The sequence below is a fragment of the Mesoplodon bidens genome (assembly GCF_964165515.1).
Source record: "Mesoplodon bidens genome assembly, chromosome: 2".
In the NCBI taxonomy this organism is placed as follows: Eukaryota; Metazoa; Chordata; class Mammalia; order Artiodactyla; family Ziphiidae; genus Mesoplodon; species Mesoplodon bidens.
In genome coordinates this window covers 62,117,453-62,189,268 of record NC_138177.1, presented here as the reverse complement: position 1 = coordinate 62,189,268, position 71,816 = coordinate 62,117,453, and the positions used below count along the sequence as shown (strand labels likewise).

Sequence of the window (71,816 nt, the reverse complement as noted above, 5' to 3'; positions counted from 1 at the left end):
AAATCTGTAAACGATTTCCTGTCATGTCCGCTCCACTACTCCACATAGCCGGGTGAAAAATCCTACTCCTTACCCTGTCCCAGCCCCTATGCCCAGGAGTCCAGAGACTGATTTCTGGGGAATTGAACTGTAGAGGTCCAGACTCAGGACTAGCTGACATGCTGGAAAGCAGGAGTGAGGCACTGGGCTAAAAGTAAGATGGGGTTATGTGACAGTGCATCAAGGCCTTGCCCCCACCTGTTCCCACAGTGCTGTCATCCAGAAGTGTAATAGCCTCACCCTCATCCTCAGTAGAAGAACGACTCCTCCTTGGAGAAACTGTTCAGCTAAAATACTAAATTGCTGGTGGGGAGAGGTGGTCCTATCACCCTCTAGCAAAGCTCAACATCACCAAGCCTCAGTGGTGTTTCCTTTCAGCTTTTTAGTGTGTCAACGTTTAATGCAAATTAAATGACGTTGGTCATGCAAGAATTCCTGGACATTTGAGTGAAGGCTCCCACATTAAAGACAGGAACTAAAACAAACAAACAAATAGGGGAAAAAACTTGGAGAAAACAAAGGCAATGTAGGAAATGGGAAAGAACCTTCAGAAACTAATTGGTATCCTCAGAGATAGGATAAAATGATAGCAAATTTTTTAAAATGAGGAAATTTCCCATAACATAGAAAGATGGGCCATAAGAGAGAAATGATTTTTTAAACTAGAGGATTAATTCAGATAGTCCAGTAGCTAACTAATAGGAATTTAAGAAAAAAAACATAGAGAGGAGAAAATTATTAAAGAAATAAGAGAAAAGGATTTTGCAGAATAAGAGAGCAGGCCTCTAGATTCAAAGGGCTCATCCAGGAAAACGGATGAGAAAAAGATCTACACTAAGTCATATCTTTGTAATATTTCAGAACACCAGAGATAAATACAAATAGTAAAAATCTCTACAGAACAGCAACAACAAAAATAAATCTCAGAATAAAGATTCTGGAATCAGAATGGCAGTGGAATTCTCAAGAACAGCATTGAAAACTGGAACACAACTGAGCAATGCCTTCAAAATGTTGAGGAAAAATGATCTTTCAACCTAGAATTCTCAACTTTGTACAATAGTTAACAAATACGCTTACCCTACTCTTACTCAAGTGAGAGTATAGAATAAAGACATCTTCTGACACAAACAGATGGAAAGATATACCATGTTCTTAGATTGGAAGAATCAATATTGTAAAATGACTTTACTACCCAATGCAGTCTACAGATTCAGGGCAATCCCTATCAAATTACTAATGGCATTTTTTGCAGATCTAGAACAAAAAATTCTTAAAATTTGCATGGAAACACAAAAGATCATGAGTAACCAAAGCAATCCTGAGGAAGAAAAACAGAGCTGAGGAATCAGGTTCCTGACTTTAGACTATACTGCAAAGCTACTGCAATCAAAACTGTATGGTACCGGCACAAAACAGACACATAAATCAATGGAACAGGATAGAAAGCCATGTACCTATAGTCAATTAATCTGTGACAAAGGAGGCAAGAATAAACAATGGAGAAAAGACAGTCTCTTCAATAAGTGGTGCTGGGAAAACTGGACAGCTACATGTAAAAGACTGAAATTAGAACATTCTCTGACACCATACACAAAATAAACTTAAAATGGATTAAAGACCTAAATGTAAGACCTGATACTATAAAACTCTTAGAAGAAAACATAGGCAGAACACTCTTTGACATAAATTGCAGCACTATCTTTTTGGATACTCCTAGAGTAATGAAAATAAAAACAAAAATAAACAAATGGGACCTAATGAAACTTAAAAGCTTTTGCACAGCAAAGGAAACCGTAAACAACACGAAAAGACAACAGACAGATTGGGAGAATATATTTGCAAATGAAGCGACTGACAAGGGATTAATCTCCAAAAAATACAAACAGCTCACGCAGCTCAATAACAAAACAAACAACCCAATCAAAAAAATGTACAGAAGATCTAAATAGATATTTCTCCAAGGAAGACATACAGATGGCCAAAAAGCACATGAAAAGCTGCTCAACATCACGAATTATTAGAGAATTGCAAATCAGAGCTACAATGAGGTATCATCTCACACCAGTCAGACTGGACATCATCAAAAAGCCTACAAACAATAAATGCTGGAGAGGCTGTGGAGAAAAGGGAACCCTCTTACACCATTGGTAGAAATGTACAGCCACTATAGAGAACAGTATGGAGGTTCTTTAATAAACTAAAAATAGAACCACCATATGACCCAGCAATCCCAGTACTGGGCATATACCCTGAGAATACCATAATTCAAAAAGAGTCATGTACCACAATGTTCAATGCAGCACTATTTACAATAGCCAGGACATGGAAACAACCTAAGTGTCCATCGACAGGTGAATGGATAAAGAAGATGTGGCACATATATACAATAGAATATTACTCAGCCATAAAGAGAAATGAAATTGAGTTATTTGTAGTGAGGTGGACAGACCTAGAGACTGTCATACAGAGTGAAGTAAGTCAGAAAGAGAAAGACAAATGCTGTATGTTAACACATATGTATGGAATCTAAAGAAAAAAAAAGGTTCTGAAGAACCTAGGGGCTGGACAGGAATAAAGACGCAGATGTAGAGAATGGACTTGAGGAAGTGGGGAAGGGGAAGGGTAAGCTGGGATGAAGTGAGAGATTGACATGGACATATCTACACTACCATATGTAAAATAAATAGCTAGTGGGAAGCAGCTGCATAGCACAAGGAGATCAGCTCGGTGCTTTGTGTCCACCTAGAGGGGTGGGATAGAGAGGGTGAGACGGAGACACAAGAGGGAGGAGAAATGAGAATATATGTATATGTATAGCTGATTCACTTTGTTGTACAGCAGAAACTAACACACCATTGTAAAGCAATTATACTCCAATAAAGATGTTTTAAAAAATGTAATCTGGAAAAAAAAAGATACATGCACCCCAGTGTTCACTGCAGCACTATTTACAGTAGCCAAAACATGGAAGCAACCTAAATGTCCATCGACGGAGGAATGGATAAAGAAGATGTGGTACATGTATACAATGGAGTATTACTCAGCCATTAAAAAGAACAAAATAATGCCATGTGCAGCCACATGGATGGACCAAGAGATTATCATACTAAGTGAAGTAAGTCAGACAGAGAAAGACAACTATCATATGCTATCACTTCTATGTGGAATCTAAAAAAATGATGCAGGTGAACTTGTTTACAGAAATGAAACAGACTCAGACTTAGAGAGTGGGCTTGCGGTTACAAGGGGAAAATGTGGGAGGGGGGGATGAATTGGGAGGTTGGGATTGGCATATGCACACTACTATATGTAAAATAGATAATCAACAAGGAACTACTGTATAACATGGAACTATACTCAATACTCGGTAATAACCTATATGGGAAAAGAATCTGAAAAAGAATAGGTATATGAATAGGTATAACTGAATCACTTTGCTGTACATCTGAAACTAACACAACATTGTGAATCATCTATGCTCCAATATAAAGTTTAAAAAAATTTTTTTATAAGACGTCTTCAGCCAAGCAATATCTCAACACTTTTAGTTCTTGCACATCCTTCCTTAGGAAGCCGCTAGAGGATAAGATCCACCGAAATGAGGGCGTAACACAAGAAAGAGTAGGATACAGAGTCAGGAAAAAAGGAATCCATCACAGGAGAGAGGAGGAAGAAAGCCTCAGGACAGAAGCTGCCCCTGGGGAGTCCCAGCCCATGTAGCCCACGGACAGAGGCGCCAGCAGGATGACATCCAAGGGAGAAGGGGCACCAATAGGTAGACTTAATTTGATGCATTTGACCATGTAGAAAATCTTGTTCTGGGGCTTTTCAATTCAGTTGAAGAATGTGGAAGAAGTAGTAATAATAATATGGGAAATTGAGCAAATGAGAAATTAAGTAGTATACGAAAGGGAATATAATTGGCTCAACAGTAAATAAGACTTGCACAGTAATAATAAGGCAAAAAATATTGACTTAACGAACATTTATATAATTACATTTGGGTGATTCTGGAAGTAGAAGAGGGAAGGTGGGATAATACAAGAGTATGGTACCTTCATCTTCCAAATCATAAAGTCCAATTGTAATACGTCTAAGATGTGTAGCGGTATAAGCATATTAATTCTTATGGAGTTATAAACAGTGAGAAGAGCCAGCTACAAGAACGGAAAGAGTTTGCTCTCAGAAGAGTGAAACTGAAAGATTAGAAGGGTTGGGAAGTCTTCTGGTTACTATTGTGGGTAACAGATCACCCCCATGTTTGGTGGCTTTAAAGAGTAATGACCCTTTTCTGCATTCTCTCTCCCGGTTTCTGTGGGTTGGAGTTTCAGTAAGGGCTCTGCTGGGCAGCTGTGGATGAAGCCTGAGCTGTGCTATCAGAGGCAGGAAATGGAGCTGCAGCTGGGGCAGCTGGGGCAGCGGGGCCTGGCCAGGTATCTCCCTCTGCTGTCTCGTCATCTCGGTTTCGCTACAGGTTCTCTCCAGGGCAGCTAAGTTGGGCTTTTTCATAGCATGGTGACCTCAGGGCACTTGGACGGCTAATATGGCAGCTCAGGATTCCAGAGGTGAGTGTCCCAACAGAGCAAAATGTCACATGGCACCTATGATAGTTTTCTGAGTCAATCTGACTGGATCACAGAATGTCCAGATACCTAGTTAAACATTATTTCTGTACGTGTCGTTGAGGGGGTTCTTGGAAGAGATTAGCAATAGCTTCAGTAAACTGAGTCATGTCGATTATCCTCCCCATCGTGGGTGGGCATCATCCTATTCATTTAGGGTCTGGATAGAACAAAAGGCAAAGGAAAGATGAATTTGCTCTCTGCCTGACGGCTTGAACTTCTCTTGCTCTCAGAGCTCCTGGTTCTCAGGCCTTTGAACTACACCTACACCACTGGCCATCCTGTGTCTCCATTTTTTGGACAACAGATGAGGGGCTTCCCAGCCTCCATAATTTATAATAAGTCATATACATGACTTATTATAAATAAATGACTTATTATAAATACAAGACTTATAAATATATATATCTCCCCTATTGGTCTGTTTCTCTGGAGAACCCTAATACAGCATCACTTCTGCCGTGCTGCTCTACCAGTCAAAGCAGTCACAAGGGTCGACCCAGGTTAGAGGGCAGGAAGCATAGACACCATTCCCTGGGGTGAATGTCATGGTCTCATTGGAAGAAGAGCACTGTGGGATAGGAGATACCACTGTGACCATCTTTGGAAAATACAATCCATCATAGGTAGGGAATTGCTGTCTTTTGTAATAAGCCTTGTAGTATTACTTGACTATTCAAACAATGTGTGTGTGTTATTTTTATAAAAATCCAAATTAAATGTCAAGGATACTCTTATCCTCTAGCAAATGAGGGAAATGTTGTCAGAGAGACGAAGAGAATTCCTGAGACAAGGCTAGGGTTTCAACCAGATCCCTCGCTCTTAGTTCAGAGCTCTTTACTGCTAAGCAGATGACCAAGGAGAGTCACTGTCATTTATATTAATGATCACAGTCTACCTCAATTACAATAGTTAACAAGTGCACTGGCTCTCCAACCTCAGCAATTTTAGCCTTATCTGAATATTAGTATGACTTTGAATGCAATTTATCAGATCTCAACTAAGCAAGGTCAAAGCGGACACTGATGCTTAATATGCTTCAGGCACCTGAAAATCGAATTTGGTTTTTCAGGGGATAGACCCTGGAATTGGAGTTACACTTAGTGTCCTTTAGGGTGATTCTGCCTTAGGCTGGAACTTTCCAGTGCCCACTTAAAACACACACACACACACACACACACACACACACAATTGCCAGGCTAAAACACAAAACAAAAACAAAAGTCTTCTAAATAAGGCTCTGCTGTGACTTCCCTGGTGGTCCAGTGGTAAAGAATCCACCTTCCAATGCAGGGGACACAGGTTAGATCCCTGGTGGGGGAACTAAGATCCCACATCCCACGGTGCAACTAAGCCCACACGCCACAACTACTGCGCCCACGCACCTCAACTAGAGAGAGAAAATCCTCACGCCACAGCTAGAGAGAAGTCCGCGCCGCAGTGAAAGATTCCTGCGTGCCTCAGTGAAGATCCTGCATGCCACAACTAAGACCCGATGCAGCCAAAAAAAAAAAAAAAGAAAGAAAGAAAGGAAGAAAGAAAGAAAGAAAATAAATATTAAAAATAAATAAATAAGGCTCTGCCTAGATTAGTAATGCAACCCTTGTCCATCCTCTAAACATCTACCTGCACAAACCACAAATTTCCCAAGAGAGAACATTGATCTTGGGCCTGTGATTTCCCAAATCTGTTCCCATTGCCAGGATGTTGCATTGCTCTGCCAGAGTCACTCCTTCTGAGGAGCTACTGCGACTCCCAGACCACAGCCAAGGACTAGGACATCACGCCTGGGTAGCCAAGTATACTGCTCAATTTTGAACCTGGTCTATGAAGCAAGAGTGCCTTGTGCAAAACAAAACAAAGCAACATGAGCTGTAAATTGAAGCAGGAGGAAAAAGAGGAAGGGTTCCCAAATTATATTCTTGAAATGTTTAATGGAAGTCAGTGCTGCTTGCTTCATTGAAAATGATCTTTATGAGTTTCTGATTAGAAAGAAAATGTTTCTGGGAATCTGGATTCAAGCTGTGTGAAGGTGAGTGGGATTTAAGTGACTGAATGGCAGAGAACTGAGTAATTCTAAAAGCTGCTTTAAAGAAAACAAAGGCATAGAGAAAAAAGGCAGGAAAGACTGGAACACAAATCTCAGAAAGTCTGTTGCAAATAAAAGGGCTTAGGATAGCCTTCAAAAGAATCCCGGTCAAAATGACAGAAAGAAGGGAGAGAAAACAGGGTTCCAGGGCAGTGCTAGGCAAGCTGAGTTGATGATGGGGTAGCTGTGACACTTGAAGCAGTTATAACCAAAGAACATGGTTAGGCATGTGAGGCTCCACACGAAAAGACGTGATTCCTCGAGAGACCAGTCAGGGCTGTGGCATAGAGCCCAGCCTTGGGACTAGAAAATGGAGATGTACTATGCAAACAGAAGGGCCATAGCAGAGGCTTTGAGGTGCACCTAGAGGGAATTTGTTAGAACTCTATGCAAGGCTGAGTGTCAGGAAATAATACCCATGCTGTTTGTTATGAGCTGAACTGTGTACACCTCCACCAAAACCATATGTTGGAATCCTAACCTCCAGTCTCTCAGAATGTGACTGTTTGGAGACAGGGACATTAAAGAGGTGATTAGGTTAAAATAAGTCCATTAGGGTGAGCCCTAATCCAATCTCACTGGTGTCCTTATGAGAGGAGGGAGTTCAGACACACAGATAGACACTAGGGTATACATGTGAGGACACAGGGAGAAGACAGCCGTCTGCAAGATGAGGAGAGAAGCCTCAGAAGAAACCTGTTCTGATCTTGGACTTCTAGCCTCCAGAACTCTGAGAAAATAAATTTCTGTTGTCTTAGCCACCCAGTCTGTGATATTTGTTATGTCAGCCCTAGCAGATGAATATACCATTCTACTACGGTGCGTAGTTTGTAATCTGGAATTCTCTCTGGCTGTGGTGAAACTTAACCCTGTACTTGATCTGACTTTGCTGGCTAAACCACAGGGTTGTGTTGGAAAAAGCACAGTAGCAGAGAAACCTTAGGGGCAGGGTCAAGACAGAAGAATTTGGTTTCCATTGGAGAAATGGCTTTCCTTCTTACCCATGGGACTGAAAGGAAGTTCTTCACACTCTTGCCCCAGAGGCAGGAGCGGGCAACATCATGCATTTCTTTATCATTCACATTTTAACGTTAGGTCCGGCAGGACCTTTCTAATGCATAGATGGATACACATTTTTAATGAGATTTGTTAAAATAAAAGATGCAAATAAAGACTATACTGCCTAGTGAACTTGTTTATTTTTCCCAAGCAAAGACAGTTCCCTATGCCACTAATGCCCTAATTAAAAAAATAAAACATATTGTGGTTGGAGAGCCATAATATAATGACAAACTCTGAGGTCTTAGTTGGGATGCCGTAGGAGCTGGCTGACTGGCAGGGCTCTTGCTTTTCCCTTCTTTGTTTCCCAAGAAGGAATTTTTTTAAGACAAAAAGAAAAAAAGTTAAACAACCAACTATAATAAAATGAGATGGAAAATAACTTTATAAATATAATATTCTGAGGAGCCAGAATAGGGAAAATTGCAATAGGGAAATGTGTCCTTTTAGATTTATCTGAAGAGCTTTGAATATCACTCTAAAGACCTCAGATTTTATTCTGTAGACATGATGAGGCATCAAAAGTGCAAAGAGGTAATCATATCGGTAGTTTAGAAAGTTAGCTATGAAGGGTTCCCTGGTGGCCTAGAGGTTAGGATTCCAGGCTTTCACTGCCATGGCCCAGGTTCAATCCCTGGTCGGGGAACTGAGATTCCACAAGCCATGTAGTGCAGCCAAAAAAAAAAAAAAAGAAAAAGAAAGAAAGTTAACTGTGAAAGCCAGAAGGAGGGGATTGTGAGACAGGTTAGGGCCCAGAAGTAGGGAAAAGAGTCAGGAGGTTTTACAGCCCAAGAGAGAGATGAATAGGTCCTGAATGAGGGCAATGGCCATGAAAATTGGGAAAGCAGATGGATTATTCCAGAGATATTCAAAGGTAAAAGCAGAAGGAATAGGTGATTTGTTGAAATGAGTGGGGCTAGGAGGAGAGAGTTGTGAAAGGTGAAGTCAAAATTTCTGGATTAGGTAGTGTTTTAGTTTCCCATGATTGCTCTAAAAAATTATCACAAATCTAGTGTCTTAAACAACACAAATTTATTGTCTTACCGTTCTGGAGGTCAGAAGCCTGACATGGGTCTCATTTGGCTAAAATCAAGGTGTTATAGGGCTGCATTCGTTTCTGGAGGCTCTAAGGAAGAATCTATTTCCTTGCTTTTCCCAGTTTCCAGGATGCCTGCATCCCTAGGCTCATGGCCACCTTTTTCTGTGTTCAAATCCGGCAATGGCACACTGAGTCCTTCTCTCTTTGCATATCTGACCCTTCCATCGTCACATCTCTCTCTGACCATAGTCAGGAAAGATTCTCCACTTAGGAAGGGTTCTCCACGTTTTAAGGACTCATGAGATTAGACAGGGCCCACCTGGAGAGTCCAATCTTCCCATCTCTAAGTCTGTAACCTTAATCACACTGGCAGAGTTCCCTTTGCCACCTAAAGGAGCATATTCACAGGTTCCCAGGATTAGGTTGTAGACATGTCAAGGAGACATTATTCTGCCTATTACAGGTATCAAAGAGAAGAACTTTTCAAACGGACCCATTAGTGGGCTGTGAGATGAATTTCATAGGCTACTACCAGTATTTTTTCTTTAAAGGGGAATAGAAATTAATAGAGTACAATGTGTATACTAAGAGTATTAGTGTTCCGTGAAACTTCAGTTTAGTTTTTTATGTGTGAGTATACTGGATTGTGATATAAAATGTATTTCTTTTTCTTTCCCCACATCTTTTTTTTTTTTTTAAATTCTAGAAGTCCATGATTGAGGTATTGACAGGGTTGGTTCCTTATTTATTTATTTTCTTGCGGTACACGGGCCTCTCACTGTTGTGGCCTCTCCCATTACATTTGGTGGTATATAGACGTCAATGCTACTCTCTTACTTTAAAATGTATTTCTTACTGAGGGTCATGGGCAAAAGTGTTTGAAAGCCATTGACTTAGACAGGAAGATGATGAGAGTGTTAAGCAAAACAGAACATAATGTTAACAGCTAACATTTATTGAGTGTTTGCCATGAGTGTGCCTATTCTAAGTCTTAACATTCATTAACTTGTGTAATCTTTCCAACTATCAATACACTAGATCCTTCCACTGTCTCCATGTTGTGAATGAGGAAATGGTGAGAGATTGAGTGTCTTGCCTAAAGTCACACAGCTAGAAAATGGTATTGCTGGGATTTAAAATCAGACAGGTCAGTTCCTAGCTCCTAAGTCTGTATATTTAACACCATTCTGCTGTGTCTAGGGCCACCCAGGGCGTGAGAAGGAAGGCAATCTTGCCCTTCTTCTTCATCCTGCTACCCTGAGAACTTTGCCCATGCATAGTGTCCTATTTAAAACAGTTGATGCTGGGAATTCTCTGGCAGTCCAGTGGTTAGGACTCGGTGCTCTCACTGCCAGGGCCAGGGTTCGATCCCCGGTTGGGGAACTCAGATCCTGCAAGCCCTGTGCTGCGTGGCCAAAAAATTTAAAAATTAAAAAAATATAGGAAATGCTAATAACTGCACAGCAGAAAATAAACTTCTTACATAACTCCAGGTATGGGTGTGTACTGGGAAAAGAAGAAGAAGGTTCTCTCAATCCAAAGTACAGCAACCTTCTCTCTACAGGCTGATAGCCTGAACTGTACCTAAGAGCCTAAGTGTAATACACATCATTAAGACTAATATGTACAAAATTAATATTGTTCCCTTAAGCAACAAAGGACTTACCAATAGATAATGTTCTTAGACATGCAATATGCCGTATATCATGAATACAAACTATATTTTATTTTGATGATAACTATTCTATTTTTTGTCATAGCAATCAAAGAACAATTAAGTGATTAACCACCATTCCCTTTGCTGTGGAATTAGGGGAGAAGAGAACTGATCCTTTCCCTTGGAGAAAGGGTAAGAAATAAAAGATATGAAATGCTCATTTTTCTTTTGTTTTTTTTAATTTTATTTGTTTGGCTGTGCCAGGTCTTTAGCTGCGGCACACAGGCTCTAGAACCGTGGGCTTAGTTGCCCCGCAACATGTGGGATCCCAGTTCCCCGACCAGGGCTCAAACCCATGTCCCCTGCACTGGAAGGCAGATTCTTAATCACTGGACCACCAGGGAAGTTCCTCATTTTTCTTTTTGATCAACTTTGTGTCAAAGCCTTTAAGTTAAAGAAACAAACAAACAAACAAAAGAACACTTAGGGAAACTTATTTCCCCATCCATAAAAAGAAGGTAATAATAACTATCTCAGAATGTGAGAATTTGATGAGATGATGTACATGAAAATTGTTTTGCAAGCTATAAAGTGCTAAGGTGTGAATTAACTATATTTGTGATTTTATTTGTTTATCAAACATTGATATAATACTTAACACAAGCCTAACATTGTTTTAAGTGCTTTGCAAATATTAGTTTATCTAATGCTCATAAAACCTCTATGAGGGAATTCCCTGGAGATCCAGTGGTTAGGGCTCCGCGCTTCCATTGCAGGGGGCACGGGTTTGATCCCTGGTCAGGGAACTGAGATCCCTGCATGCTTCATGGCACAGCCAAAGAAAGAAAGAAAGACAACTTTATAAGTGTCTCTTATTATTCTCATTTCATAGATGAGGAAACTGGGAGCTCCCTGGTAGCTTAGTGGTTAGGATTCTGGGCTTTCACTCCTGTGGCCCGGGTTCAATCCCTGGTCGGGTGGGGGGGAGATCCTGCAACCTGTGAGGCCTATATATATATATATATATGAGGAAACAGGCATGGAAAGGTTAAGAAATTTGCTTCCCCGCATAAAGCTAGTAAGAAAGGGAAAAGGGTTCTACCTCTAGCAGCCTGGCTCAATTCTGTGCCCTGAACCACTCTGCTATATTGCATCTATTAGGAATATTAGGATGGAAATTTTGCCCATGTGTCAAAGGAGTCAGGAAGGTGGAAGTCAAATGAGGTCTCTAGCTTCTAATCTAACTATTGTCATCTCTCTACTTCTTTCCATTTTGTTTGTTTTCGGGTCTATGCAAGACTTTGCTCCTGGTGGTAACACTGACGTTAAACCTTGAAAACCAGATTATTATTTATTACTCTGATTAACCTCATACTTTTGATGTTCCCTTCTCTTTATAATGTTTCCTTTCATTATACAGTATCTTCTTATCTACTTCCTTACATTATAAAAAGACTGACATTTATTCAGTGGAAAACTATGGAGGAAACCAGAAAACATGACCATCATGCAAACTTCAGATTATATACAAACAATGTGTGATTCCGTTTTGAAGTGAAATATGTAATATTAACTCTCAAGGATGCTCAAAAGATTTTTTAATGGGTAGGGGGTTCTCAGGATTCTAGGGTACAGAGCCCAATCTACCTTCTGGTAAGCTGTCCTTATCCCAGTAATGTGTCTTCTACCCCAGAGTCAAGTGTAACCCTTTCCCAGGACTTAGACTTTGTTGAAGGTATAAAATAGCAAAATTTGTTTGGACATGTGGGAATGAGAGCTAGAGATGAACAGTTGAAAATAGTTGGTAAAACAAGGATAAAGAAACTGAGAAAACTGTGTTGATTCTGGCAACAAAAAATCAGGAAGGGATGGATGGCTGTTAACATGAAGGCCATGAAGGAAAGAGAAAAGAGAAGAAAGGGTAAGAGTGAAGGAGCCTCTATGATAATATGAGATTCTGTCGGTGGAAGCATTTGGTCATGGGGAAAACCCTAAACAAACACTACGTGACTGTCAATGTCTTATTTTTGAATTAGGAAACATTAATTGAGCACATATTAAGTGCTGCTAGCTGCTTGGAATACAAAGACAAATATGACCAGTCTATCTAGTGAAAACATGTTTTACATACAAAGCGTGGCTGGTTTGAATTTTGAGTGTATTTCACAGACTATTAAATAAGTCCAAGAGTGCACCTTTATGTTACCTGTAGCAGGCACTCTATGAATATTTATCGAATTGAAATATTAGAGATGGATAGGACCTGCTAACTACTGATGCATTCATTCAACAAAATGTTTTATTGTCGTTAAATATGCATAACATAAAATTTACCAGTTGACCATTTTTAAGTGTTCAGTGACATTAAAAACAATTCACAATGTTGTACAACCATCACCCCCATCCATCTCCAGAAGTTTTTCATCATCTCAAACATAAACCCTGTACCCGTTAAACAATAACTCCCCATTCCCCATTCAACAGATTTTTATGTATTCCTTCATTCAAAAAATATTTATTGAGCACCTATAATTCAGCCCGATTCTCCTCATTGTGGGAGGTCTGTGTTACAGAATGAACAGGACAGATGTGTTCTGCACTCCCGCAGATACAATCTAGGGAAGGAGACTAGCAGGACAGTAACAAGAGGTGGGGGGTTAACACTGCTCCCCACTCAGCGGACCCTTTACGTTGGCAGTGCTCCTTTGAGGTAGGTCTGTATTACAAACAAGTGTTAGGACAAGGGAGGTGCGACTGCCATGGGGGATAAAGCTCAGTCTGGAGGATAGAACTTGGTCAGGGCATCAGGATTACGTTGAGACCTGAAACTTGAGTGGGGTTAGCCAGGCCAAGAGTTTTCCCAGCACAGGGAAGGACACCGAGGCTGGCCCTGGGAACAGATGGGTCCCGCCAGGCTGATGAAGTACGGAGAAACCCGCGGTAAGGCTGCAGAGGTGGCAGGAGCCACCTCCTGCAGGGCTCGGGAGGGTTCCCCGCTCTATCTCCAGGGCAGCGGTAAGCCACTCAGGTGCTTTAAGCTGGGCCTTAAAAAGATTCACCATTCTTGTGAATTGTAAATGAATGATTCACTTCCCTGCAGCTCTTTATTATCATGCTGATGGAAAGTACTGCTAACTTGGAACACCTGTGATAGAAAAACTACTAGTATTTACATTGTAAAATCTTTCTGTACTTGTGTTCGAAAGTTCCTGTTCTGGGAATTCACAATTAAGTAAACGATATAACCTGACTCAAGGTCTGATGAAAGATAAAACTAGAAATTAGTTTCATTTTGCACCCCAACAAACCTCCCCTAGGTTGGGAAAAAATCATATCACCTTTCAGATACCCACAAAGTGTGAGCCTAAAACATAACTGGCCGCCATCTCTCAACTTGGGGATTTGTGTCAATTCCCTCAGTTCCTCCTGGACAAATGTAAATTAAGATTCTGTTTACAAAGTGCTTAATTAGCTTGCCTAGGCAAAATTATCAATCATAATTTAAGAGTGAATTTGCTTCAAACTCATCTGTTGTAGGACTGCTGGCCTGCTCTACTATTTATGTAATAAAGGCCAGGTTCAGAATTTCAGTTTCCGGCGGGGAAAACATGGATAAGGTAAGCACCTCTGAGGTGAAACTCCATTCTGCACCGTTAGATTGTGCTGCTCTTAGCCGACAGGGCCTCAATATCCATCCCAGGCGGATGGCGAGCTAATTCATCACCACTGGATGGGCAGTCAGTGACTTTGACTTCACATTTTAAAGCACTGCACCCCTTTTTTTAGTGTCTTATCAGTTTTAATATTTTAATTTTTTTACGATAGTAACAATGCTTCCGCAGAAGTAAGGTGAATAAGGCACCTGGTTATCTTTTTCCTTTAGCAAGAATGGTGCTTGTGAACTTTGTGCACAGATAAGCATTCAAGAGTCAAGAATCCCTCTGGACTATTTGTTTAAATATGACTTTACTCCAGGAGAAAGATAAACTGAGCGTGGTCTCAACGCCCAATCAGAAGAGGGGTAGCTTATTAACCCAGCCAATACCAAGATCTTAATCCTAGAGCTATCAAACTTAAATCGTAAAGACTCAAGAAACACTATGTTATTACCACTCAATTTCAGATTGAGATAGGTAGATAAAAACTTCCCCCTTCTTTTTTCCCCAAAAGTCTATGTTTCATAAGTAAGTAATAATTACATGTATACCATACATTGACATTTTATAGTTTAGTATTTTCACGTACGTGACTTTCACCTCTCAGGGGTAGATAGGACATTATCATTTTATTTTATTTTTAATTGAAGTATAGTTGATTTACAATGTTGTGTTAATTTCTGCTATACAGCAAAGTGACTCGGTTATACACATACATACATTCTTTTTTATATTCTTTTCCATTATGATTTATCACAGGATATTGAATATAGTTCCCTGTGCTATACATTAGGACCTTGTTGTTTATCCATTCTAAATGTAATAGTTTGCATCTACCAACACCAAACTCCCAGTCTACTCCCTCCCTTCCCCCCCTCCCCCTTGGCAATCACAAGTCTGTTCTCTATGTCTATGAATCTGTTTCTGTTTTGTAGATAGGTTCATTTGTGCCACATTTTAGATTCCACATATAAATGATATCATATGGTATTTGTCTTTCTCTTTCTGACTTACTTCACTTAGTATGATAATCTCTAGTTCCATCCATGTTGCTGCAAATGGCATTATTTCATTCTTTTTATGGCTGAGTAGTATTCCACTGTATAAATGTACCACATCTTCTTTATCCATTCCTCCATCGATGGACATTTAGGTTGTTTCCATGTTTTGGCTATTGTGAATAGTGCTGCTATGAACATAGGGGTGCATGTATCTTTTTGAATTATAGTTTTGTCTAGGTATACTCCCAGCAGTGGGATTGCTGGATCATATGGTAATTCTATTTTTAGATTTCTGAGGAACTTCCATACTGTTTTCCATAGTGGCTATACCAATTTATATTCCCAGCAACAGTGTAGAAGCGTCCCCTTTTCTCCACACCCTCTCCAGCATTTGTTATTTGTAGACTTTAATGATGGTCATTCTGACTGGTGTGAGGTGATACCTCATTGTGGTTTTGATTTGCATTTCTCTAATGATTAGTGATGTTGGGCATCTTTTCATGTGTCTACTGGCCATCTGTAAGGACATTATCATTTTATAGGTTAAGAGACTGAAGTTGAAGGAAGAAAGCAACTTTGCCTAAGGTACCTGGCTTGTGAGAGATATAGCCATTTGCTGAGCTATGCCTATCTACAAAGGCTCATTTATTCCACATGTCACATGTCCTGAATGCTTACCTCTCAGGCTAATCTAAGAACATAAAATGAACTAGACATACAGCAGTGTCCCCTTGAGAAGGTCAGTCAGTAGAAGACAGACACAGAAACAGGTCATCATAAAACCATGGGGCAAGAATAGCACTGGAGATTTTGGAAGCTCCGGGGAGGCATACCTAATACAGTAAAATGTGAGGGGGGTTGGTGCTGGCAATCAGGAAGATCTTCTTGGAGGAGGTGACACCTATACTGAATCTTAAACAGATTAGAATAAGCAAGTCCTAGCCTTATACAATCTCATTATTACTGTGAGGATGAGATAATGATATAATATTTATATGTGTAATATATAATAAGTAACTAAGAAATGATGCGATGACACAGCTAGGCAGTGACTCAGGGAGATGACCCGTAGAAAATACAGCATCATTACTGTTTGCTAAGAAACAAAAAGTTGTAAAGACTCTCATACATGCATTTTCTGTCTTTGTCTCTGTCTCTCCATGTGGTCCTGTAACTGGGCCACCTCTTGACAGTTAAGCTCTACCTATCAAGGCTGCCTGCTTTCCTCCCACACATCACCTCCCCTTGGGTTACAAATTTCCTGTTGTGATCCTGTACTCTTCAGAAGTCTCCTGGATATTCAGTTTAACCCTGTTTCAGTGGTATAAATAAGTAGAGGCAATTGGAACAAGTTTCCAGGCCTGACATGTTGCTAAGGTTTTCTTTGGTTCTATGACTTAATTCATGTGTCTCTTAATCTGTTTGTGACCATTTTTGGGGTGAGTGGGATGAAAGGAACGGGTTAGAGGTTGAATGCTTTATGTATACTTGTCTCAAAAGCCCCCAAAGCTAGGCATTGCACTTCTCCCGCTTAGTAAAGACTGTGCCCCCTCCCACAAAATATTCCATCTCCATTCTAATGTCAGCACTGTTTAGAAAATTAACCCAATAGTTATATTTACCAAGACTGCATGGTCATGTCAGAGTCCAAATAAACATCACTGTCATTTAAGAAAACCCTCAGAATCTTAAGTGATCTTTCTTCACAGATCCTTTACTCTTCTCAAGACTATACAAACCCATTTGACCTTGTCAGAGTGGCCTTCATCCCTTCTCACTTGAAATAGCCTCCTACCTGGTCTTCTCGTCCATGCTCGCTTCAAGACTCTCCAGCCAGGGCTTACAAACAGATGGATGAAGACATAGTTTTTTTGGCCTGCATAGTGTCGGCCACCTCCAAAATTCAGGGGATGTCATAGAAAAATGATGATTTCCCATGTCCCTTAAAAATGGGAAACCTGGCAATCCTGAGTCCTGTTCCCACATGGTCATAGAGTCATAAGGACCCTTTAAATAGGGTCATTCGCTCTAGTTCTCTGAAATCTTCATCACTCCCTAGGTGCCCCTGACCTGAGACCAAGTGACACTTAACGTGTCTCATCATGATTGCAGTTTTTCTTACACCTGGGTCTCTTCATTCATTTATATATCCTGCCTAGAACCTGTAGGCATGTGAGTTTTCCATACTCTTCTGCCTTACATGATCTTTCTAAAATTTGGACCCGATCATGCCACTTCTCATATTAAATTTTTTTAGTGCCCTCACTCTGCAACTTCTAGCTTGGCTGGGTTCTTTTCAATCTGCCTCTTTGTCCCCTATAACCATTCCCTACCTTTACCCCTACCCTTGTTCATGCTCCCTTCCCCCAAACTTTATACTCCAGCCATACTGAATTCTAGCTATAGCAATGATTCTCACCTCTGTGCATTTGCAGAGGCTGTTCCTACTGCCTGGAATGTCCTTCCTTCTCTCTCAACCTCCTCAATTTTGAAGAGTCAACCTTTTCAAGTGCCTTTTCCCCCAAGAAACCCCCTAACCCATTTCCCAAACTGAATACACACCACTATCGTAGCACTCTCATAATATGCTACCCTTGTAATATAACTGTTGGCTGTCTCTTTCTCCTATACTATACACTATGAAATCTTGCTGGAATTAGAACATGTCAGTTCTGACTTTGAAACTCTATCACTGGTGTAAGAAAGAGTCTGGGCATGGAAGTCAGGCAGCCCTGAATTGTTATCTCAGCTTTACCACTTACTAAACTTGACAAGTTCCTTAATCCCTCTGTTTCTCAGTTTCCATATCTATAAATTGAGACGAATAATTCCCACTTTATGAGATTACTATGAGGATTAGAGATATTTTTTTATAAAATGCCTAGCACAGTGGCTGGTACATAGCAGGCACTCAATAACTGGCAGTTGATATCACAAATAAATGAATCAGGACAAAATACAGCAGACTTAAAAGATAGCCCAACTAGGGCTTCCCTGGTGGCGCAGTGGTTGAGAGTCCGCCTGCCGATGCAGGGGACACGGGTTCGTGCCCCGGTCCGGGAAGATCCCACATGCCGCGGAGCGGCTGGGCCTGTGAGCCATGGCCGCTGAGCCTGCGCGACCGGAGCCTGTGCTCCGCAACGTGAGAGGCCCACGTACCGCAAAAAAAAAAAAAAAAAAGATAGCCCAACTAAAGTGTGCTTGGGGGCTTCCCTGGTGGCACAGTAGTTAAGAATCTGCCTGCCAATGCAGGGGACACAGGTTCGAGCCCTAGTCCAGGAAGATCCCACATGCTGCGGAGCAACTAAGCCCATGCACTACAACTACTGAGTCCGTGAGACACAACTACTGAGCCCATGTACCACAACTACTGAAGCTTGTGCGCCTATAGCCCGTGCTCTGCAGCAAGAGAAGTCACTGCAATGAGAAGCCCGTGCACCGCAACAAAGAGTAGCCCCCACTCACCACAACTAGAGAAGCCCATGCACAGCAACAAAGACCCAGTGCAGCCAAAAATAAATAAATTAATTAAATTAATTAAAAAAAATAAAGTGTGCTTGGGTGGACCAAAGTGAAAGCAGTGAAAAGAAGGAAAGGTTATATAGACACAGAGTATACACACAGTATCTAGGCAATTAAGACAGTGCAGAAGGTGCTTTTAGTTTGATTTTTCCCCTAAATACCTGACAGCTGTTTAAAAAATTGAGATATAACTGACATATAACATTATCTTAGTTTCAGATGTACAGCATAATGATTCGATATTAGTTTATATATTTGATATTTGTATGCAAAATTATCACCACAATAGGTCTAGCTAACATCCATCACCATGCGTAGTTAAAAAAAACTTTTTTCTTGTCATGAGAACTTTTAAGATCTTCTCTCTTAGCAACTTTCAAATATATAATACAGTATTATTAACTATGGTCACCATGCTATGTATTACATCCCCAGGACTTATTTTCTTGACAGCTTTTTTTCCAAAAAGATTTATTTATAATTTATTTATTTATTTTATTTACTTTTGGCTGCAAAAGGTCTTAGTTGCGGCACATGGGATCTTCGTTGAGGCCCACGGGCTCTTCTCTAGTTGTGGCACCCAGGATCCAGGGTCCATGGGCTCTGTAGTTGTGGTGCATGGCTTCCAGAGCGCATGGGCTCTGTAGTCTGCAGCACTCGGGCTCTCTAGTTGAGGTGCGCAAGCTCAGTAGTTGTGACGCATGGGCTTAGTTGCTCTGCAGCATATGGGATCCTAGTTCCCTGACCAGGGATCGAACCTGCGCCCCCTGCTTTGTAAGGAGGATTCTTTACCACTGGACCACCAGGGAAGTCCCTTCTTGACAGCTTTTAATGAAAGACTTATTTAATTATCATCTGGCAGAGGTCTGCAAATGATAGGCAGCTCTGTATATAGAATAATGAATATGATATAAGATAATCTTAGCTAATTACTGCTTACTTACAAATGTCATACAACTGACTTCTTGAAGGTGTATGTGAGGTTTTGTTTTGTTTTTGCATTTGTGAATGTTTGTGGGTGGGCAAGCATGTGTACAGACCTATACCACGGGAACCCTATAGACAGTGGCTCAGCGAATGGTCAACATGGCTGGATCCCCATGTAGCTGTACCAGTGTCCCATAGCCTCCTGGTTATAGCTTGTATTTATGTCCAAACAGTAAGCTCCTGGAGGTCTGGGACTGTGTCATTCATATTTGTTTTCCCTGAACATAGTACACTACTTGGTACGTAGTAAGTGTTCAGTAAATATTTGTTAAGTAGATAAAAGGATGAATTGGGAGTTGACTATGTGTGTATATATCTATAAATGTATGATACACACACACACACACACACACACACACACACTTTTACTCTAATTCCAGCTTTCCATATAGTCTGGCTGTTGAGCCACATATAGACTAGGGCTGTTCCCTTGGTGTAAGTTGTACTTTCAAAGCAGTCTATAACAGCAGTGTCCCAAAGAACTTTCTGTGATGATGGAAACATTCTATTCTGCATTGTCCAGTATGAGACCAATGGCTATGAAACATTTGGAATGTGGTTATGTGACTGAGGGATTGAATTTTTAATTTTATTTAATTTTAATTAATTTTAATTAAAATAGCTACCTGTGGCAACTGTATTGGTTAACGCTGGTAAATAATCTCCTATGTGTCATCTCTATGTGCTTTTCCAGATCATAGTCAACTGATAGATTCTGGATGATACTTTTGCATGGTACTTATGTCTGGAGTTGGAAGGCTTTCTTAATAGTCTAATACCACCTTCTAAATAAAGTAAAAAAATATTTGTTGAGCATCTGGTGCTTGGCAATATCGCTGGAGTTATGGAGAATATGAAGTCTCTGCCTTTGTGTTGTTACTATCTAACAAAGAAATGGATAAGGAAAGATGGAGCATTAAAAAAGAGAAATAGACTACACAGCCTTGGGCCTGGCTCCTCTAAACATGAGTATGAAATCCATTTTTAACACAATCCTGCTTCACTAGATGGAAGCAATTGTACGGTACACTATAAATGTAGAGGGGAGGACCTGGACATGTAATTAAATCTATGGGCCATAAAAAATCTGTTCAGTAGTTCTAAGAGTTTAGTTTAGGATCACTGACGAAACTTGGTGGTGTTCACTAATGGTGTCCACAATAATAATAGCCAAGTGGAAAGCCAAGCTTGCAAAGAAATTTACTCGTTATTTATTTAGTTATTTTGCTGGTGTTATGCCAAGAAGACTCTGCTGAATAAAATTTATTATTACAGTCTCTGCTTGATTTTTTGATAACTCTCTCTTATAATCAAGAGTCCTTTAGTTCAAGTCAGGGTTGCAGTATAGTTCACACATTTTTAGAGGATATTTTCATTTCAGAGCCCCCATCTTGCTCCCCAGTGCAGTGCCAGGCTCTCGGTGAATGTTTTGGGATTGTTTGTTTGTTTGTTTTTTGGCTGCACTGCACAGCTTGCAGGCTTGTGGGATCTTAGTTCCCTGACCAGGGATTGAACCCGGGCCCTTGGCAGTGAGAGCGTGGAGTCCTAACTGCCAGACCACCAGGGAATTCCCTCTTGGTGAATGTTGATGGAAGACACTGTGCAGGTGCTGGAAAAGTCAAGTTCCTCTCCTTGCCCTCAAGGAACTTAGACTAACTTCGAGACAGATAATTATGTCGCAAGTAGAAGGTGAGAGTTATGAGGTAATAATCCCTTTAGTCTTTCATCTCATTCTTGGCTGTTTGGCTCAGGATGGTCTAAATATTTTCTTCACCTTTTCTTATTAGGTACTGTGATACTGGCCAGTCACCAGTAATGTGTGATAGTGTGCACTTTCTATAAACTCCTCATTGCTCAACCTGCCTCGATATAAGTTTTGGTAAGTGTTAATTAGTCTTAACCTGGTAAATATTTTAATTATCAGAAAAGCCCTGATATCTTACTATTAACTACATTATTCTAGTTTTCCTGCAGCTTTCTAATGGGCACATCTTATTCTACAGAAGCTATATAATTTATGTGAAGACAGAGATTCATAACATCAAAGACGAGATGATTCAAACAGTAACCATTTACTTTATTTATTGCCACAGAAATAAAGTTTATTGGAAAACCCATCAAGAAATTATTTTTCCTCTATGAAAATACTCAATATAAGAAATGGGATCTAGGAAGCAACATGACAAACATGGGGAATTCCCTGGAGGTCCAGTGGTTATGACTTTATGCTCTCACTGCTGAGGGCCTGGGTTCTATCCCTGGTCGGGAAACTAAAATCCCACAAGCTGTGCAGCCAGAAAAAACAGACAAACAAATAGTCTGAGGTCTTATAGATATCAATATTTTTGATAATAGATGACATTCATCTGCCCAAATGAACCAAATGCTTAGCCAAATAATCATTAAAATTTCTTGATTTTCTTTCCATTAAGATGAAAGGTAGGTTGTGCATATCTAGGCCATCTGGTCTGCCTCAATATCTGATAAACTACTGAGGCAAGTGAATGCTGAATAGATAGCTTCAGTGTTATCTCCAGGCACTGAGCGAGGCAGTCATCGGTCAGTGGCAGCTTGGGATGCAGGGCTCACAGCAGGGCTGAGTGAAGGTTGTGAGGTTGAGGGTCTCCAGGCCTAGGGTAGGCTGGGACGAGTTGAGCACGAAGCAGGCGGGCACACAGGGCCGAGGAATGTGGCATGGTGGGGGACAGCTGTCATAGCAGGTTGGCTCCAGTAACTAAACCGTGTGTGGGCAGATGCTGGGCAGGCCGACTCCACGTCGGCAGCATTTTTCAGATGAGCAGGTGGTGGTGGCAGGGCTGGTGTGGACACTGCGGCAGTAATGGGAAGCACAGCAAGCCATGGCATTGGGACTCTGGTTTGCTTTTGGAGAAACCATTTACTTTAAACCTTTTAGCCTGTTGTGGTATCCAAATCTAAAGCAAATGGGAGTATTTTGTACCATTTAAAATTCAAAAACTGTAATACACTAGTTCAAATTTCATGTCTACTACTTAATTATAAAATGATTTGAGACTCTAATGCAAGTTTTGAATGTAACAAGTAAAAACCTGAATATGAATAGCCAATATTTCAGAGTTCAACAGTGCTCCTCCATTGACAGTCTGGAGTCAGCAAAGAGGAAATTCATAGAAGGTTCTCCCTGGAGAGGCTCTACAAATCTTCTAGTCTGCTCTGCTTCATTTATAGAGGAGAAAACGAACATCCAGAGGAGATGGTGCAATTTGCCAAAGGTCAGACAGCTGGTTACAGTGCCAGTGCCAGGCCTAGCAGTGAAGCCTGCACTCTCCTATCCAGACTTCATTTCACTTTTTCCCAGACTGACATCTCACCATGAACAACTCATTGACAATTTACAAAATATATATAGTTATAATTTCCTAAATAAGATTTAACAATCCAACTCTAGATTTTCTTAAGTTCATTAAATTGCTCGACATAGCTAATGAAGACTAATATATACTGAGCTCTTACTGTGCTTCCAGCCCTGTACTCAGAGTTTACATTATCTCACTGAATTTTCCCAACAACCTCATGAGGCAGGTATCATTTTAGACATGAGTACTCTCAGGTATAGAGAGATAAATAGATTGTGCAAGATCACACAGCCACTATGTGGTCTAGCTGGGACTGCAACACAGGTCTGTCTGATTTTTAACCTTGTACTTTTAACCAGAATTCGAAACATCCTCCCTTCTGATTGTGCTTTCCTGTTAGTCTATATGAAAGTGTACTTTTAATACTTCATAATTTGGAGGTACTTGTGACTCCTCATATTTTCGTAAGAAGATGGGAAAATGTATCTCAGCGTGTTTCATGCTTCTTTTATTAAATTGGGATTGATTGTGTATACCAAAAAATAATGAATCAATGGAATACCATCTTGAGTCCATTGAATTTAGCATTCTTGTCAGTTCATGGCACTTCACTGCTAACAACCCTTCAGTTTCTTCCTTCTCACTGGAGGCAAAAGCCAAAGTCCTTAAAAAACCACTGGCAAGGCTGCCGGCAATCTGTATCTCCCCTCCTCTCCCTAACCTGCCTGATCTCCCTGCCTATCTTTCCCCTCAGGCCTACTTTATGTTCCCTCCACCTCAAATGTTACCTTAATTCTTAGGCTTCCCTGACCACCCCATTTATAACTGAAAATCTCCCCTGACTGCAGTACACCCTGCCCCTCTCTCCTGTTTTACATTTCCCTGCAGTACTTGTTACCATCTCTATTTTATTTATTGGCTAACTCTAAGAGACTGAAGGCATAATTACATAGTTCACTGCTGTATTCCTAGTGCTTGTCTTAGTGCTAAAATTCCTAGTGCTAAAAAATATTTGCTGAGTGAATTATGTGACAAACTACAGATTTAGGTATGTGCCTTTGCTTCAACCTCAAAATGTTAGTTATATATTCTGAGCACCCTAACTCTCTAATGCCCTGTCATAGGTCTATTACCATGGGTAATTCACTAATCATTTTTTGCTATTGAGAATTAATTTCCCCCCTTTTCCACTCTGTATTCTTGGTAGTCTCCAGGATTTCAAAAAGGGGGGATTTCAAGTTCCTTATAGGTCCCTCAGCAATTTAGAGAGAGTGATCTGTACTTTTACTGGTCTCCGTAGAACAGGACTATCATAACAGCATTAAAAGTATAAGAAGAAAAAACAATTATTAAAATGAAGTCACTATTTGTACTTTCAAGTGGTAAAATAAAATGTGGAATGGTAGATTTCACCTGTTTGTAAAAAGGACAAACAGTTAAGGTGATGGCTGTTTGAGCATTTACAAAAACTGTTTCTCAGTTACATGTTGTCTAAGAAGGCCCAGTGTAATGAAAGAACCCTGGGGTGGGGGAAGGACCTCAGCTTCCTGGGCCATAAAATGAGCAGACTGAAGACGATCTCCAGGTTACAAAGGTCTTGGAGGCAAAGCCATGGAATTTTCTCATGCCCATCTAAAGTTATATTTCATGTTTATTATTACAACTGATTTAAGAACAATTGTTATAAATCGGTATTTAGATATACATTTTTCATAGGCTTTTTCCAGTTAAATAGAAATTGTTTTCATATCACTAATACTTAAAATTGTAAATCATATCTAAGGACACATGAACTTAAATGACCATCATAATAACTATATTTAACTCTGATTCATTACGGGACTAATTATCCAGTTTGTGAACATTTAAGCCCCCTGTAGTTCTCTTCCTATTTTGAACAAGGGCAAAGAATTTGAAAAGCTCAAATTCCAGTTTGTCACTTGTTTATAAGCTCCAAGGACATTACAACCAAGGGCTAAAATGAGTTTTTGGCACCATTCGTAAGTTCCTATTTTGGGTGCTATCCCTTCCACCTTCATTAACTTGAACTGAGAATTACTAGTACTATACATAATTCATTAATTTCAACTCAAATCATTTCACAAATGTTAAACTTTCATCTTTATATATGACTGCATGGTAAAATACATGATTCTTAAAAGCTGTTGAAAAGAACTTTAAAAATAAAATTTATTAATCAGTTAAATCATACTAGCCTATGGGAGAAAGTTCACATGCTTATTTTTCCAAAGTTCGAATTAAAATTGGGGCAGCATTATTGTGACAGCTAAAGCACCAAACAGTGAGTATAGCTGACCTCCTTAGTCAGAGATAGACTAGACTGGAACATTGGCAAGCCACTGTGCAGATTCTCTGGGGTTTAAGACGTTCACCTCTATCACATATTTAAATTCTGGCACTCCTACCTAAAACCGGAAGAACATAACACACCTCTTAGTAAAGAGAAAAATTAAACTTCTAAGATACACCAAAATAACACTCCTTTTGAGAGTGATAGTTTTCTTTTTACAAAATCACAGCCCTTTATTTTTCATGAGTTTTTATGAGGGTTTCAGCATAATTTGGCCAGAAGTATTCCTATAGGAAAAGTAATAGAATCAAAGTGTGTGACCTAGCTGGGTCTCATCCTCATTGTTAACTAGGGGGACTTCGTAACTGGATGACCAGGTCCTAAATTGGACAGAATAAATCTTAAAGGTGATCCGTCTTTCTGGTAGGTAAAGAAAACACAGAATTGCAATTCTGAGGCTTACAAGACTTCTTTGGCTAGGAGTGCCATGACAAGGCCTGTAAAGTATATGCTTTGCAGTACGGAGTGGAGTACATGTTCCAAAAGCAAGCATTTTTATCTCCCAAACCCTGCATCAGGGGTCATGGGAGAGACAAAAGGAAGGCCCTTCCCGAGTTTAAAATTCAATTCGCAAGGCAGGACTTAAGAAAATTAAACCAAATATTAAACGGAAGAAAATCCCCTGCGTAGAGTAATTGCCAACCTGCGTTGTACAAATCAAAACTGAAATAAAATTTTAGGGCGTTCTAAACAAATAGCTGGAGAAATAGATAAGACAAATCTAAAATGGAAGAAAAGGTGGCGGATTCGAGTTGAAAATGCCAAGTTGAGGACCGAAAGCATTTGGGTAGAAGCAGCCTCCCGCCTGGAAGGCAAATAGCAAACGAGTACTGCCACCAAAGATCTGGAAAGGCCAATAAATGTTGCAGTGGGTCGGTTTAACTGAAGGCAGTTTCCTCCTCCTCCATTAGCTCGGCCCCAGTTGGATGCGCAGTGCGCGGCGCCGCGCTCCCGGCCCGCGGCTCGGGTGGGAGCTGGGGGAACAGGCGTGGGCGGGGCGGGGCGAGCGCGGGCGCTCAGCCGGCGCAGGGGCGGGGCGGCTATATTACGTGCGCGGCGCCGCCCCTGCGAGAGGACGTTGCGTGCTCGCCCGCGCCAGGCGAGTCTCCGCGTCTCCCTCACGAACTCGGTGAAAGGAATTGGCGCCGTTCGACACCAGGCGGATCCGCTCTGCAGCAGGAACCCACCTCTAGCCGCAGCCGCAGCCGCCGCCGCCGCCCGGGCCGAGGAGCAGCCGCAGCCGCCGCCAGTGGCCGAGTGAGCGGAGCCGAGTTTGAGCCAGCGCCTAGCGGTGAATCGGGGCCTCACCATGAGTTCCTCGCCTGTTAATGTGAAAAAGCTGAAGGTGTCGGAGCTGAAGGAGGAGCTCAAGAAGCGGCGCCTGTCCGACAAGGGCCTCAAGGCCGAGCTCATGGAGCGTCTCCAGGCTGCGCTGGACGACGAGGAGGCCGGGGGCCGACCCGCCATGGAGCCCGGGAACGGCAGCCTAGACCTGGGCGGGGATTCCGCCGGGCGCTCGGGAGCAGGCCTCGAGCAGGAGGCCGCGGCAGGCGGCGATGACGACGAGGAGGAAGAGGAGGAGGAGGAGGAAGGGATAGCCGCTCTGGATGGCGACCAGATGGAGCTCGGGGAGGAGAACGGCGCCGCGGGGGCGGCCGACTCGGGCCCGATGGAGGAGGAGGAGGCCGCCTCGGAGGACGAGAACGGCGACGATCAGGGCTTCCAGGAAGGGGAGGATGAGCTCGGAGACGAGGAGGAAGCCGCGGGCGACGAGAACGGGCACGGGGAGCAGCAGCCTCAACCGCCGGCGGCGCCGCAGCAACAGCCCCAGCAGCAGCGCGGGGCCGCCAAGGAGGCCGCGGGGAAGAGCAGCGGCCCCACATCGCTGTTCGCGGTGACGGTGGCGCCGCCCGGGGCGAGGCAGGGCCAGCAGCAGGCGGGAGGTAAGAAGAAGGCGGAAGGCGGCGGAGGCGGCGGTCGCCCCGGGGCTCCGGCGGCGGGTGAGTGCTGCGTGGTTGGTTGCGCGCGGCGGGAGGCCCGCGCGGGGTGGGGACCGTGCCCAGGCCTGCCGGAGCCCCGCTGGGGGAGGAGGGAGCCCCGCCGCGAGAGGGAGCCCCGGGGGGGGCGGGGGCCGCTGCGAGGGGGTGGGGGGGAATCCCGGATTAGACGTGAGGCCTCCGCTCGGTGTGTGACGGCGGCGGCAGCGCCTCCATTATGTGGCTGGAGAGCCGGGGGGGGGGACTGCAGCTGCCGCTGGAGGGGGAGGAGCCGCGGTGGCGCCGCCGTGGTGCGTGCGCGCAGTGCGGGCACATGTCTCGGGGGGAGGGGAGGCCCGTGGCCCCGGCGGCGCGCTGTGGCGGCTCCGGGCCGCGGTATTGTGCAAGGCGCGCCGGGCTCGGCGTGACGTCACTTCCGGCGGGCGGAGCCGGGCGGGTCCTGCGGCGAGCAGTACAATGCGGCCGCGGGGAGCGCGGGCCCGGGTGGGGGAGGGGAGTGCGGGCGGGGCGCTTCGGCTCCTCCCCCCTTCCTGAACTCTCTCTGGGATACACGTGGGCTTTGGGCCTGGGCCGCGCTAATTTTTCATTAGCTTTTTCGAATATTCGAGTAGGCTGGCGAAATTAGCAATGTCCTTAGACTGCGTCACTAATTCTAGTCCGGTTCCAAGTGGGTTTTTCTTTGAATTCTCATTTGAATCGTCGATTGAAAACACTTAAAAAAATGAACAGGGAAAGTCGAGCTTTTGGGGGGCGTCAAAACATAAGAGGTTTTTTTGTTTGTTGTGTTGCGGCGTGGTCTCTTATAAAGGGGTGTCGTGTATTGTAGGAGACGGCAAAACAGAACAGAAAGGCGGAGATAAAAAGAGAGGTGTTAAAAGACCTCGAGAAGATCATGGCCGTGGCTATTTTGAGTACATTGAAGAGAACAAGTATAGCAGGTAGAGGATGCTAACGTAGTGTTACTTGTCACCTGTTCTTTATGCTTTGGTGGGGAAAGCTGTATCAGGAGAAAATTCTGTCTTTCAGAGCCAAATCTCCTCAGCCACCTGTTGAAGAAGAAGATGAGCACTTCGACGACACAGTTGTTTGTCTTGATACTTGTAAGTGAAGCTGTTTCTCCCCCGTTCCTCCCCCAATTGTCAAATGTGGTTTTTGGTTACAAAATATTAGGAAACTTAACACGTGTAAACAGTTGTTTTAAAAGTAGGAAGATGATGGTTTATATTCAGATTCTGGTCACTTAATATTTAGTACAGTAGTTGTATTGATAATTTTACAGGCTCTAACAATTTGATGTTTTTTGGTATGGCTTTAAAGTTCTCATTTGTAGGAATGTGAAATTAATGCCAATATTTGACTGTCTAGCTAATGGAAACTTGTAAGACTACTTATAACTTGTCCACTTAGACTTCTACGATAAAGTAATGTCATTTTTTTGTGGAATTATGTTAAGTGAGCTCTTTGGGCTAGTTAAATATTAATGGCTTTCCATTATTTGGCTTTCCACGCCATTATATTCCCTATTCTAAAAGATTGTAATAATACTTTTTCAATAACTGCTCTTTTGTTCTCAATTCCAGTTCAGTAGCTGCTGCTTTAAGCTAAGTTGATTTCTTCCAAAGACCTGGGGCAGCAGCAGTGGGCTATCACTGGGCCACTAGCTTTCTTCAGCAGCGAATGGTATCAATGGCAGCGCTGTAAATACTGCTACTTTACCCAGTTGGGTTGCAATTGAGTATGAGGAAGTATTGCAAACCTCTAAATGGGCCTTGGCTGTCAGATTCCTAATTTTTCTAATACAAAAAAAATCATTTGTTTGGTGTTGTGATCAGAAAGTACAATTCTTTCTGTGATAGAACAAAGGGTAGAAATAATTGCTTAGAGGTAAGGTGTCAACTTGTCCTGTAGATCTAAGGAGTTGAAGCTTAGAGTCTCATGTTTTGGAATACATATGGTTTTTATTTAGATGTGTAAGGCAGTGTAAATATAAGTCTTGATTTCTTATTGCGTATGCTTTACCACATAGTTGAGATAGTGGAGGGTTTTTTTTTTTCCTCAAGACTTGCCCATGGAAGAGTAGTTGAATGTTTTATGTTAAATTCAGTTGCTTAAATATTGGCGAGATACTGAAGCAGTGATTCGGCAAGGTAATGCTATTATAAAAGGCTTTTAGCTCCTCACCTAGGGATATCAATTTAAGTGCATTATTGGGTTCAAACACAATTGGTTGAATTGAAAATTCTGTTAGTGATGATCGGGAATAAAAGAGCAAAGCTAATTTAAGGAGAATTCCAAACCGTAGATTTAATTTCATTTCACCAGTAACTTTCTAACTTCAGTGCTCCCTTGACTGATAACTCAGAAGGTGCATGCTAATGAGCCAGTGACCCAAAGGTAGCTAGGTTAAAGACGTTTTGGATTTGGATTATTCCAAAGTGTGTAATCCCCCATTGTTACTGAGTAACAGGCAAGTCTGGGGAAAGGGGACCTAAAATGCTGTAGTAACAGCACTAGATGACCAGGTTTGTATTTTGCAGATTGAAACTGCCTTAACGAGTTTTAGCAAACAATTTTAAGACCTAGAGCCCCTGTAAAGTGCAGGATCAACAGCTCATACTCATATTTTAAAATACGTGATCATGGCCTCCCTTCAGTTTTATTGTGGCACTGGTAAATTCTACCTGGTCTGGCATGCTTCACTTTGATTTCCTGCTATCCTCTACTGCTTGCCTCTAAATCAAGGTAAAGAGCAGAGCAGGTATGTATTAATGTCACATTGTCTTGATTATTTTATATACTTAAAATACACATACTAAACCTCGATATTTGTTAGTTGCACAGGTAGTGTATGCTCTAGTTCATAATTTGGCAAAAATTGACTTGGTGGGAGCGGGGCTTGAACTGAAAATTCGAACAACAGCATGATTTGTAAAAATGTATGCAACATATTAAGAAATATGAGAAAATTTAATAAAGTTTTGTCTACATAGCAGATACATTTATATTGGATATCAAAAGAAATAATATGGTATTTGATATAATTGCAGATAATTGTGATCTACATTTTAAAATATCAAGAGATCGCCTCAGTGCTTCTTCCCTTACTATGGAGAGTTTTGCTTTTCTTTGGGCTGGAGGAAGGGCATCCTATGGTGTGTCAAAAGGCAAAGTCTGTTTTGAGATGAAGGTAAATGCAATTTTGTGATGTCTTTTTTTCCTTAAGAACCTTTGTGAGTTTTTCCCTGACACTTAGATGTCCCTGGAACTTGTAATTTTTCAAGTTTTTGTGGGACTTGGAATCTATGATTTGTAACAGTTTAGGATGTTTGTTATATCAGAAGTTGCCATATAGAGCCAGCCTAATTTTTATTTAGGGTGTTCATTTTTTATCAGGCACTTGAAAGGCCCACCATGGGTTTGAAAATAAATTTGGTTAGGCTCCTGTTTTTGTTCCAGAGAAAAAACATGTTAAAGGAGACTTTAGTTGGTTTTGAGTATTGAGAATATGTAATTTCAACGTTTTCTTTTAAACGTGAATTAACCAAGTACTTCACCATTTTCCATTTCAAGTTAAAAGCCCTTACATCAGTTGTTAAAGTTCTTGTGAATGTTAGGGGGAAGAGTAGAGTTGGTGTCTTTCTGTACTTTGTAGCTGGAGAAAAATTAGCCCATTGCCCGAATGAAATAAACCAGCGTTGGTTCAGTGGTTTATGTTCCTTCGTTTACAGTTTAATCATTTATGATTTGACTTCCAGGTTACAGAGAAGATCCCAGTAAGGCATTTATATACAAAAGATATTGACATACACGAAGTTCGGATTGGCTGGTCACTAACCACAAGTGGAATGTTGCTTGGTAAAGTCTCCATTTGAGTATCTATGTACTCATGAGTGTTCAGGGTTTGATTTCAGTAGTTAGACTAGAAGGCGTTCTAAACTTTTTGCCTGTTTTTAGAGATGAATAATAATAACATGGACACTGGCTAAATTTTACCTTTTCTTTCTTTGTGGTTACTTGGTTTATGACTGATGGTTGAAATAGAATATTATCTATGGTATGCAATTTGTCACCTAGTTATATAACCACCTACCTCTCATTAACTTTATATCTAGTACAAAGTCAGTATACTTTTGAACCCTACATCTGGAATGTTAAAGTACGTGGGTCGTTGGACTGTTTTGAAAAACTGATTTCATGAAAGTTAATTATTTTCTTAGGTGAAGAAGAATTTTCTTACGGGTATTCTCTAAAAGGAATAAAAACATGCAGCTGTGAGACTGAAGATTATGGAGAGAAGTTTGATGAAAATGATGTGATTACATGTTTTGTTGTAAGTCGTAGCTAAATTTATACATATAAATAGCAAGTTAGTAGATAAGAGTATTTTAACATTATATCATTGTTAGTTTTCAGTACTAATTCATTTTGACCGAAAACTACTTAATGTGAAGTTGATCCGAAAATCTAGTCTTTTAGGGCAATATTAATTTCTTGTGGATATAGGTGTTCTAGTTGTATATAACCAAATGTTAAAGCTCTTTAACGTATAACCTAAATATGTTTTCTACAGGATAAAGCTTCACTCCTAACTTGAATTTTGAAGTTTTTTTTAAAAAGAAGTGTCATAAGCAGATTAAAACCCATTAATTTTTTTCTCCAATTAACAGAACTTTGAAAGTGATGAAGTAGAACTCTCCTATGCAAAGAATGGACAAGATCTTGGCATTGCCTTCAAAATCAGTAAGGAAGTTCTTGCTGGACGACCACTCTTCCCGCATGTTCTGTGCCACAACTGTGCGGTTGAGTTTAATTTTGGTCAGAAGGAAAAGCCATATTTTCCAATACCTGAAGACTATACTTTTATCCAGAATGTCCCCTTGGAGGATCGAGTTAGAGGACCAAAGGGGCCTGAAGAGAAGAAAGATTGTGAAGTAAGTCACTTTAAAAAAAGAATTTTGAAGGTTGCTTTTGCTTGGCAAAAATGACGTTTAGAAGAGTTGGATGGTTGCTCTGTTTAATTTACTAACTGCTATACATGTTGTTCCCGTTAAAAGGCTGTGAAAGTTCAGATATGTAAACTGGGCTTCTGTGCATTTAAAAAAAATATTTAAAGAATTCTTTCCATTGTAGGTGGTTATGATGATTGGCTTGCCAGGAGCTGGAAAAACTACCTGGGTTACTAAACATGCAGCAGAAAATCCTGGTAAATACAACATTCTTGGAACAAACACCATAATGGATAAAATGATGGTAAGTAAATTGGGCATGATTTCAGCTTTTTTAAGACTAGAAGGTATTCGGGGTAACCGTTTTGTCTGTCTTTATCCATTTTGTTAGTATCTTAGAGATAGGAGTTTGGGCAGTTAAATTGGTTATTTAAGCAGGCTCTTTACCTATAAGGTAAACTGCCTTCCAGTGGCTAGGCTTCCTTCTCATTTCTATGGAAGGTTTTTGGACTCGGATTATCCAGTAGCTAAAAATGAATTGAAGGGCACTGGGTGTTGTTACAGGATAAAATATCCTTTTCTGTAGCAGTGAGAAAAGGCAATATTTAAATTTTGAAACTTTAACTTTTAAAAATAGGTGGCAGGTTTTAAGAAGCAAATGGCAGATACTGGGAAACTAAACACGCTGTTGCAGAGAGCTCCGCAGTGTCTTGGAAAGTTTATTGAGATTGCTGCCCGTAAGAAGAGAAATTTCATTTTGGATCAGGTAAGCTGCAGCTTTGAGATTGAAAAAAGTAACTGATGATTACAGAATTAATGTTTGGGGTTATAAACTTAACTTTTTTTTTTTTTTTTTTTAAAGACAAATGTGTCTGCTGCTGCCCAGAGGAGAAAAATGTGCCTGTTTGCAGGCTTCCAACGAAAAGCTGTTGTAGTTTGCCCAAAAGATGAAGACTATAAGCAAAGAACACAGAAGAAAGCAGAAGTAGAGGGAAAAGACCTACCGGAACATGCAGTCCTCAAAATGAAAGGCATGAAATTTATTTCTACTGTTAATGTTAAATATCTTTATGTGATTTATATCTGTGAACTTACATTTTGTGTCAGTAATACTGTTTCAGGAGTTAACTCTGTAAATAAGCGTACTTCACTTGTTTAAGAAAATGTAATTAAAACATGAATAGATAGTGTATGCTTTGCAGGAATTAAGCTGCTTGAGAGTTGTAGGCTCTAGGATTGTGAATGTGTATGTGGTGGGTTTGTAGGTTAATATGATTTAATGTTTTGTAGGAAACTTTACTCTGCCAGAAGTAGCTGAGTGCTTTGATGAAATAACGTATGTTGAACTTCAGAAGGAGGAAGCCCAAAAACTTTTGGAGCAATACAAGGAAGAAAGCAAAAAAGCTCTTCCACCGGAAAAGAAACAGAACACAGGCTCAAAGAAGAGCAATAAAAACAAGAGTGGCAAGAACCAGTTTAACAGAGGTGGTGGCCATAGAGGGCGTGGTGGATTCAATATGCGTGGTGGAAATTTCAGAGGAGGAGGCAAGTTAATTTTGAGTATTATTTATTTGGTTCAATATTGAAACAAGTAGTAATCTGTAATCTTCTAGTTTGGGTCTGTATGTTTTTCTGCTGAATTTAACATAGGAAGTTTTTGATCCTCATGTCCTAGCTGTCTTAGTAACCATAGTAAAATACTTCATGCAATTTGATGGTAAACACCTAGGTTATGTTGAACGGTTAAATTAAACATTTTTTCATAAAATAAAGGAATGGTCCAGAAGAACCCTAAGTCGTGTGTAAAGAAGGTAACAACACACTATTAAATGAAACATCTCTTGTTTTAGCTCCTGGGAATCGTGGTGGATATAATAGGAGGGGCAATATGCCACAGAGAGGTGGTGGTGGTGGCGGAAGTGGTGGAATTGGCTATCCATATCCTCGTGGCCCTGTTTTTCCCAGCCGAGGCGGTTATTCAAACAGAGGGAATTACAACAGAGGTGGAATGCCTAACAGAGGGAACTACAACCAGGTAATGATTTAAGATCCCTGTAGACACTGGTTCTCTATATAATTTAGTCTGGAAAGTTAAAGGCATATGTTGCGCAGCCTCAGAAAGAGTTAGGAACACAGTATGTATGCATAGTGATGGTAAAATGAGTCAATTTCATTTATATCGATTTTTCAGGTGCGTTAACTAGCAACAGGTCAGGTGATGTCTCATAGCGAATAAGTTAATCACCTGAGAGCAAACGCAGCAGAGAGTGCTCAGAGGTTAATGGCCGACTGGCAATCTTATCTATTTCTGTGGCTGTGTCTCTTCTCCCCCTGCCCCATATACAAACCTAACGACTTGTGCTCTTCTTAAAGGTTTTTTTTCTTTTTTTGTAGAACTTCAGAGGACGAGGAAACAATCGTGGCTACAAAAATCAATCTCAGGGCTACAACCAGTGGCAGCAGGGTGTAAGTAATTCCTTATGTGCTTTTTTGTACATTTAATTGTATTTTGAATTCATTAAGAGTCAATCTTGAAAAAAGATCTTGTTCAGGGATTAAAGTGTTTATAAGTGTTACAGGGCAAGGTGTGAATTGTGTTGCAGTTGTAGCCATAATATCTTTTGAAGGCAAAATAGGTTGGAGTTTGCTGTAACTTAATATTTTAAATAAAATAGTAGTATTTAATACATATGGTTCTTTTTACTGCTAGCTTTAATTGTATAAACTAACCAAGTCATAATGTGTTTCCTTTTGTAATGTGTATTGATAATGGGATATTAATACCAACTAAATCTGGCTTGATAAATCAGAGGTATGACAGGTATAAATTTGTCTCCAGCAGTTACTCTGAATTAGATTGTCATTTCCTAAAAGCAGTTTGAGTGGCTTATTGATGTTTTTTCTTTAAAAAAAAAATTTTCTCTTACAGCAATTCTGGGGTCAGAAGCCATGGAGTCAGCATTATCACCAAGGATATTATTGAATACCCAAATAAAACGAACTGATACATATTTCTCCAAAACCTTCACAAGAAGTCGACTGTTTTCTTTAGTAGGCTAACTTTTTAAACATTCCACAAGAGGAAGTGCCTGCGGGTTCCTTTTTTAGAAGCTTTGTGGGTTGATTTTTTTTTCTTTTCTTTTTTGTACATTTTTAATTGCAGTTTTAAAGTGAATCGTAAGAGAACCTCAGCATTGTGCACGATAAGAGAATGTGTCAGTATTTCAGGGTTCTACATTTTATCTGTAAAATGTGACTTTTTTTTTTTTTATCACAACAAAAGTAAAATGTTGCTTTGTACCTGGTGTCTTTTATTAAGAATTTACTCCCCCCATTTCTCAGAGATAACAGTCGGGAGTTATTGTCACAATATAATAGAAATGTTAGCAACCAGATTCATGTAAGGACTAAGTGGTCCTCATGAATTGCATAAGACTCTGTACTGCTCGTATTACACTCCATCCTCTCTGTAGTTTGCTGAGTAGTGGAGGGGTAAGCTAAATAGTAGTTTTTGACAGTAACTGGGAAGGCTCTTTCTTTTTAAATAAATGCAATTGGCATATTTGGGAATGAAGATAAAATTTGGAACTAAGATAGAGAAGATGGAGTGTATGTAGAAGGGCTGTTAAAAATGTAAAACTTGGTTGCATTATTTGTGGAGGCTCAAACTTGTGAAGGTTAAATACCATAATTTTTCCATTTGTTCTGCATTTTGATTCTGAAAAGAAAGTTGGCTTTGCCCATTTCTTATTAAAAAAACTTGTTGTAAATCCAGTTGTCTAATGGGATCTATATGAAGTTAGCTATGTCTGTATGCCCTTCTCCCACAAAATACTGTATAACTAGTGTGCTTGTAGTAGTTAACTCCACCATCTTTGTAAGCTAATGAAATTGTGAGTCACCCATTTATATCTTAATTTTTAATCATGTCAGTTCTTGAATGGGTATCTCCTTAGCCTGCTGATTTCTTTTTCTTTCTAAAGAAAGTGGGTGGAGAAATTAATTTAGACGTTTGTTTGCAATAAAAAGAATTCATTTTACTCTCGTTTTGGGATTCTCGCCATCAAGGTTCAAAATCCCTTTATGAAACTCCCAAGAGGAGAAAATTTAAGTGTGTGCTTTCTGGACAGCTTATTCTCTGTACTTGGAACATTTAGGTTTTAAAAACTTAAATGTATACTGACAATTGACTTTTTAAATTATGAAGTAAAGTTGAATGCTTCCCTTCCCCTCCCCGCCCAGATGACTTTTAACATTTAACGAGGGGAAAAGGTACTGGCTGGGAGAAGTTAACACTCAGTTTATCATCTTTACAAAATGCTAATGGCTGTCCTCAACTGATAATTATATATACATCTATATAATACATGAAACTCTGGGAACAGATGCTTTTAGAAGCCATCATGCAAGCCAGTCACTACTACACAACACTGCTAACTTAACTGTAGTTATGTGATAACATTAGATCCCCTAATTTTAATTTTATTGGGTTTGCACAGAACACTTAATCTTCTAAAGGACCCTCACTCATGTGAGGTGAGGAATCAGGAGTCAAACTGTAGAACTAAAACTTGACATCAGTTTAGTGTTTCATTGGTGTTTTAGGTTGCTTCTGGTAAGTATAGGTTTGTTTATATTTCTGACTGCTTAGATTTTTGTTTTAGCCATTTAAAATCAGATTTTTAACTATTTATACTCCTAGGAATTTTCTTGCTAAAAGATGAGTTGGAGTTGAGTTTCAGATGATGGTGTAGGTTCAGTTGAGAATTTTTTGGCCTATAACCCTACAATTACTATAGGAATACTTAGCAGTACAAGATAGTGCCTCAGGGGCTTTTGTCTTTTTAGCAATTAACTTACTGCTAGCAACCATTTGCATGAGTCTGCTTTTCAGTATACATCAGTATTACTGGGGTTGTATAGACTTATGGGGGTGGGGAGTAAGGTTTGTTGCTAATCAGTGTTTGTGTCCTAAATGTTTAGGTGCTATTGAAAAATCTTGGATATACCTTCTAGCTTAAAATTGCTTATTAAAGAATTCATACTCTAATCATCGCAGTGGGAGAGTGATGGCCAAGTGACATTTGGTAGGCTGTCATGCCTGTGTAGCACAGAAAATTTTGGGAAGAGAGATGGGATAGATAAAAATGTTGCCCAGGAAAACGTTAAGTTTTAAGAAGCAGTTTCAAGGTCAGAATTAATAGTAACACCTGCATTTGTATGAAGTGACATAATCCTAGAGAGTATTTAAGAAATTAAGAAGAGGGAGTGCACCATACAGTAAATAAGAGAAAAAAAGTTGATGCCAAGTTTGGCAGAACGAGATCTGTAAATGAAACTTGGTTTATTGTTCACCCCTTCCCTACCTCCCCTCAGTGGCAAGCAAAACACTGAATAAACAAAAATTATCTGAACAGATGTCCCAATTATACCCTGAGAAAACTCACCTGTGAGATTGCTGTTGGTTTAAGGGGTGCTTTCACTAGAAACTTCTGCATATAGTTACTTAATAGCTATCATCCTGAGGCAAGAATTGGATTAGATTGATTACTAAGACGTTAATCAGGAAAGAACAGAAAGTGCTTTAAGATAGAATTCATAAAGTAACTGGAACTGTAAAAAATTTTCTTTGTTGCTGGTAGGTTACACCTTGTTACTCCTATCTAGCCTTTGGTGGCTGGCTCTGGCTCAGACCTAGGAGGCTGAGACCAGCTTCTGGCCCTGATATCCAGACAGCAAAATGGAACCTTAAAAATGAAGTATGAGTCAAATCAATTTGACATTGAAGTGACAAAAAGAACCATATTAAATCTAGGAAACGATAAGCTGTCATTTGCCTAGGATCCTGTCTGAAAATAAATACGGAACTAGATGTCTTGAACACTAACAAGATTTTAAAGCTTCTTAAAGACAGTTTTCCTTGAAAAAATACTATTTTCAAGGAAAGGTAACTCGGTAGTATTTCTTTTTCACCTGTGGAATTTACGTTCATGGACAGACTGTTTTGTATTCGCCTCAGTTGTGGAAATTGACATTTTTCTATGAACTTTTACTTAATATAAATTGGCTTTTATCCTAGGATTGTTTTTATAACCAGTCCCATTGCACAAATGAGGAAACATTTTGATAGCTTATAAGGCAGTGGTATAGACATCTTTCACATGTAAAGATCTGTAAGGGTATTTCTGATGTGCTTTAAAAGCCTAAACCAGAATAAACTTACTAAGGAAGGCATAAACTTGTATCTTCAGTCCAAGTCGTAGTTTCTGGTATTAGACATAAAACACATCTTAAAATCATTAGTTTCCATAATTTCCTTCTTACACATTGAAATGGTTTGAATCTAAACTTGGTCATTGTTCATATTTCTGGGACTCTGGACTTTATAAAAATGGGTTTAGGTTTTAACATTTTAGTAATAGTTAATGAAAGTAAGGGTGTATGTTAATGGCAATGGCCTGGCAATAAGTTGCAATGCTTAGTTTATGTATTGGAACTCTTGCTTATGCATGAGTTTTAAGGGACTGTTAAATTAGTGCTTTGAGTTAGAAGCTTACCAACTGCCTCATCTCTAAACAGCGATTTGGATTTATTAGGTTAAGCCACAGTTTCTTCAAATCATTAATTGCCTTAACTAAAAAATAGGTAAAACTACAATATCCTTGTGATATGGAGAGCCTTTATCTTGGGTAATGTTCAGATGTGACTTTTTTTGGCCCTGTCATTCCACAACTTCTGTGCTAAAACATGCCAGGTAATAGATCTACCCAGTTCAGTGCTTGAGTTTTATTTAGGCTGCTCTAATCCCCAGTTCTTAACTTAGTACTACAGGTACATGTTTACAAGACATAGTAAAAATACATTGTCCACCTAACTCCTGTTGAAGTGACATTTGTTTTATTAATCCTTACTAATCTTGATGTTTAAAAAGTAAATCCTTAAGAATTTGGAAATGACCTACAGTACTGATTGATGTAGTATGTATGTGTCCCCGAGTGTTGAGGTAGGAAAAAAATCAAAAACCAGCATCCCCAAGTATCTTAACGTTAATCTTAAATTATAAACTTGTGAATTTGAACAGGAAATAACCTACCTTAACATATAATTCTTATATATTTTGCTGATTAGGTATGCTATTTTATTTGGTGGTCACATTTAGTAAATTTCAACCATGCAGATAGCTGGATCTCAGAAAATAAGAGCTTTAGGTAGGAGGGAAATGGCTAACCAAGATACTTATTAAGTAGGCATGTATACTTTCACATCTTAGCTGACTGACTGAAGATACAGGGTGATAGGATATGTTCAATTAGCTTGCCCAAGGAATTAGTCCATGAGGAATGGTAGACTGGAAATAGGTGGGAATATTACTCATAATGTTAACCAGAATTACTCAAAAAAATTTAACACCTGTAAATTGTGCATTTAGGTTGGGAATGTGCTGTCCACCTGGGAAGCTGAATAAGTACAACTTTTTGGCATTATGTAGACAGTTGGTGCTTTCACTTGTTGCTTGTAGATCCAATATTAGGGGAGTAAATGTTGCAGATAACTGATAGGCCAGGACATCTGTGATCCGTTTGGTTAGGTGAGTTACAGGGACAAGAACTTAATCGTGTGTTTAATGTGTAATCATTTGTAATTATCACCTAGGAGTATTACAATTTTTTTCTCCTTTTCATGCCAGGAATCAACATATACTTGCATCTTGACAAGGAACAGGGGTTTTGCTTTTAAACAAAACTGGATCTGTGGGTATGAGAAACTATTATAGTTGAAAGTGATGTGGGAATACCAGTCCAGGCAAATGGAGAAATGTCTTATGGAAAGGTTCAGTTAATTTGTTCAGATATTTCAGTTACAATCACAGCGCTACACCAATGGCACAGCAGTTATTCCTGAGCATGCCCAGCTTGGGTATCTGCACAACTGGATGTTATGAAGGGACTACAGGCCTGGAAAGCTAGCATAGTGTTTAAAACCTGTAAACAGTGAACTGTCGTGGCATGTTCTTTTCTGCCAATCCTCTAATACTCCATTCCGTGATCTTACAGGAAGTAAAATTAGTTTTGCCTAGTAAGATAATTTATACTTGCCACGCACTTGAGAAGCACTGCCACAAATTAGTATCAGCCAAAATTGTTTTCTTTTAAAAAAGCAAAAGCAATCAAGAACTTTGAGATGGCCACTGTAGACACTTAACTTGCGTGGCTTTCATGAGAAAGAAAAAAGAGATACAGAGAAAGTGAGATAAAGTTAATACCTCAGAAGAACAGTTGAAGCTTACTTGAATGACAGGATAACTTTTTACAGTAGTTGTTAATAAGGTATCCTTTCAGTTGTCTGTAGTTAAGGGAGATGGGAGAGTCATGGTCAAGAACAACAAAAGGTTCCAACTTACTTTTTTTTTTTTTTTGAAAAATAAAAAATAATGTGCTGATTTAAATTTCATCTCCTTTTCCTTAGTCTGTCCATGTGAATGTGCTGTGTGGAAGAGTAAAAGGGTCCAAGTAAATGTGTTCCAGTGATTCCAATAGGTATTCCAAATTAATTGCTGCTTGTACATTTAACACGTGTTATACTGGGCTTCCAGGATCACCTTAATTAGAACTCCTCTTATTTTAAAAAGGCAGGGGAAAGGGAGAAATTAGTAACTAGGTGCATAGATTTGTCTGTAACAGGAAAGAAAGGTTCTCTAGTATCTCCTTTGCATACCTGAAATGAGGTATTTGGTGGTATGTTAGCAATTGGTGGTCCTCTTGCATAGGTTAAAGGCAGTACATGCAAATAGAGCCAAGTCCCTTTAAGGTTAAATCCTTATTCTAATGGTTCAAATTCCTTCTATTTAATGATATGTAAGACATTGTTTCAATATCCTCCCTACTTGTAGAGTTGAAATACTTCCTTACAGTATTCTAATACAAAGATATCTAGGATACCTATGTCCTTGGGTTCCCAAAATCTTTCTGCATCTGTATTAAATGCACAAATACTTTTTGTTAGCTTATAATAACTTGGAAAATGATCTTTTTAGATAATGAAGTGATGTAAATTTACATGAAAGTACAAAAAAATCAGGAAGTGAAATTTAAGACAAGGACTTTGATTATACTAGTCCAGAGCATGTACTTTCTTGTTGCCCTGAAATTATTTAAAGACACAATAAGAAGCTTAGAAGAAATTAGTTTTTCCCACTACATACTTTAGAATAATGTATTTTGGTGAAGTGAGAGGACTTGGGTGCTGTACTGACTGAAAATGTAACTACCAGGGTTTCCTCAGTGAAATACAGTTCTACTCTGTCAAATAAAAGCAATCTCTAAAGACTTTTGAAGAGCAGACAACTTAGAGTAAAAGGTAAAAACTCAAAGCCATTTCTGTTCATTTGAGAAAAAACAAACTAGAAAGATGTTTTTAAAGCAAACTTAGAATTTAGATAGCAGAACACGTTTCATTTCACGTAAGACATTGTTTTTATGAACACTTAACCCTTTAAGAAACCAGTATATGCAAATTTGAATCCCCTAAGGGTAGGCCATATAATAGGTGTTTTACAACTTATAGAACTTAGTAGAAGTTATTCCTAGAAAAGAGTAGAAAAAATAGCTGCCTGTTAAGTCCATATGAACATTTAGGGAACAACAGAAACCTTCAATTTAGTACTTACAGTTACTGGTAGCTTTCTCAAGATAAAAATACTTGGAAAAAGTCATCTTTTAACCTCTAGAAAATAGTGGTTGAAAAGACTCAAATGTTTGCAACACTGATCAGTAGTGCTCACATTACGAACTTTAAAATGTAATACTTTATTTAAAAAACAAAGCTTTTTTGTCCCTAAAGCTTGTCTTAAAATTTAAATATGGAACTTAATGCACAAAATAACCTGTGTAAGATACCAGTATTTGGGTGGTAGAGGATATTGTTATATATTATTACTGACCTGATTTGATGACCAATGGACCGTATTTTAAGATGCTTCCCAAAGATATTTTATTCTAGAGTACTATTAAAAACCACAGTTAAAGCAATCAGTAATTCTTCTACTTTGCTCATTAAGGTATTCTGCTTTCCCAAAGTAGTTTACGTTAACATCACTTTTAAAGGGGTGTCTTAATCCCCATCCACCACAGATTTTTACCTAGGAATAGAAGGATTCAAACCCTATTTGATCCCTAGCTTTTTGCTGAAAAGTGCATAAACAGGAATCCTGAATTTATTATATAGACCTCCTCGCATAATAAAATCGAAGCAAAGGGAAACCAGCGATGGAGTAGAGGTACGTAGACTGAAGAGATGCTTGCAAATTAAATGATGGTATTAGGGATAGTCACATTTCTTGTTGGCAAACTTGGTCAATAGAAATCACAAGTCCAGAGAAAAGCTAGTTAATTTTAAATTCCCTGAGGTTCTTTTACTGAGATGTAAAGCAAGTAGTCAAGGAAAAACAGGGAGGGGTGAGGGAAGGGGGGGAACTGCGTAAAGCACTTAGAGGTAGTTAAAGTAGGTACGCTGCAAAGTTTTAAACCTACTAATTGCCACAATTCTATTTTAATCAGCTATTTAGCTGGTACCTACCGCTATATCACCTAGTGTGAAATTTCGGATTTAATGGAATAATGAAGGAAGCAGTGCAGCTGGAGGCTTCAAGTGGGCTTGGAAGGTAGGTTACTCTTTCAGCTTAAATTTGGAAAGTGTAAGCTTTTGGATGAGAGGGACTGGTGAACATTTAGTAATTAAACTAACGTGTTGACGCTTTATACCAGACATTTGATTGGGAATGTAAAGATAATTGACAGGGTTCTTGTAGCACAAGACAGTGACCAACGGAAGTGCCAACTACTGTTAGTGGAACATGAAACAAAGTAGTGTGAGAGTCTAAAAGAAGTGATGATCCTAATTCGAGAAGTTAGTGAGCAAGAGAGTGGAAGGTTATAGAGAGGAGGTAGGAGGAAGGGCATTATAAGTGAAATGAAAAAATTTGAGCAGAGGTGTGAATTCAGTTCATGGTGGCCAGAGGTACACTGGAGATGGGACTGGCAAAACTTCACAGTTTGAACTTGAAGTTGGATGGCAGAGTGGAAGAAGACTGGACTGAAGGGACCAGAAGTGGAAGTGTCAAGATAAACTTGGAGGCCTTGGAGGTCTGGTAGCAATGTTTTAAGGTCCTAGAGCATGTTGAATGGTCCAATAATTAATTAATGCATTTTGTATCATTTTAATAGGTAAAGAAGAAAAAATCCTAATGATTTTTAAGTTTATGAAATATTTGAAAAGTAATCCAAATAAGTAATTATATTTAAACTTCTGTTTTTATCCAGGTCTCCAGTTTATGCAGTCATTCTGCTGTGAAAATGAACTAACGTTGTTACTATTGAAGGCCTTGGAAATTTTTACCAGCTGAGAGATTTTTCTCTTACTCAGGGTAAGATGTAATCATAGTGTGCTAGAGCTGGAAGGGACTTGACTTACATAATCCATTTGCCTGATTTCATAAGTTACATGTTATCAAACTGAAGCTGAGAACATAAGTGGCCTGCACAGCTTGTTAAATATCAAATTTGATTAGTACTCATCAATTCCTCCACCCCACCCCAACTCATGCCTTTTAAAACATGAGTGACTGTCACATGGAATTTTTAAAATAATTGTTTAAGATCAATTTGAATAGTATAGACTGCACTCAGCTTTGATTTGTGTCAGTAACGGCAGGCAGATGATCTTGCAAATACTTCCTTCTCTTTTCTAATAACCTTCCCTTGTTAATGTCCAAGTCTTTCCTTTGGTGGCTGCCAGATGATTAGGATCAATAAAAATCTCTTAGAACATATATGCTTGACAGTGTCACTCATGATAGGGCATTTGATAAACCATGTAGCTTGTGTACCCTAACCCTCATAATGACAGCCATAAGGTGAGCATGGGAGGGAAAATGCTACCGCTCTTGTGAACTGGAGCAGGCCCCTACCTATCCTGAAAATTCAGAACAAAATAAAGTTTCAAAACATCTCTTCCTTGATCTGTTTAGCTCACCCGTGATAATCAGTAGGACCAGTAGTAATGCCATAATCCTATCCACTGGTGTCGTCTTTCATACTTACCATTCCTTAACCAGAAAGGTCTCTAAGCCTGGGTTTTAAGTAATGTCGATATTTATTAAACCAAAAATGATGAATGAATGAATAAATGCTGTGGACTTAGTTGGGTGTTGGGTGCTTTTTTTAAATGGCAGCCAGTTGAATTATAAATGTCTTTACATTAATGGAACAATATGTGTGTAATTCTGCAGTATTTTCCTTTGCACCAAACAAGTTTCTGAAAATATTTTTATGTGTGCCATGTACATATTTAAGTTCTACTTAAAAATAAAAATTCTGCATACATCCAAAAAATATTTAGAGCAGCTAAAACCACCTTTCCTTTCTGAGAGATGACTCACCTGTTGAAGTGGAAGAATAGGGTCAAGCAATGGGTACATTTTTAAAATAACAATTGCAAAGTGACGACCCATTAGTTTTAAGTCTGATATAACATCACTGGCTTTAGAAATCAGAAAGTATCCCCTCATTTTTAACAGGGTACAGTAATACAGTTGTGATTTTTGTTTTTAAGGCGAGTTTTAACATTGAACTGAGATTTTATTTCTTGAAACGTCAGGTGTACTCACTGCTTACTATAAGGAAACACTTCTAAGCATGTTAAACATGAGGTTTATTTTAAGTATGAGTCCACTATGTGCTATACTGACAGTAGTTACAGGGCCAGAATAAGTTTGTAAATATTCATACACATGTAAAAAAGACTACAACTTACACATACTTTATTTACTTGGTTGAAAGCCTTGTGGTATATAAAATGCTTTCTAGAGTTGATCTCGGCTTTGTTCACACCGAAGTGAGTTGTATCTGGGTTTTCTGTGCTCAAGACTGCTCAATTGCTGCTGCTGCTGCTGTTGGTTTGTTTTCTTTCAGGATCAAGGTGGGTACTTTCATATAAAATCTTGTTTTTAATTCCTTCTCTGGCAAGTCTTTCCTGGATTCTTAGCTTTGCATAATTATACCTACAGTGGAACCTAGTAAGGAGAACATGAATAAATTATTGATATAACATACCTGTAGAAACTAATTTGAAATTTGTAATCAAAATTTTTAAATGCTTACAGATGACTGTCAGTGATTGTGAACACATTCTTAAGGTAGCATTTTCAGATGTTATGCCATAGGTAGGGATTGAAATGAGCATTAGGATAAGATAAAAGGTTGAGGCCTTCCTAAATGAAGTATAAACCCTGACATGGCATTAATGCAGTGCCTAATGTCATGCATTCATCTGTTCATTTGACAAATGACACAAAATGTGTGTATATATATACATATTTAAAAGATTAAAGGCAGTCTGGCAATATCATTTTGTAAGATACATTTCAGTGAGGGTGGGGGATCTCAGTGGGAGGTTGCTCTGAGTAGAGCATGTGCTTTGGAACTAGATAAACCTATTACAATCGTGGATCTTCTTGAATACTTAGCACACATACCAGCATCCTAAAGTCACCAAGATAAATCCTCCTATTCCAACGTCACATGATCTTCTAATTCTACCTGTCAAAAGGAAGCATAAACACTAATACACTGCATGTTATAATACTTCATCTAGGAAAAAAACTTCAGAGAAACATGTTTTTTATGCATAGAGAGAAGCAGGTACTCACTAGTTAACAAAAAGTGTCCAAGGCCAGCCACAACAGATCCTAATGAGCCATACAATGTCGAATCCCGTGCACAGGGGACGTTTTCAACATCTAAAATTCCTAGGAGCTTAAAGGGCTACGAAAAATAAAAAAACTTAGATTGGACAAGAGAATATTTTATTTTAGGGTGGTTTGGCAAAGATTAAAACCATCTTTAATCATCCTGCTTTGGTATATAATATGAATCTAAAATGGAGACCCTGAGAATTTGACCAGAAAGTCCTAAGCAGGTAGGGTAAATTAAACCTAAATTGATTATGGTACCATGGTTATGCTATAATTTGTTAATCAACTGGTTTGGAGATAAGGTAAGGGCATACATTATTTTATGAGCTCTTTAAACATCTGTATGAAATCATTTGGGGATTTGGCTATCACTGAAATTTAAAAGCAGCATAATTTCCTTTTAATAACCTGAGACACATAGATGGGAAAAGTGAAATTGTCCTAACCATGTTGCTTATAATATTAGTATACTGCTGTTTTAAATTCCTTTAAGGACTGCAGATTTTCTGTGTTAACTAGTAACAACACATCAGTTGTGTCTGTAAGAATAAATGCTTTGTGTTAAGACAAATCTCGTCTGTTTCTTGCCTGTGATATGAAGTTGCCGTTGATTGTATTTCTTTGTTGATAGTACATGGTAACCACACCTAGGTGTGATGAAAAAAGCTGGAAATCTAGAGGGTTGGATTTTATTCTCAGCTCTGCCACTAACTTCTGTAACCTGTAGGACGTATTTTTTTATCTGGCCTGCAATCTGTAATGAAGGGGTTCAGCTAGGTGATAATTTAAGTTCCTTCAAGTGCTAAAATGAATGGTTTGAAAATTATATAGTCTTCATTGGATTTATGGATTTGTTCTCCCTCATTAAAAAATACTGCCACTTTAAGCATAACATTTTCCAACTTGAATGTCTTGTCACTCTCACTCTGTACTTAGGGGTTTTGGGAGGGCAGGACAGAATTTTTTTTTATAAGTCACTTTTGTTTTGCTACAGCATTCTATTCATAAAAAAAAAAAACTTAAGGTACTGTTTTCAGTTAATGTAGCTTTTAAAAAGGAAGCCACTTGTCCATTCTTTGGGATGAGATATACCTAGATGGTAATATACTGTAAGGGAAAAAGAGTGGAAGAAATGGGAAAAGGACAGTAAAGGGCAAGTCAGATTAAAGGTTGAAACATGAAGGTATTGTGTTTGCTTTGGCTCAGGCTTCTGCAGGAAAGACAATGTGACTCCGGTTCCTAATAAAGCAAAAGTTACATACTCTTGGATCATTATGTTCCTTTTTTTTTTTTGCCTCTGCCCGCTCCCTCCCCGCCCCCAACATGTTTACTTCATGAGCACAGCAGGTGCTCATTGAAGTTGCAGACTTGAATGTTAAAAGGCTCTTTAGTACAAATCTTCATGTACAAAGAGGTTGGGATTTAATTCTGCTTCTAGGCTTTTCATTTAATTTAGCAAAAGATGATGGTTTCTCACCCTCGGGTCAAGAGCCAGGTGGAATTTATGGCCCCGGAGGGGAAGGAGAGTGTGATCTGTTCTGCAGCTAGGCCATTGCCCTGGGGGAAGGATGCTAAATAGACTGAGATGGGGTGGTGGTGTTTAATGTCAGATCTTAGAAGCCAGTGAGACCAGCTTCTACCACGGGATAGAATGTTAAGATGGCTTTCGTATTTAAGCAGAGAGAAAGAAAGGAACTATCAAGTGTTGGCTGCAGCATGCCAAACACTGCACATCTCTGCCAAAGACAGCACTTCTTTCAAGGCTTCTGGGCTTTTTCATTTGGATTCCGTTCCATAATGGAGCCCTAGTGTGACCCCAGGATACACCAGAATCTGCAAACTTTGCTGGGGGGGGACATTTGGATAAAATTATCAGCCCCAGTTCTTTGCCAAGTGTGTAGAATAAACTTGCTGAACATCTGAAATAGTGCTGTTTGTTTAAATCAGCTAGGTAGGTAACTTTGAGCTTTTTAGAGATTTTCAAATCCCACCCTCAGATTCTGACTCAATAGGCCCCGGGCATTTATGTTTAGGAAACCGCCCACCCCCCAGACTGGGAGAAACACTGCTTTAGAGATTTTAGGAAAGTAAAATTTTGAAATTGCAGATAATGGAATAATCCAGTTTATTTTGAAAGATAAACATATCCTTTTTAAGTGGTACCTTCTAAAACCAACAGTGTGGGTTAGAGGCCAAGGATGCTACTGCTAAACGTCCTACAATGCATGTATCACCTACAAAACTGCCTTGGTCAATGTCAGCGCCAAGGTTGAGAAGCCAATGCTTGTCTAATACCATAATTTAGAGGTGCCAAGGACCTATTAGTGCCCGGCCCTTTATATCCCTTGTTTTTAATTCTCACAAACTCTTTGTGACATTTTCTCTGAAACAGGCTCAGGGTTTAAGTAGAAGGCTAATAAGTGCTCGCAGAGTGGATGTGGAAGTCAGTCTAACCCTGAAAGCCTGTCATTCCCACTGCAGCATTTAACCCTTTGGTTTTTTAGTAAACACCAAGGTTCACATATAGAGAGTAATAGAACTGAGTACATAACTGTAGATCTGCAGTTTGTATCAAAACTGGGTAAGGATGTACAAAGACTTTTCCCCCTTTACTAGTAGGGAATTTTCATCCTCCTGGTAAAGTTGGAGTTTAGACTGCTGATGACTTAAAAGCAAGTATGGAATACTGTAATGAAGTCTTGAGCTTATATTTTTGAGAGTACACTGAACTTTCTCAGAAATGAAAATAAAGAGTCTAAGCCTGAAGTCACTTTGAAGTTATGTTTGTAACGTTCAAGGCATTTAACATTCCTCTTTTATTCCGTAGTTGTCTGCAAACTTAAGGTTCACCTGCTATTAACAAAGCCTTTAAATGTAAACTAAAATTATAGACTTTTTGGTAAGCTAATATTTTTAAGCTTAGACTTAGAAAGGCAGCCTTACCAACACACCTTGATGGAATTAAGGGAAGCTCAAAAAAATTTCTAAGCCAGAATGCCAATTTAATAAATTATAGGAAACAGATCAGATCAAATTAGAGCTACTTCATTTCCCACTGTTAAATGTATCTGCATCATTGCTCATATTCTGCCTTTCCTTTTGTTTCAAAGGAGCAACTGGCCCTACTCCTATTTAAAACTAGTCCTCACTTTGCAGTTGATTACCTTCTCCACTCTCAAAAGACTGCTTCTGTGGTTATCCCATCTTTCATTTGCATTACTTGTTTTTCCTCCTTTTAATAATCTCCAATCTAGAAACATACAAAATAAATCCCCCTCTCCTGACACCCTTTCCCTGCAAGCCACCGTCCCATTTTTCTGTTCCCTGTCACTGCAAAACTAAAGTTACCTGTCTGTGCTTCTTCACTTACAAACCTATGTTCCCTTTAACTTGCTTCAACCAGACATTTACCAACTGTACTCGACGGAAACAGCACCACTGAGGTTTTCTAAAAGACAATCGTTTTGCAAAATCCATCATACTTTACATCTCAGCACATGTGGCACAGATAATCATTTGTTTTTGAAACATTTTCTTTGGCTTCAAATACAGTATTAATCAAAAAAAATTTTCATGTATTTCTTTTCTTGATTCTCAATGGGTTAAACGACCCTCAAGACCCTAAAATGACAGCAATTATCTCCTATCAAAGGTGGACAACCAGATACAAAAAGGATGAAAGCCCCATTCAAGATCCCAGTGTTCTCACAAAACAATGTAGAATTTTGTGTTTGTAGTCATGGTGCCCCTTGAAATACGCAAGTTTCAAACAAGGGTACATTCTGTTAAAGTAAGCATATTCCAAATACTATGTGAGACATTAAAAACAGAAAAGGCACCAACAGTGTATAAACTGACAAAAATTTTTTGAAAAAAAAATATGGAAACAATTTACCCAACATTTATTCATAACCATGTGATGATCTAGGCCAAATTTAGATGGAAAATTCCCCAGAGAAGCAAGAACACTGAATAAGTGATCAAAATTTTCAAGCTGAGCAGAGAATATCCTAAAACTATAGGTGCAGTGTGGCACACAGTGTGGGTCTTAAATAAATATTTGTGAATCTAATTGATATCTCTCTATGGCTTAACTATTTAAAATTTTCTTCTTCCATTACCTTTTTGAAACACGTTATTTACTCTGCATTGAGGATATAAAAATTGGGTTCCCTGCTCTTAAGACACAAATTAACTTCCAGTATAATGCTGTAATGATCCAGCAGTGTACAAGGTGTCCGGGAGATAGAAGCAGAAGCACCTCAGTCTCTTGAGGAGTCGGGAAGCCCTTGAGGGGAGACCGGAGATAACCCTGTTTAGCTTTAATACACCGGAGAGGAAAGCATGAGAAGAGTCACACGGGTTAGTTAGGTGATGAGCTTTGTATCACAGGCCGAGAAATTCGTATTTATCCTGAAAGCAATGGGCAGCTACGACTGGTTTTAAGCAGAGAGGTGGAATTATGCATTTTACAGGGTAGCCCACAAGGACGACTGTGGAAGGTGAAGCGAGAAAGGCAGAGCAGGAAGACATGAATGCCAGCCAGCGAAGCTATTGGATACATACGATACTGCATCCTCCACGTGGTCGAGTGAAAACAAGGTTAACGGGAAAAAAATCTCAATCTTTTCATCACCCTCCTGCTCTGGATATAAATTCACTCGAATATAACCAAGTTCTCATTCCTCAGCATTTACCGATTCCTCTGTTAAGTGTTGTGAAGTATACAGCCTTAAAGACAAGGCACCTGTCCTCAGCTTTTAAATCCCTCTCTTTGCTAGTAAATTACAATATGAGGCCCCTGTCAACAAAACTTTCTTTCCAAAGGGATCAGTCTTGTGACCTGCAGTAATCTATCGGTACCGGTCCCCTCATCCTCCTAGTTTGGGTCACTTAAATCATGGCAATTAGGATAAAAATGTCGGGGGATGGGAGGAGGGGAGCTGTTCGATTGCAGAGAAGCTAATGACACGTGCTTCCGGCCCGGGTCTCCCAGCTCTAGATCCCTCGTCCTTAGGCGCCGCCCGCCCGTGCTCCGCGCGCCCCGCCGCACCCCGCCGCAGCCCGGATTACCTTCCCCTTCCCGGGCTCCCCGGCCTCCGGCGCAGCCGCCATGGGGACAGTCGGCGCCTCCACCCCGCCCCGTCGCCGCCGCTGGGCGCCGTGAGCGGACGCCCCGCCCCGCCTTGGCCAGCCCGGCCCGCGCCTGCGTTCGCGCTGTCCGCCATTTTAGGGAACGTTTCCCAGTCTCCGCGGCGGCATCACCGGCCGAGCCGATTGCCTTTGGTGTGGCCGCCATTTCCTTTGTTCAGTTGAACGGATCACGTCTTCTCTACCGGGGCTCTCCCCAGCCCGAGGGCCTGGACCAGGGGAGGAGGAGAAGGACTCGTGAAGCAACCGCGCACCCGGACTCTTGACACTTAGAGGCTGCGCCGTTTCCCGCCCCCGCCCCTCCTCTCGCCCCAACCGCCATTTCTAACTGTCGTCCGCGCGCGTGCGCTCGCTCCCGTGCGTGGGCGCTGGGCGCGCGCGGCGGGGCGGCCGGGACCGCGCGGAGCGGGCGTGCGCGCCGCCGCCGCTTTGTCCTGGGAACGGGAGCCCCCACCCCGCCAAGCCCACGGCCCGGAAGTCGGCCCGTACTGGCTTGCGGCCCGCGTCCCCTTCGTGTCCTTTGTCTTCCCGCCCCGGGACGAGTCCTGGGCGACCCCGGCAGCTCCATCCAGCGCCAGCCACCGTTTCGCCCCGAGCGAAAGTGTGGTCCAGCGCTCACACCGCTTACTCCCTGCTTTGGCTTCATCAGGGAGGGGCTTTAAAATAGCGCCACTCGGCTTGCCTGAAGGAGACTGGGGACAAAATGGAGGGAGGACCTTGTCAGTGAAGACGCCTCAGGACGTTTGTGCCCGCCGTGCAGGCGGGGAAGGCAGGCGGGGTGAAGTAGAAAAAGGCCTGCGACACTCGTTGTTGAATGTTAGGTAGTGTTCCACGTATACTCCGCCCTACGACTGCGACTTAGCGTGAAATCTGCGTATTTGAGACAGCAGTCGTCTGGTGTGAGATAGGGCTTGACCGCTTTCTCAACCCTCTAAGTCAATACAATTCCTTTTCCCGTATTTTTTTTTCTATGCACCGTAAGGAAAATGTCCCTATCAAAGCCATAATTATGCCTTCTTTGTTTATGTACCTTTATATTTCAAAGTATATTCCTGAGAAAATGTTCAAGCTTTAGAGTGTGTCATTGTGCAGAGTCATGCTGTTGTGCACACAGTAAGGGCTGGATAAGGTTCGCGGTGATTGTTTGCTATCAGCTGTCAGTGAGGTGTTTTCTTATTCCTTATGCTTTCCTGATCATTTAATACCTTTCTACAAACCCAGTAAAACACACAATTTACGACTTACGTGTGAGTTTTTTAAAAAAAATAAGTGACTTTGGGGGAGATTAAAGTGCTCTAACATACTGCTCTAATATTAATTAGGAAGTAGAATAAATGTCACCCCGCCCACGATATCCTGCCAGTTTGGGGTTGTTAGCTGGAAATCTTGCGCTAACTATGCTTTGAACTCTTGGCCTGGAAGGTAATATTTAAGGCAGTAATATTCCATAAATGAGAGGAATTCTCTTGAAGTAATTCCTAATAATATTGTAAAGGAAGGAGAACTGGAAAGTACCAGGGCCATCCTACTTTATTTTTTATTGTGACTTTGAAAAATTGCTAGGGTAAACTTAGGGTCCATTTCATTTGTCTTTGAAAAGTATTTTCATACATTATTTCTTTATATTAAAATTTTTAATTTCACAAAAATGTCATGTTTGATTATTTTTTTATCTTCATATTTTATAGAGTGAAAAGTAAAAATCTTTTTCACTTTAACCCCTTTTTTCTCCCCTATTTAAAGTAAACACAACTAACAGTTTAATACGGCTCTTTCCAAACTGTTTTCTTTTTTCTCTTCTTTTTAATTAAAACAACCCTGGAATATAGACTAAAAAGTAAAAGGCTCTTTATACCACACCTGCCCCCATACAAGTGTGTCTGTATATGACACACATATCTAAATGGCTATAGTATGTAATTTGCATTCAACAATTTACTTTTTACCATTTAACACTATGTTATGGAAAAATTTTCATGTAATTATCTAAAGATTTACTCATTCATTTTAATGGCTGCTCAGCAATCCTTTAATCATTTTCCTTCTGATTGACCTAGAAAGTTTCATTTTTTTTTCACTAGTCCCAAGAAATGCTCCAATGAGCATTTTTATGAATATATCTTTGTGCACAGGTTCAAGTATTTCTGTAGGATAGATTTCTGGAAATGGCCTGATTCAAAGGGGTATGTGCATTAAAAATTTTAATACATACTGCTAAATTGCCTTCCAAAACTACTGCCAATTTATATTCCCCATTATAACAATGTATGAGAATGCTTGTTTCCTCACAACATTTTTAACACTGCATAATATCATATTAAAAAATGTTTGTTGATCTGATGGGTGAAAACTGGTGTCTTGATTGCTTTTAAACTTTCCTGATTACTAGCATGGCTGAACATTCTTTCAGATGTTTATTAGTCATTCTTTTCCTAAAAATTTCCTAAAAATTTACTTACTTGTTAACTTTGTTTATGGAGTCTTTCATTTTTCAAACAACTTTCTATTTTGTTTTATTATATTTTTTTATGGAGTCCAATATGTCAGTGATTTCTTTTATGGCTTTTGATCTTGTGTCTTCCTGAGGCCTTAAGGGCTTCTTGACTCCCATAATAAAAAAAAATATTTGAAAATAATTGTCATATGCTTTCTCATTAATAATTTTGATTATCTCTTTTCCTATTTCTTAAAAGACCAACTTTTGGTATTATTGACTAAGGCTATTTTTTTCTATTTCATTTTATATTTTACATTTTTTTCTATTAACGTGGTATCTATTTTGTTGTCTTTTTTCTATCTTTTTGAATCGACTACTTAAGTTCTCATATTCTCCATCTTTCTTGATTTGTAGCAAATGTATTTAAGGCTATAAAATTTCCTCAGAATCATTTTATCATGTTGTCACACATTTTTGACAGGTAATATTCCTATCACCATTCTTTTCTAAATTTTCTATAATTTCAGCTTTTCTTTCTTTTCAAGTAAATAAATTTGGATATGCTTTTGGTATTAATTTTTAGGTGATTTGTTTTATACTGTGGCCCATGTATTTCTACTCTTGGGGAATTTTTTTTTGTGTGTGTGTGTGTGTACTACCTAAGAGATCATTTTGTACATGTTCCATATGCTTTTGAAAATAATGCATTCTCTATATTAGCATTGTTAAGCTTATTCATTATAATAGTATATTGTATACATTATAAATATATAAAATATATAACTATATGATAATCACATAAATTAAGTTTATTAATTGCCATTCAGCTGTCTTTTTACATGGTAAGAGTTGTTTCATTGCAAGCAACAGACTGACTGTAGTTAGCTTAAAGAAGAAAGAAATTTATTGGGAAGACGTGGAGAAACTCAATGAACTGATAAAGAGTTTAAGAGTCAGGTCTTGAAAAGGACAACATCCAGGACAGTCCCAGGGGTCTTGATAGCAAGAGCTAAAGGAGTGGCTTTCCAGGATGACAGTGATGGCCTGTTCAGTCTTATTTCTACTATCGTGCTTTGCTTTTCAACCATGCTGTCTGCTGCAAGACTCCGTGTTTGTCTGGTATTGGATGCAGATGCCCTGAATGAGTGGGTAGTTTAGCACAGTGGGTTGAGGTGGGGCCAGAAAAACTCTTCTTTAAGAGTTCCTTCTCTCACAGTGGCTGTAAATCCCCTGGCACACGGCCCAGAGTGCCTGCTTTCATCCTCTCATCTGGAAGAGAGTGTCTGGTGTCAGTAATCCCACGCTAGAAAGCTAATAAGGTATCTGTAGGCAGCAGGATGGTGAGGGGTGAAATGGTTGTATCGTTCTAGGGATTTGGTGGGGCTGTGCTGGCAAACCCGCTTTTCGAGGTTCTCTCTTAAGCTTGTGTGGTGGTGTTTTTTAATCAGGAATATTGTGTTTAATAATCAGTCTGACTGCAACTTCTCTGTATCGTTCAGAAGTTCCTAACTGTCTTGGTCTGCTGCTGGTGCATTATCCTGTCTTTCCAGCAGAAGTATCAATTTATTTTTATTTTTATATTCCTTTTTTCATTTCAATAGGTTTTGGAGGAAGGGGTGATAAAAAATTGGGTTCAATCAGCCCTCTGTAACCAGAAGTCTGAATTTTCCTGCTCTTCTTTCCTATTCGTGTGTGTCCATGTGGGTGTGCACATGAGCATGTGTTTAAGTCTAATGGTACTATACGACTTGTAAAGAAAACCAGCTGTTTTCCACCACACTTCTCTTCGTTCTGAAGTTCTGCACCCCACAGGCAATAACTTTTATCTCTTTTGGCCCATTCTTCTGGTAGTTTACTTTCATATTTCTAAGTAAAATGCTCATTCTCCTATTTCTTAATTTTTCAATTTTAGGCATTATCTATTGATAATGAAAATTTATCTCTTTTCTACTCCTTTCCCTTCCCCTCATCCTCTCAGTATGGTTGTGTCACATTTTAAAAAGCTAAATAAGCATTCAGCATGTACGTTATTATGGCAATGTAAATGGTCATAGCTGAGCCGTGTGGGATACTATGATTTCTTTTCTTGTAAAATTTTAAATTTTTCCTGGAGTTAATAATTGCTTTGTTTGCTAAATTTTGTTAAAGCTAGCTCTTATTGACTCTTCCTTCCTTCCTTTTCTTTTCTTTTCCTTTTCCATAAGAGATTATCTAAATTTTCGCATATAATACTCATTTGGCTCATGGGGCATTTGGCTCTTGGGACAAATGAGTATTACATGCTCTTTTTTTCCCCCCCTTACTAGCTCTAAAGAGCCAATTGTAGACATCTCTTGCCAGCTCTCTGTTCAGTGACTTCATCCTGGTAACTTAAATTTGGCTATGGTGGAAGTATTTATGCCATAGAAGTCAACAAATGCTACAAATCAGTGCTGCTTTCTCTTTTTTTTTTCCCCCTTTTCAAACAGGTGGTTTACCAATATACCACTGAATGCACCTGTCATTGATTTTTCTCTCAAAATTCTCCTACAGAGTTATAAAACTCTCCACAATATAGTAAAAAACATTGTATGATCTGCCTGTCATTTTTTTTTTTAAAGACATCTCTCCTGGAGCTTGTTTCCTCTTGGTCCAGTCTGTTATGGTTGCTTTCTAAGACTGATTCCCAGACATCATCCTGGGGTTTCTCATCACCTCATGCCTATGCCAAATCACCTGCTTCCTCAAGTCCTCATCCTCCTCTTTCCTGGCTTACTCCCTCATTTCGGAGGAGTACATCCTCCATTGGCTTCCTGGAAAAAGTTTGCATAGAAGGTAAATATTTTGAGATCGTCATGCCTAAACATTTTTTTTTCTTGACAGTTTTGGTATTTGGTTAAAGTTGCATTTTTAGAATTATTCTCCCACTAGAATTATTATTCCTCCTAGAAATAAAGCAATCTCCTATATAAGCATAATGCCATTATCACACCTAAGAAAATTAGCAATAATTTCATAATTCATCTAGAATGTACTACATATTCAAAGTTCCCCAATTTTTCAAGAAACTTCCCCAGTTGTACGTTGTTTTTATTTTTGTTTTCAAAGAAGGATCGAACACTGCATTTGGTATTATGTCACTTTAATCTCTCTTAGTCTAGGACTGTCTCCCTATCTTATCTCTTTTATGCCATTGACTTTTTAGAAATTCTGAGACAGTTATTTTGTAGACTGTCCCACATTCTGGATTGTCTCGATGTCATTTAACTTGTCTATCCCCTTTGTTTTCTATAAAATAGAAGTTTAGTCTAGGGCTGCACTGTTCAATGTGGTAGCCACTAGCCATTAGCCATGTGATTATTGAGCACCCGAAATGTGGCTAATGCAACTGAGGAACTGGATTTTAAAATTTAATTTGAACTAATTTTAATTTAAATTTAAAAGCTCAGGGACTTCCCTGGCAGTCCAGTGGTTGAGACTCTGCACTTCCAATGCAGGGGGCATGGGTTTGATCCCTGGTCGGGGAACTGGGATCCCATATGCCACGTGGCCAAAAACTAAATTAATTAATTTAAAAAATAAATTTAGGGACTTCCCTGGTGGCGCAGTGGTTGAGAGTCCGCCTGCCGATGCAGGGGACACGGGTTCATGCCCCAGTCTGGGAAGATCCCACATGCCGCGGGGTGGCTGGGCCTGTGAGCCATGGCCGCTGAGCCTGTGCGTCCGGAGCCTGTGCTCCGCAATGGGAGAGGCCACAGTGGTGAGAGGCCCGTGTACCGTAAAAAAAAAAAAAATAATAATAATAATAATAAATAAATAAATAAATAAATAAATTTAAAAGCTCATTCAATTTCATTAGTGGAAAAATTTTAAGTAGGTTTGGAACAACTTGGGTATGCAGATCTACTGCTTCAACTGTAAATTTTATGAAATCTAAATACAGATCAAGTATTTCCAATGAAAATTTAGTATCTGAATTGAAATGTGCTTTAAGTGTAAAATTACACACTGAAGTTTGAAGACTCTGTACCAGAAAAGAATGTAAAATGTTAATTTTTTTAATATTGATTATATGTTGAAATACTAATATTTTGGATGTGTTGGGTTAAAGTATATTATTAATTTCACCTGTGGGTTTTGGTGGTGTTTTTACTTTTTAAGTGTGGCTACTAAAATTTTTAATATTACATATATAGCTCACATTATATTTTTAATGACGTGCTAGTCTAGAAGCTTGATTAAATTCAGGTTAAACATTCTTTGCAAGAATACTTCTAGATGTTGTTGTGTATTTCTTTTTTTTTTCTTTTAGCCTCATGACTTGCAGGATCTCAGTTCCCTGACCAGGGAATGAACTTTGGCCACGGCAGTGAAAGCCCGGAATCCTAACCACTAGGACACCAGGGAGCTCCCTGTTGTTGTGTATTTCAAATTGCATCGTATCAGGAGGCACATATTGTCCCACTATAAGTGATGCTAACTTTGGTCCCTCAAGTAAGATGGAGACTGCCAGAACTCGCCATTGTAAAAATACACTTCCCTTTTTGTAATTAAAAATCCAAGCAAATATTCTGTTACCAAAGATCTATTCACCTAATGGTTTTAGCATTTTTTGATGATCCTTGCCTTGAATCCATGATTATATCAGAGGTTGCCAAAAGGTGGATTTTCTTTTTTTTTAATGAACATTTTCATACCTTTGATTTTTTTAATTCTTTATTTAAAAATAGATTTATTTATTTATTTATGGCTGCGTTGGGTCTTCGTTGCCACATGCGAGCCTTCTCTAGTTGCGGTGAGTGGGGGCTACTCTTCGTTGCGGTGCGCGGACTTCTCACTGCGGTGGCTTCTCGTGTTGCAGAGCGTGGGCTTCAGTAGTTGTGGCACACGGGCTCAGTAGTTGTGGCTCACGGGCTCTAGAGCACAGGCTCAGTAGTTGTGGCGCACAGGCTTAGTTGCTCCACGGCGTGTGGGATCTTCCCGGACCAGGGCCCAAACCCATGTCCCCTGCATTGGCAGGCGGATTCTTAACCACTGCGCCACCCGAGAAGTCCCTGGATTTTCTTATTTTTGTGAATTCATCTCCATTTATTAGCTGACGTTGGTCTATAAAGAAGAGCTCCTCATGTCTCTGGATTTACAGAATTTATTTATTTAGTGTGTTATAATCAATTAAGGTCATTCTTTTTGATGTTCAGTGCAATTCCTTGTACATTCCCTGCCCCAGACCTGTAATCAACCATTTCTTCAAAGAACTCATACTCCTTTCAGTGGGGATTAAATTGCTTCTTAAAGCCACTTGAGATGAATCTTTTTTTTTTAAGTATAAGAAAAACATTGATAGAATTTTATTCAAGTTAGTTATGCTTTGTATACACATGTTCATCTATATTGCTAAACACAGACCTGAATCATTATACCTCCAACAGTTATTTTCTTCAATCCATGTTAAAACTAAATCTTGGATAGTCTAAGTCTCATATTTGTAAAAGTAGGTTAAAATGTCTCTCTGTAAATGAGTAAGCAGAGTTCTCAGTTCATTCTTGTTACTGTGTGCTAGGAATTCTGCCTATTCCTGGGGGCCCTGGGTTGTATGAGAACTTCTGCTCTCTCCATCATCATCACCGTCTCCCCTCTCTTCCCTTCTCCTTTAAAAAAAAAAAAAACTCAGTCATAATTTTATAACTCCCCAGTTTATTTTATTTATTTATTTATTTAATATATTTATTTTTGGCTGTGTTGGGTCTTCGTTGGTGCACGCAGGCTTTCCCTAGTTGTGGCTAGCGGGGGCTACTCTTTGTTGTGGTGCGTGGACTTCTCACTGTGGTGGCTTCTCTTGCTGCAGAGCACGGGCTATAGGTGTGCAGGCTTCAGTAGTTGTGGCACTTGGGCTTAGTAGTTGTGGCTTGCGGGCTTAGTTTCTCCACACATGTGGATCTTCCGGGACCAGGGCTCGAACTCATGTCCCCTGCGTTGGCAGGTGGATTCTTAACCACTGTGCTACTAGGGAAATCCCTCCAGTTTATTGTTTAACAATCTTTTCTGATATCTATCCATATGAATTTGAGGTTATCTCAAAGTGCACAGATATTACTCATATTTCCTATAAATTTATTAAACACTGACGAGAAAATACTTATTAACTTACTAACACATCAGTATTTAAAAGCTTCAACATAATTCCTTTTTCAACAAATGATTTTTTCCCACCTAAGCCAAGATACATTTACATTGGGTTTATGTGTGCATATGAAAACAGACACCTTCCTCAAATTGATCATAAGATAAACCAGCATACAGTGTCCTTCTTTCTGGATATAATTAAATTTTCAAAGGTAAAGTGGTTCAAAGGGGAGCAAATAAGCTGACTTCCTTAGGAAATAAACAAGACAAACAAAATTTTAGAAATATTAAGGTGCTAAAGAGTAATCCCATAAATTTTTCTCTCATTCCTATCCTTTTAACAGATGCGTGTGCACTGTGGGTATTTGTTAATTAAAACACTTGAGTCTAGATTGTATGCGCCTATGGATGGGACTATTCTTATTCAGTAAAAGGCCCTGAGGTAAAAAGATGAGCAGTATTACAGGTGGATAGAAGACATTTGTTCTCACCAAGTTACCTACATAAACTCACTGAAGAGGCAGAATGGAGTATTTGTCTCAGTGGGCTCAGACGTTGACCTGGGCCTTATAATGCTGTTTTACTTCATTCTGTTCTATTTTGTTGATTTGCTAACTTGTTTGTTCCATTATTATTTTTATTTTTGCGGTACGTGGGGCTCTCACTGTTGTGGCCTCTCCTGTTGCGGAGCACAGGCTCCGGACGCGCAGGCTCAGCGGCCATGGCTCACGGGCCCAGCAGCTCCGCGGCATTTGGGATCTTCCCGGACCGGGGCACGAACCTGTGTCCCCTGCATCGGCAGGCGGACTCTCAACCACTGCACCACCAGGGGAGCCCCTGTTCCCTTATTTTTGGAACTAGGGCAAAATAGGAGGTTCAACTTGTCTAAGAACACTTAATGTACTCCATAAACCGTCTGAATCAAAGATTTTTATTTATTCTTCTGCCAAACATGGCAACTGATTTCCATCTCCAGCAGTGAGTGGACGCAGTGTTGTCGAGCTTCTCCAAGAAGGCACTATAGCACCTAATACACCCCGAGGACACGGTCTCAGAGTTGGAGTCATTCCCATAGTAGGCACCTTCAAGAATATGTTGTTTTTGTGGATCATAGCTCCCAAGTGGTTCAATTATAGCTTTGTGTTTTTATTTATTTATTTTTAGTATTTATTTATTTATTTTTAACATCTTTATTGGAGTATAATTACTTTACATTGTTGTGTTAGTTTCTGCTGTATAACAAAATGAATCAGCTATATCTATACACATATCCCCCTATCCCCTCCCTCTTGCGTCTCCCTCCCACCCTCCCTATCCCCTCTAGGTGGTCACAAAACACCGAGCTGATCCCCCTGTGTGATGTAGCTTTGTGTTTTTAAATGTGATTACTTTTTCTATTCAAATCTCTCAGATTGATTTTACCCTTACATAGTGTAACCAAATGAGGTGGAGTCTTCTTTTAACTCTCCTATTTCATATGTAGACATTTCTGCACTGTCTGTCCTCCAATAATCAGAAATGGTTATCTGAAATGGGCAGATTCCCACCTCCTGTTGCACCGTCCCAATCCTGCCACGCTCTCAAGGGCAAGTTCAACCAACCCTCTTCCATGAAGCCTCCCAGACCACCTTCACTTGAAATGATCCCTTCTCTTCCTGAGAGGTGGTAAAGAGTGGGCATTCTGGTAATCATGAGTTACCAGCTCTTTGACTTTGAACTTCTCTAATCTCTCAAGCTGTAAAATGAGGAAAATAATAATTCCCTGTCTATAATTACTGTGAGAATCAAATGATGTAAAATGTTCAGCAGTGCATAGTGCTAACTAAATGGTCAATAAATTATTGTCTCAACTCCCAGAGTACCTCTTGACTGCTGACTTGGAGATTATTTGCTAGTTTGAACTATTAGTTTCCTCACGCTGAATCTGTCATTTCCCAATTGTCTTGAGGGCAGAAACCATGTCTTTGCCTTCTTTCTTCCACATTCATCTGATACAACACTCTTTCGTTCAGGTAATTGAGTATACCTAGAAACTTAAAAAATTTTTCCCTATCAATATAACACCACGTACTGAGTGCCAGCTTTGAGCCTAGCAGTGGCTTGCAAATTAGTATACAATATTGAGCAGCACAAACAAGTTTCTTGCGTTCCTGGGGTTCATTTGCTGGTCTGGGGAGATGGATGATACGCAAGTTAGTATAATTAAGACATTAGGGCTTGCATAGAATTAAAATGTGTTTGTGAATTACAGTGCATCATGGTGACTTATGATTGTGTGGTAAGAGAAGGTCACTCTGAAGGTACAGATAACAAGGGGCCAGCCTAGGAAAATTGGTTGGGGAAAAAAAAGCAGAAAGAGGAAAACCTGGTGCCGGGACCCTGTGTGGGAATAAACTGTGGAGGAATTGAAGGGCTCGTGTTGCTAAAGTGAGGTGGGTTTCAGGGTATGCATGGAATGTAGTTGGAGAGGTGCGGGGCCAGGACCACAGGGCTGGGCCCACAGCTGGGACTCTGGGTCTTGTTCAAAGTGTGATAGAAAGCCACAGAAAGATTTTAGGAGCTTGGTGACACTTTGAGATTTATGTCTAAAACTGATTATTCTGGATGCTTAGGGGTGGGAACAGGGATTAAGGGATGCCACAAACGAGAGAGGAGGTTTTCTACATAACTAGGTTTCAGCAAAGAAATAGGTAGAGCTTCTTAAATGCTTCTAAGATGGAACCTCATTCGAATGGCTTTCTGTGAGTGCGTGCCATGGGCCTATGGCTTTCAAGCACGTCCTTCCTAAGGTAACCCATGGATGAGTTCTAAGATGTTGCAGAATTTTACCAGTTTGGGAGTCTTTTCTCATTTCCTTATCAAAAAATTAAAGCATAACTCTTTTAAAATTATTCAATTTAGGGAATTCCCTGGTGGTCCAATGGTTGAGACTCCACTCATCCACTGTAGGGGGCGCGGGTTCACAATCCCTGGTCGGGGAACTGAGATCCTGCATGACGCCTGGCGCAGCCAAAAAAATAAAAATAAAAAAAATAATAATTTATTTATTTTATACAATAGTCTTTTCTATAGTAAGTAATATAAGGAAATTACAGCTCGTTACTTTAATAATGTATCTGCTTAGTGCTACTTTGTATTACTATTTTCAATCTTATTGTAAAATAAGGCAAGAATCTCATTTTTTAAAAAGAAGCTTATGCTTTATTTAGAGTGTAACTCTTTTAAATACTCCCATACAACCTAAAAGACTGAACATTGTGCATATTTTAAAATATAGGTGGATTAAGCTTATTTGAAAAACCAGTAAAATGGAATGGGATAGTTGCTTTAAACAACAGAAGGGACATAAATTTTTAGCAATATCCGTACTCCAATGGTTGAACCTTATTGTTGTGGGTAGTCACAACAATAATGTAATTATAAATCGGAAATAATTATAAATCAGAGTAATGAAGGTACACCTACAAGAAGATTATGCATTAGAAAAGCATTATTGCAAACTGTCAAATAGTCTTCCAAAATAAGGGAAATGTAAACTAAAATATCAGTGAGATACTGTTTCACACCCATCATTCTCATATGCTGCTGGTGGGAGTGTGTATTGATACAATCACTTTGGAAGACAACTTGTGATTATCCAATAAGGTTAAGGATGAGAGCCCCAGATGACTCAGTGATTCCACTTCTAAGTCCAGAGCCTAGGTTTGCTGACCCCCGCCAGTCCACAAAATGATTGTTACTGGTGCGAATGGAGGTAAGAACAGAAACTGAGAGTACCTTTTGAGAAACCTGTGTAGCATTCACATTGCTGAAATATCCAAGCATATGATTTTGTATTTTACAAAATATCACAACAGATTGAAAATTTTAAAATGAAAACAGACCTGATTCATCGTGGACAGTTTGAGAAGTGCTATTCCTTCTAGACCAATACTTCTTAGACTTGTTTTATGTATACAGATTTCCTGGGAGTATAGTTCAAATGCAGGTTCTAATGCAGTAGTTCTGATGCAGGGCCCAAGACTCTGCATTTCTAGCTCCCAGGAAATGCTGATACTCCTGATCTTGGAACCACACTTTGAACAGCATGACTCTAGATTCAACTTTGATTCATGTGTAAAAGGGGGCATATGTGAGAATATTCATAGTTGTATGTCTGTAATAGCAAAAATACTGAGAAAAACATAAATGTTCTTGAACAGAAGAATGGATAGATTAATTATGATTAAGTCATGTGACCCAGCAATCCCACTACTGGGCATATACCCTGAGAAAACCATAATTCAAAAAGAGTCATGTACCACAATGTTCACTGCAGCTCTATCTACAATAGCCAGGACATAGAAGCAACCTAAGAGTCTATCGACAGATGAATGGATAAAGAAGATGGGGCACATATTATATACAGTGGGATATTAGCCATAAAAAGAAATGAAATTGAACTATTTGTAGTGAGGTGGATGGACCTAGAGTCCGTCATACAGAATGAAGAAAGTCAGAAAGAGAAAAACAAATACTGTATGCTAACACATATATGTGGAATCTAAAAAAAAAAAAAAAAGGTTCTGATGAACCTAGGGGCAGGACAGGAATAAAGATGCAGATGTAGAGAATGGATTTGAGGACACGGGGAGGGGGCAGGGTAAGCTGGGACGAAGTGAAAGAGTAGCATTGACATATATACACTACCAAGTGTAAAATAGATAGCTAGTTGGAAGCAGCTGCATAGCACAGGGAGATCAGCTCGGTGCTTTGTGACCACCTAGAGGGGTGGGATAGGGAGAGTGGGAGGGAGATGCAAGAGGGAGGACATATGGGGATATATGTATATGTATAGCTGATTCACTTTGTTATACAGCAGAAACTAACACAACACTGTAAAGCAATTATACTCCAATAAAGATGTTAAAAAATGTGTATTATATATATACATTATCAGTGAACATGAACTATAGTAACATATCAACATGGATGATTTTTACAAAGATGTTGCTAAACAAATTGTAAGTAGCACAAAAATATATAAAGTATGATACCATTTACATAAAGCTTAAAATTATGCAAAATAATCGTATCTATGTAGGGATGCATATACATTTAGTAAAAGCATAAAAATACACTTAGAAATGATGATATCAAATTCAGGCAAGGGTTTCCTCTTGTGGGGAGGGAGGGGTATGTGACTGGGGAGATGCAACTAAGAGGATTCTATTCTACTTTATAGTTTATTATTACTTCATCGGGTGACAAACAGGTAATTTTTTTTTTTTTTTTTGATCGCGCTGCACGGCATGTGGAATCTTAGTTCCCCGACAGGGATCGAACCCGTGCCCCCTGCAGTGGATGCGTGGAGTCTTAACCACTGGACCGCCAGGGAAGTCCCAGGTAATTGTATTTTATGCTTTCTAAAAGTTTGAAATATTTTTTACATCACATTTAGAAAGCAGTTTAAATTCATCCAGTATACATTTACCCAAATTTTAAAAATTCATGAAGTAAGTCTCAAATATGTCCTGCACTTTTTAAAGTTTTGCAGGGTGAGGGCACAGTGGTTGGAGGAGAACTCCATTTAACTGGGGAGAAGAAATCTGAAAGCAGAAAAAGAGGTAGTTTTGAGAACTTGTGCTTTTTTTTTCCTCCCTCAAATTTGTTTAAGGACAGTTAGAGCTAAACTTGGGTGCAGGGTTTCTACTCCCCTTGCATACCAGCTGTGAGTGAATATAATCCATGCCCCATGGCTGTAGTGAGAATGGTTTATCCAGCACCAGCTCTATTACGTGTGAGCTGACCACCCTGATTCAGGCCCCCGCTGTCTCCAGCCTAGGTTACTGGGCAGCCTCCTGGCTGGTATTTCCGCTTCCTGTCTTAACCCTCATATGGTCTTTTCTCCACACAACACCCAGAGTTATCCTTTCAAAACAAATCAGAAAAGTCATTCACCTACTCCCAACCACCACCGGCTGGCTCACTGTAGTATTCAGAATGGAGTCCGAAGTCCTTAGTACAGCCTCCTTGGCCTTCATGAGCTGGCCTCTGTTACTGTGCTAGTCTCATCCACTGCTCTCCCGGCTTGAGCCCACACTCTGGCCCCATGGCCTCCATGTTGTTTACCCAACGCACAAGCACACTCTTGATTTCAAGGCCCAGAATTCCCTCCCCTGCCTGGATCTTCTCTTGGTTCTCTCCTCCCACCGTCAGGTCTTTGCTCAGAGGTAGCTCCATAAAGAGGCCATCTCTGGTCACCCTCTCTCAAGGAGCACTCCTCCTTCCACTGCTCTCTATCTCTTTAGCCCACTTTTTCTTCTTAACCCTTACTGTCACCAGATGTTTCATGAGATATTGGATTACTGTCTGCTGTCACATATACTTGACTATAAGCTCTTGGAAAGCAAGGCCTTAACTATTTTGTTTTCTGCTTTACCTCTAGGGCCTAGTACAGTGTCCGGCACATAGTAGGTAGTCCATAAACATTTGTGGAATCATGGATGAGTGAATCACCGAATGAGTAAGGCAGAGAATTTGGACCACTTGCTGTGGCTGGGTGGCCACATTTAAGCTACTAATTGCCAGATAACTCAGGAACAATCTTGGCATATTTTATTGCCAGTTTAGAAGACAATAAATTCTTGATAAAACAGATTGCTCGTTGATCATTCTTCGACATTATGAAGTTATTAAATAGCCCTTTTTCCCAGCATACAGTTGAACAACTTTATATTAATAAGCAGGGTTTACACATCTTCAGGAAAGGAGAATTAACATTTTAGTGCTCACTATGTTCTAGGTACTTTGCATACATTATGATTTTATTTATTATTCTATTTCTTTATTCCCCAGCAACTCTGTGAGATACATATTTTCATTTCATAAAGAAAATGAAGTTCAGAGAGGTTAAGTAGTTGCCTAGAGTCACAGAATTGGTTCCATAATCCATATATCTTATAGTCAACATAAAGTTGTATGTTCCATGCCTGTATGAGGATCATTACCTGCATCACTGAATGTTATTGCTGGGAGGAAATGTAGACCCCCTTTAATCCAGGCTTCTCACATCACAGGCAAGAGAACTGAGGTTGACTAGGGCACATGTCCACTCACCTCTTAACAGGAGAGCAGCCTCAGCGCTTCTGGCTCTTTCACACGGCCTCCTTCTGCTCCAAGCATGTACCGTCTTTCCTATAGTTATTTGCAGATTCCGTATTTGTGAGTTCACCTCCTTGCTAAAATTTATTTGTAACCCCCAAATTAATACATGGGGCACTTTTACAGTTGTTTATAGCCATACACAGAGTGGCGGAAACTCCACGTTGCCACTGCACACGTTCCCAGCTGAGGCTGAACAAGGCTGCACTCAGCCGTCCTGTATTAGCTCTAATGCTGTAAAAAGCATCCCTTTCCATAGTCTCTTTTTTGGGGGGGCTGTGTTGAGTCTTCATTGCTGCATGTGGGCTTTCTCTAGTTGTGGCGAGCAAGGGCTACTCTTCGTTGCATTGCGCAGGCTTCTTATTGCAGTGGCTTCTTGTTGTGGAGCACGGTCTCTAGGCTTATGGGGCTTCCGTAGTTGTGGTGCGTGGGCTCAGAGGTTGCAGCACGCAGGCTGTAGGATGTGTGGGCTCAGTAGTTGTGGCTCGCGGGCTCTAGAGCGCTGCTCAGTAGTTGTGGTGCACGGGCTTAGTTGCTCCGTGGCATGTGGGATCTTCCCAGACCAAGGATCAAACCCGTTTCCCCTGCATCGGCAGGTGGATTCATAACCACTGCGCTACCAGGCAAGTCCTCATGGTCTCTTCTTTTTTTTCGGTACGTGGGCCTCTCACTGTTGTGGCCTCTCCCGTTGTGGAGCACAGGCCCTGGACGTGCAGGCCCAGTGGCCATGGCTCACAGGCCCAGCCGCTCCGTGGCATGTGGGATCCTCCCGGACCGGGGCATGAACCCATGTCCCCTGAATCGGCAGGCGGACTCTCAACCACTGCACCACCAGGGAAGCCCCTCGTGGTCTCTTTAATGGCTTTTTTTTTGCATCATTTTTTTGCATTTTTGTGCTTTTTGTTGGTGATTATACTGTTTAAAATGGCCCCAAGTGCAGTGCTGCAGTGCTGTCTAGTGTCCTAAGCACAAGAAGCCTGTGAAGTGCCTTATAGCAAAAAATATGTGTGTTAGACAAGCTTGGTTCAGGCATGAGTTACAGTGTGGTTGGCTGTGAGTTCAGTGTGAATGAATCAACAATATCTATTAAATGGGGTGTCTTTAAACAGAAGGGCGCATAAAACAAGTTTCTGTATTGATCGGTTGACAAAAATGTTGTTACCGGAGGCTCACAGGAACCGAACCCTGTATTTCCCCTAGGAATTTACTAACTCAGCCTTGGTGTCTTGATAGAACACAACTATGGTGAATGAGAATCACCTGTGTTTGGGGAACACATTGCAGAGTTGCATCTGGTCCCAGAGGCAAGTAAGAGGGAGTGATGTTAAAAAAAAGAAACTAGCTCCAGTCCCTAAAAGAACTAGTATTTAGCTGTAATTTAAAAGTATGATGATATTTTGTTGCTGGTAAAACCTTAGTTAAATCTCTAAAGCTTCAGTGATTGCCCTCTCCAGGATGGGAACACTGCAAGAATGTAAAAACAGTTATTCTCACTGTCAGTTTCTGACTGTATGTATGCTATAATTTTAGTATTCTTATTTTTGACTTTTTCTAAGCACAGCTGTATACTCTCATTGTTAAAATGGGAGATAACTGTAGTAAGGCAGAAAGAGCACTCAATTTGGAGGCAAATTCTGGGGATGAGTCAAACTCTGACGCCTCCTGGTTATGTAACCTTAAGCAAATCTCTGAACATTTCTGACTCAGTTTTCCAATCTGTAAAAATAGAGACAACAGCCAATCTTAGCTAACTCACACATCTCAGGTGTTCTAAGGGCTTCTCATTTGACCTTCACAACCCTCATAACACCTCAGTTTACAGAGGAGGCAATTGAGGCCCAGAGAGGTCAAGTGACTGGTTCATGATCACACAGCTAGAGAGAGAAGAGCTGGGACTGTGAGCCCAAGATACTGGTCCTAACCACACACAGCCCCAGCCTCTCGGTGGCCCTCACCACCTGCTGTCTCAGACAGTCCTGGGGGATGGGGTAGTGACATAAGGGTATAAATCCCGGAGCTAATAAAGTGTAAGGTATTACTATTTTTTTTCACTGGGGTTAACATTTTGAATATTAATATTTCAGAAGGGGATTTTCCCTTAAGATATGTGGTTTTCAAAAAGTTTGTTGGAGTCATTAAGTATGCTTGTATTCATTCAGGGACCAATTTTTGGTTGTTGTCATTGTTGCCAAGACCCATTTCTAATTTTATATTGAAAGTGAATTGAAAGGAGGATTTTAAGTGGATGTTTTCTTTTTAGAAATCCTTTGTGGAACTTATCTTTTGCATTCAGAACAGGGTATTTGTGTTTGTATTTGAGGGTGATTTTTCAATGGCACAAAACGAGAACTGTTTTACTAGCAGCAATATATAAACTAATTATATTTGAAAAAGAAAAAGAAGAGGGTAAAAAATAGTAGCATAAAATTAGGGAGCCATTGAAAGTCTATGCGAACTAATAAATTAGCCCTTGGAAACTCCATCCCTCCCTCAAGAAAAAAAAAGTTTGTCACTAAATTGAAACTAAAATTTTCCCTGATGGGTTTCACTCATTCACTCACTCATTTATTCACAGATTTTTTTATCATCTGCTATGTGCCTGGTACTCCTCTACACCAAGAAAATACAGCAATGAGCAAGACAGGCCCGGCCCCTCGCTCAGGAAGCTTCCTTTTATCGAGGGGAGATGGGCAAAAGCAAGTAGAATAATTTGAAATTGTGGTGAGTCTATGAAGTGGCACTGTTTTACGCTGGTGTGCTATTGTGTGAGACCATAAATGCTTGCTGTTTTAAACTGCTGAATTTTGGGGTAATTTGTTCTGCAACACTAGGTATCTACAACAGTCCTAAACTCTTGTGTTCAATTTTTCTTCCATTGGCATCCTTGGCCAACCTCCGACAACCTGACGAACCTGGACATTCTTCTTCTGTGAGCTCAGACCCAGGCTACAGAGTGTTGCTGAAAAAAACAAACAAACCCACAAAGCAGTTTTCATGCTCACCACTGTCACTTGGACCCTCAACACTACCCTACAATGTTTTCCTAGAGAATTCTCTCCTTCTCAAACGTCCTCTACCATTTTTAAATCTCTGAGCCCTTCACCTTCCCTGCCCAGCTCAGTAGGTGCCCACACTGTCTAGATGAGAGGAAGATACAAGCCCTGTGCCTGCTGCCACTCATCTCTGGCCTCCTGCGCCTTTGCCCACCTCTCCTTTTCTTCTGTATCAGAGGAAGAGTTGAAGTCAGTTTCTTCATCTAGAATCTTCCATTCCATCTCCTCCTACCCTCTCAGGCTCTTTCTGTATTCAACAACTTTTCCCTGTCCCTGGCTCAGCTATATCAGGATATAACCAAGTACTAGTCTCTCAACTCTGAAAAAGAAAAAATCCTCTTCCGAACCCACATCTTTCTCTGTCTACTCCTTATCTCTTTCTTGCCTCCAGTGCTTAATCCATTTGGTCTGGCTTCTGCCTTCATGAAAACTATTTATGCAGAGGTGACTGATCTCCGTGATGATAAATCCAAAAGCTACTTTTTATTATGGGAAAATAAATTTTTTTGTTATGGGAAATTTCAAACACATGCATAAGTAGGAAGAACAGTGCAGTGAACTACCATGTGCTCAACACCCAGCCTCCACAACTAACAACTTCCCACCCGCTTGACCCACCCTGGGATTATGTTGAAGGAAATACCAGGTATCATATCCTTTATCCCAAAATATTTCAGTTTATATTTTAAAAATATAAGAAAAAAAAATAAAAATATAAGAATTCTTAAAGGCCTTTTTTTTTTTAAAGAAGATGTTGGGGGTAGCAGTTTATTAATTAATTAATTTATTTCTGCTGTGTTGGGTCTTCGTTTCTGTGTGAGGGCTTTCTCTAGTTGTGGCAAGGGGGGGCCTCTCTTCATCGCGGTGCGCGGACCTCTCACTATCACAGCCTCTCTTGTTGCGGAGCACAGGCTCCAGACGCGCAGGCTCAGTACTTGTGGCTCACTGGCCTAGTTGCTCCGCGGCATGTGGGATCCTCCCAGACCAGGGCTCGAACCTGTGTCCCCTGCTTTAGCAGACAGATTCTCAACCACTGTGCCACCAGGGAAGCCCTTAAAGGCCATTTTTAAGTCTTTATTTTGATTGGCCATTCAACAACATCTAACATTGTGTTTTATTTCTCCCTAAACTTTGAAGTCATCAATCTTTTTCACTCCTCTTGGTTGCTTTCTGGCCTCTATTTTGAAATTTTCTTGTTGGCTTTATCTCCTCTACCATCCTCTCATTTACCTGGGGCTCTGGCCCTGCTATCCATCCTCACCCTGCCCAGCAAGTCCAGCCCTCCCAGGCTGCACTCACCACCCACTTCCGGTGGAGCCTGTGGTCCCACCCTGTTTCCTGAACTCCAGGCTCTGCTCTCCATCTCCTACCTGACAGCTTTCCCGGGATCTCTCACAGGTACTTCAACTTGCCAGAACTACGCTTATCACCTTTCCCACCAAACCTCCCCTGTTCTGTTCTTTGTTAAAATGCACCACACCCACCCAGGTGCTCAATCCAGAAATGGAAGAATAATCTCTTGGCTCCCCGCAACTGCCCCCTACCCCGACCCTGAAGCTAATCATGAACAAGCCCTGAATAAGTCTAATATTCTCTCATGTCTTTCCATCTTCCGTCTCCATCAGAGTCACCATTATCATTCAACTGGATTACCAGTTTCCTAACTGGTTTTCCTGCTTCCACTCCAGCCCAGCTCCCACCCACCCCATCCTAAAACACTTGGCCCACTGCGGCCACAACATACAAAATCCTATCTTGTAATCCACCACCTAAAACCTTTCAGTGGCTGTTAATTGTTTTTAGGATAAAGGACCAAAATCCTTAGTACTCGGCTTCCCTAATTCTTCAGTCTCATGC

The 71,816-nt window shown here is 40.1% G+C and overlaps 3 protein-coding genes across 4 annotated transcripts; 1 reads left to right on the top strand and 2 right to left on the bottom strand.

Annotated features, from left to right (window-relative positions):
- Nucleotides 1-22,234: 22,234 nt before the first annotated feature.
- On the bottom strand, nt 22,235-22,658 carry LOC308629664 (keratin-associated protein 3-3-like; the record flags this gene model as incomplete). Its single annotated transcript, XM_081257790.1, is given in 2 exon segments — nt 22,235-22,408; nt 22,412-22,658. Coding segments are annotated over 2 exon segments (333 nt in total). The 5' UTR covers nt 22,571-22,658.
- A 3,899-nt stretch (nt 22,659-26,557) lies between these two features.
- Nucleotides 26,558-35,628, top strand: HNRNPU (heterogeneous nuclear ribonucleoprotein U). 2 transcript variants are annotated; one of them, XM_081225524.1, is made up of 14 exons: nt 26,558-27,323; nt 28,204-28,315; nt 28,404-28,477; nt 30,425-30,564; nt 31,133-31,232; nt 31,595-31,707; nt 32,045-32,308; nt 32,508-32,627; nt 32,961-33,089; nt 33,186-33,354; nt 33,614-33,868; nt 34,174-34,358; nt 34,718-34,789; nt 35,253-35,628. In XM_081225524.1, the coding sequence occupies exons 1-14, from the start codon at nt 26,690-26,692 to the stop codon at nt 35,304-35,306; spliced, it is 2,421 nt and encodes an 806-aa protein (XP_081081650.1). In that variant the 5' UTR covers nt 26,558-26,689; the 3' UTR covers nt 35,307-35,628. The 2 variants fall into 2 exon arrangements, with proteins under 2 accessions (XP_081081650.1, XP_081081649.1); XM_081225523.1 differs by having other exon boundaries at nt 26,558-27,380.
- A 9,495-nt stretch (nt 35,629-45,123) lies between these two features.
- On the bottom strand, nt 45,124-51,510 carry COX20 (cytochrome c oxidase assembly factor COX20). The gene is made up of 4 exons (XM_081225528.1): nt 51,147-51,510; nt 46,029-46,143; nt 45,855-45,918; nt 45,124-45,392 (listed from the first exon to the last, which is right to left on the bottom strand). Exons 1-4 carry the CDS (start codon nt 51,186-51,188, stop codon nt 45,251-45,253), a joined length of 363 nt encoding a protein of 120 aa, XP_081081654.1. The 5' UTR covers nt 51,189-51,510; the 3' UTR covers nt 45,124-45,250.
- Nucleotides 51,511-71,816: the final 20,306 nt, after the last annotated feature.

What these genes read in the sequence shown, in the direction of transcription:
- HNRNPU (XM_081225523.1), top strand. Translation starts at nt 26,690, where the DNA reads ATGAGTTCCTCGCCTGTTAATGTGAAAAAGCTGAAGGTGTCGGAGCTG. An exon ending in CCATAATGGATAAAATGATG is followed by an intron (nt 32,628 to 32,960) that starts GTAAGTAAATTG and finishes TTTTAAAAATAG; the next exon opens with GTGGCAGGTTTTAAGAAGCA. An exon ending in TGCAGTCCTCAAAATGAAAG is followed by an intron (nt 33,355 to 33,613) that starts GCATGAAATTTA and finishes AATGTTTTGTAG; the next exon opens with GAAACTTTACTCTGCCAGAA.
- COX20 (XM_081225528.1), bottom strand. Translation starts at nt 51,188, where the DNA reads ATGGCGGCTGCGCCGGAGGCCGGGGAGCCCGGGAAGGGGAAG. An exon ending in TGGACACTTTTTGTTAACTA is followed by an intron (nt 45,919 to 46,028) that starts GTGAGTACCTGC and finishes TCCTTTTGACAG; the next exon opens with GTAGAATTAGAAGATCATGT. An exon ending in TTGGTGACTTTAGGATGCTG is followed by an intron (nt 45,393 to 45,854) that starts GTATGTGTGCTA and finishes TCTCCTTACTAG; the next exon opens with GTTCCACTGTAGGTATAATT.